Source organism: Arachis ipaensis, chromosome B8 (assembly GCF_059453495.1).
Source record: "Arachis ipaensis isolate K30076 ecotype BB chromosome B8, ASM5945349v1, whole genome shotgun sequence".
Classification (NCBI taxonomy): Eukaryota; Viridiplantae; Streptophyta; class Magnoliopsida; order Fabales; family Fabaceae; genus Arachis; species Arachis ipaensis.
Window position 1 is genome coordinate 36,079,674 of NC_142443.1, and position 72,089 is coordinate 36,151,762.

Consider the following 72,089-nt stretch of genomic DNA (forward strand, 5'->3'; position numbering starts at 1 on the left):
CCCGGGATTATCAGCTGAAAGTCCACTATCAAGAGTAACCCTCACCACAGAGCATTTAGTAACCCAAAGAGGTGCTGGACACCAAGGTCTCAAGAAAAGAAAATAAATAAACTATGTGCCTATGGTGTGTATGTATGGGGGAGAGACTTGAGCAAGTAAGTCCTTAGGGGTGCTTCAACACCTAGCACCTTGAACCAACTGGTTCGGGAGTGTTGGCTGAAAGCTTATTTTAAAGAGTTGCCCCCTTACAGAGCACTTAGCTTAAGAACAAAAATAAGCCCTCAAATAACAACAAAAAAATCAATGAATAAAAGTCTCATGGGATGCAATAACAAGTGAGTATTCTAGGACATGATAAAGGTCTGAAAGCTAGGAATGAGCCTAAGTTGCTATGCATGAAACCACCATAAAACCAGGGACATGACTTCCACAAAAATGACTCATTTCTCTTAGCATTCCATTTATCATTCTCTTGTTCCAGTACTTGCTTAGGGACAAGCAAGCTTTAAGTTTGGTGTTGTGATGCCAGGGCATTTTGGCCAGTTTCACTGACCTTTTCTTTACTGTTTTTAGGGTAGTTTCATGCATTTTCTTAGGAAATAAGCTAGTTTTGGGTAGATATTCACTTACATCTTGATTCAAGCATACATTGTGCACTTTACATAATTTTATGAGGATTTTGCATGAATTTAAGGACAAAATTGGATGTTGCATTTCCCATGACTTGGACTAGAACTTTGATGCACGTTATTGCTTGATTTCAGGACAAAGGAAGCAAAGAAGAACCACATTAGTGGCTACGTTAGTTACACTAACGTTAACACTAACGTGGAATGGGAGTAACTTGCAAAGTTAATGAGAAAAGTGATTGCCAATAACGCTCTTGAAGCCATCATTGCCCACGTTAAGAGTCACGTTAACTAAGTTAACGTGAACTCTAACGTGGAAGTAAAGAAATGGAGCCAACGTTAGTGACACTTAACATTATCACTAACGTTGGACCAAGATCATGAGTGGGCACGTTAGAGTCCACGTTAACTTAGTTAACGTGGCCTCTAACGTTAAGAAGAAAGGGGGGGAGCCAACGTTAGTGACACTCAACATTGTCACTAACGTTGGCCAAAGCACATTAAGCCACGTTAACTCCCACGTTAACCTAGTTAACGTGGAAGCTAACGTGAAGGAACAAAGTGGTCGACAATATTAGTGACACCCAACATTGTCACTAACGTTGGAAGAACACAAGCCCCCAATGAGCCACATTGACTCCCACGTTAACCTAGTTAACGTGGAAGCTAACGTGAAGAAAGAAGGTGATCGCCAACGTTAGTGACACCCAACATTGTCACTAACGTTCGAAGGAGCCACACATGCCACCATGAGCCACGTTAACTCCCACGTTAACTTAGTTAACGTGGAAGCTAACGTGGATAAGGGAAAGATGAGCCAACGTTAGTGACACTCAACTTTGTCATTAACGTTGGAGATGGCTAGCAAGGCCACGTTAGAAGTAGGTTAACGTGGACTCTAACGTGGAAAATAGGGGCAATTTGTAACGTTAGTGACAATGGTAAGTGTCACTAACGTTCTCGAAGGATGGCAAGCCTACGTTAAAAGAGCCACGTTAACTAAGTTAACGTGGAGTCTAACGTAGGAAGGGGGAGGCTTCTCAACGTTATTGGGAAAGTTGAGTCCCAATAACATGTGCGAAGGACATAGTGGAAACGTTAGTGGCAACGTTTGTGCCACTAACGTTGAGGTTAACGTGGCTTTTAACTTTGGTGAGGAACGTTAGTGAAAAAGGTGATTGTCACTAACGTTCTCGAACCCATATTTTCACTGAACGTTAACACCACTAACTTCCTGAGCCAAAGGCCCTGCCCACTTCATACTTTCTCTCCGCAAGTAAAAGCTAAGCCCAATGAAGAAGAGAACTGCTTCAAACTCAAGATCCAAAGGCCCAAGACTTGAAGAATCAATTTGAAGAACAGAAGAGTAGTATATATAGGAGTAGCTTTGAAATATTTTAGAGAGTTGGAAATTATAGGGAGACTCTTAGCATAGAACTACTCTCTGTTTTTACTTTCTCTGCACTTCTAAGTTTTCATCATGTATTCTCCATCTTTGTTTTCATTTTTCAGAGCTATGAACAACTAAACCCCTGTCATTGGGTTAGGGAGCTCTGTTGTAATTTGATGGATCAATACTAGTTTTCGTTATTTGGTGCACGAATTATGAATCACACTTTTTACAACTCGTACCACTAACCAGCAAGTGCACTGGGTCGTCCAAGTAATACCTCACGTGAGTAAGGGTCGAATCCCACGGAGATTGTTGGTTTGAAGCAATCTATGGTTATCTTGTAATTCTTAGTCAGGAAGTCAATTATGTTTATCAGTTGGATTGCAAATAAACAATAGAGCATGGATCAAAGGTTACTTGTTATGCAGTAATGGAGAATATGTTGGAGTTTTGGAGATGCTTTGTCTTCTGAATCTCTGCTTTCCTCTGTCTTCTTGTTCACGCACGCACGTCCTCCTATAGCAAGCTGTGTGTTGGTGGATCACCGTTGTCAATGGCTACCTTCCATCCTTCCAGTGAAAACTACGCTCACGCGCTCTGTCACAGCACGGCTAATCACCGGTTGGTTCTCGATCCGGTTGGAATAGGATTTACTATCCTTTTGCGTCTGTCACTAACGCCCAGCCTTCAGGAGTTTGAAGCTCATCACAGTCATTCAATCCTTGAATCCTACTCGGAATACCACAGACAAGGTTTAGACTTTCCGGATTCTCATGAATGCCGCCATCAATTCTAGCTTATACCACGGAGATTCTGATTAAGGAATCTAAGAGACACTCATTCAATCGTATATAGAACGGAGGTGGTTGTCAGGCACATGTTCATGATTTGAGGAAGGTGATGAGTGTCATAGATCATCACCTCCATCACAGTTAAGCGCGAATGAACATCTTAGATAGGAACAAGCGTGGTTGAATGGAAAACAGAAATACTTGCATTAATTCATCGAGACACAGCAGAGCTCCTCACCCCCAACAATAGGGTTTAGAGACTCATGCCGTCAGAGAATACAAAGTTTAGATCTAAAATGTCATGAGATACAAAATAAGTCTCTAAAAGTTGTTTAAATACTAAACTAGTAGCCTAGGTTTACAAAAAGTGAGTAGACTATGATGGATGATGCAGAGATCCACTTCTGGGGCCCACTTGGTGTGTGCTGGGCTGAGATTTAAGCAAGTCACGTGCAGAGGCCATTTGTGGAGTTGAACGCCAGTTTTTGTGCCAGTTTGGGCGTTCAACTCCAGCTTTTGATCCTTTTCTGGCGCTGGACGCCAGAATTGGGCAGAGAACTGGCGTTGAACGCCAGTTTACGTCGTTTATTCTTGTGCAAAGTATGGACTAGTATATATTGCTGGAAAGCCTTGGATGTCTACTTTCCAACACAATTGGAAGCATGCCATTTCGAGTTCTGTAGCTCCAGAAAATTCACTTTGAGTGCAGGGAGGTCAGAATCCAACAGCATCAGCAGTCCTTTTTCAGCCTGAATCAGATTTTTGCTCAGCTCCTTCAATTTCAGCCAGAAAAATACCTGAAATTACAGAAAAACACACAACTCATAGTAAAGTCCAGAAATATGAATTTTTCCTAAAAACTAATGGAAATAAACTAAAAACTAACTAAAACATACTAAAAACTATATGAAATTAACCCCAAAAAGCGTATAAAATATCCGCTCATCACAATACCAAACTTAAACTGTTGCTTGTCCTCAAGCAACTAGACAAATAAAATAGAAGACTAATAGGTTGAGAAGCAATAATATCTCAGAGTTTTTTGCATGAAGCTCAGATTCTAATTAGATGAGCGGGGCTAGTAGCTTTTTGCTTCCGAACAGTTTTGGCATCTCACTTTATCCATTGAAGCTCAGAGTGATTGGCATCTATAGGAACTCAGAATTCAGATAGTGCTATTGATTCTCCTAGTTCAGTATGTTTATTCTTGAACACAGCTACTTTATGAGTCTTGGCCGTGGCCCTAAGCACTTTGTTTTCCAGTATTACCACTGGATACATAAATGCCACAGACACATAATTGGGTGAACCTTTTTAGATTGTGACTCAGCTTTGCTAAAGTCCCCAATTAGAGGTGTCCAGAGTTCTTAAGCACACTCTTCTTTTTGCTTTGGACCTTGACTTTAACCGCTCAATCTCAAGTTTTCACTTGACACCTTCACGCCACAAGCACATGGTTAGGGACAGCTTGGTTTAGCCGCTTAGACCAGGATTTTATTCCTTTAGGCCCTCCTATCCACTGATGCTCAAAGCCTTGGGATCCTTTTTATTTGCCCTTGCCTTTTGGTTTTAAGGGTTATTGACTTTTTCTGCTTGCTTTTTCTTTTTCTTTCTAATTTTTTTTTCGTCTATATATTTTTTTTTTTGCAAGCTTTGTTCTTTGCTGCTTTTTCTTGCTTCAAGAATCATTTTTATGATTTTTCAGATTATCAATAACATGTCTCATGTTCATCATTCTTTCAAGAGCCAACATATTTAACAGTCTTAAACAACAAATTCAAAAGACATATGCACTGTTCAAGCATTCATTCAGAAGACAGAAAGCATTGCCACCACATTTAACTAATTAGAATTTCTCTTATTAAAACTCAAAATTTTATTGCCTCTTATTCAAAAGATCTACTACTTTATTCGTGTTTGCTGATGATGAGAAAAATAAACTATAGCTTAATTGGAGATAAAATCAAAATAGATACTAATTACTATTATATGACTCCTAAGGTAAACTCCTATAAGGACACTGTTACAGAGTTAAAGCAGAAATTGGAAATTAACAACCTTTATTCTGGGGGAACGGGGGTTCCTCTGATCCTTGGGGTGCTTGGTCCTACAAGAGAAGACTTTTGGCGCTTCAATTCCCTTAAGTCACGCCCCTGCTCCTCTTGTTCTTTAAACATATAGGTCAGCATTTGACTGTGTTCCTTCTGTTCTTTTATTATTTGCTCCATAGCTTCCCGTATCTTGGTAACGGACGTCTCAAGATACTCCCAGTATTCAGGTTGAGGGATCTCTAGGAGGAATTCCTGTGCTCTCTTCTTGATGGGATCATCCTGTGCTTGTTGTTTTTCCATTGATGCTTTGGTGATTGACTTTTCAATTAGGATATACTCAGTTATTCCCATCCTTACTCCAGCGTCCTTGCAGAGCAGAGAAATCACGCTTGGATAAGCCAACCTGGCCTCTTTTGAATTTTTGTTAGAAATTTTGTAGAGTTCAGTTGAAATCAGCTGATGAACCTCCACTTCCTTTCCCATCATGATGCAATGGATCATCACTGCTCTTTTAACTGTGACTTTAGAACGGTTGCTAGTAGGCAACAGAGAACGCCCAATGAAGTCCAGCCATCCTCTGGCGACTGGTTTAAGATCCTCCCTCTTGAGTTGATTTGGGACACCCTTTGTGTTGGTGGTCCACCTGGCTCCAGGGATATATATGTCCTCCAGAATCTTATCCAGGTCAATGTCTGCTCTCATCATCCTCCTGTTGAAAGAGTCTGGATCATCCTTTAGCTGAGGTAGCTTTAAGATCTCCCTGATCTTGTCAGGGGTGGTATGAATAATCTTTCCTCTGACCATGGTCCGAAATTCATAGAATGCAGTTCCAGATAGTTTTTGCTTGTCAGTTTGCCACATATTAGTATAGAACTCCTGGACCATGTTCCTTCCCACTTTCGTTTCAGGATTAGCTAGAACTTCCCAGTTCCTGATTCGAATTTGCTCCTGGATCTCCGGATATTCATCTTCTTTCAGATCGAATCTAACTTCCGGGATTACTGATCTCAGACCCATTACTTTAAGATAATGGTCTGAATGTTCTTTAGATAAGAACTTCCCTTGATTCCAAAGTGGTTTTGGAACGCTCTCTTTCTTGCCTCTTGGAGTGGGTTGTTTTCCTTTAGGAGCCATGATCTTAGTGATCTCGGATAAACACACCAAACTTAGAGGTTTGCTTGTCCTCAAGCAAAAGAAAAGAAAGGAGAGGGATAGAAGGAGAGCTAGGTGCAATTGTTGATGGAGGAGGAGGGAGGCCGAACTCAAATTTAAAGGGATGGGGGGGTGGGTTTTCGAAAAATTGGAAAAGATAAGATAAGAAGATTGAGTTGAAAAAAAGATAAGATAGAAGATATAGTTTAATTTTGAAGAGATATGATAGATTTTTGAAAAAGATAAATCTGAATTTTGAAAAAGATAATATGGAGATTTGAAAAAGATATGGATTAGTTGAAAAGATTTTAGAGTGAAAAAGATAGATTTGTTTTCAGAAAAGATTTGAAAAGAGTTGGATTGAATTTGGAAAGATGGATTTTTAGAAATTAAGGATTTTAGAAATCAGGGTTCTTGACATGTTCATGTAAAAATCATGCATTGAAGCATAAAATTTGAAATTAAAATGGAAATACGTGTGGAAAAAATGAATTTGGCTCCTCCCTGCCTTCCTGGCGTTTGAACACCCAAACACTGCCTGTTTTGGGCGTTCAGCACCCAATTGCTGCTCTCCTGGGCGTTCAACGCCCAGCTGCTGCCATTACTGGCGTTCAACGCCCAGTGGGTGCCCCTTTCTGGCATTGAACGCCCAGCTGCTACCATCACTGGCGTTCAGCGCCCAGTGGATGCCCATTTTGGGCGTTGAACGCCCAAAATGCACTTTTACTGGCGTTTTCTTGCCAGTGAGATCTTTTTCTCTGTTTTGTGTGCCGAGGTCTTCTGTAAATGATTATTTACCTTGTTATCAATGAACTCTATATAAACAAATAAAAATAAAAATAGAAATAGGGCAAAATGCTTAGAGGATTGTTGCCCCATGGCTGGGTTGCCTCCTAGCAAGTGCTTCTTTATTGTCTTTAGCTAGACCTTGCTGAGCTTTTAATCTAGCTTCAGCCTTGAGCATTCTTGCTCAATGTTGCCTTCAAGATAATGCTTGATTCTCTGTCCATTGACAATGAACTTCTTATCAGAATCAATATCTTGAAGCTCCACATAACCATATGGTGACACACTTGTAATCACGTATGGTCCCCTCCACCGGGATTTCAGTTTCCCGGGGAATAGCCTGAGTCTAGAGTTAAACAACAGGACCTTCTGTCCTGGTTCAAAGATTCTAGATGACAGCTTTCTGTCATGCCATTTTTTTTATTTTTCTTTATAAAGCTTGGCATTTTCGAAAGCTGTGAATCTGAATTCCTCTAGCTCATTTAGCTGGAGCAATCGTTTTTCTCCTGCTAATTTGGCATCAAAGTTTAGGAATCTGGTTGCCCAGTAGGCCTTATGTTCCAGTTCCACGGGCAGGTGACATGCCTTACCATACACGAGTTGGTATGGAGATGTCCCTATGGGGGTCTTGAATGCTGTCCTGTAAGCCCACAGAGCATCATCCAGGCTCCGTGCCCAATCCTTTCTACGGGTATTTACTGTCCGTTCCAGGATTCTCTTTAATTCTCTGTTAGAGACTTCAGCTTGCCCATTGGTTTGTGGATGATATGGAGTGGCCACCTTGTGGCGAATTCCATACCGAACCATGGCAGAGTAAAGCTGTTTATTGCAGAAGTGAGTGCCCCCATCACTGATTAGTACTCTAGGGACACCAAACCTGCTAAAGATATGTTTTTGGAGGAACTTCAGCACTGTTTTAGTATCATTGGTGGGTGTGGCAATAGCCTCAACCCATTTTGATACATAGTCAACTGCCACCAGAATATAAGTGTTTGAGTATGATGGTGGGAAAGGTCCCATGAAGTCAATTCCCCATACGTCAAACAACTCAATTTCCAAGATTCCTTGTTGAGGCATGGCGTAACCATGAGGCAGATTACCAGCTCTTTGGCAACTGTCACAATTACGTACAAACTCTCGGGAATCTTTATAGAGCGTGGGCCAATAGAAGCCACATTGGAGGACCTTGGTGGCTGTTCGCTCACCTCCGAAATGGCCTCCATATTGAGATCCGTGGCAATGCCACAGGATCCTCTGTGCTTCTTCTCTAGGCACACACCTACGGATAATTCCGTCTGCACATCTCTTAAAGAGATAAGGTTCATCCCACAAGTAGTACTTTGCATCAGTAATTAATTTCTTCTTTTGTATCCTGTTGTACTCCTTGGGTATGAACCTTGCAGCTTTATAGTTTGCAATATCGGCAAACCATGGTGCTTCATGAATGGCGAATAAATGCTCATCAGGAAATGTCTCAGAGATCTCAAGAGAAGGGAGGGACGTCCCTTCCACTGGCTCTATCCGGGACAGATGATCAGCCACTTGGTTCTCTGTCCCTTTTCTGTCTCTTATTTCTATATCAAACTCTTGCAGAAGCAATACCCATCTGATGAGCCTGGGTTTTGAATCCTGCTTTGTGAGTAGATATTTAAGAGCAGCATGGTCAGTATACACAATCACTTTTGATCCTACTAAGTATGATCTGAACTTGTCAATGGCGTAAACCACTGCAAGTAGTTCTTTTTCTGTGGTTGTGTAATTTTTCTGGGCATCATTTAGAACGCGACTGGCATAATAAATGACATGCAGAAGCTTGTCATGCCTCTGTCCCAATACTGCACCAATGGCATGATCACTGGCGTCACACATTAGCTCAAATGGTAATGTCCAGTCTGGTGCAGAAATGACTGGTGCTGTGACCAGCTTAGCTTTCAGCGTTTCAAATGCCTGCAGGCACTTTGTGTCAAACACAAATGGCGTGTCAGCAGCTAGCAGATTGCTTAGAGGTTTTGCGATTTTTGAAAAATCCTTTATAAACCTCCTATAGAATCCTGCATGCCCCAGAAAGCTTCTGATTGCCTTAACATTGGCAGGTGGTGGTAATTTTTCAATTACCTCTATTTTTGCTTGATCCACCTCTATTCTCTTGTTTGAGATTTTATGCCCAAGAACAATTCCTTCAGTCACCATGAAGTGACACTTTTCCCAGTTTAAAACTAGGTTGGTCTCTTGGCATCTTTTCAGAACAAGTTTCAGGTGATCAAGACAGGAACTGAATGAGTCTCCATATACTGAGAAGTCATCCATGAAGACTTCCAGAAATTTTTCCACCATGTCAGAGAAAATAGAGAGCATGCATCTCTGGAAGGTTGCAGGCGCATTACATAGCCCAAATGGCATCCTTCTATAAGCAAACACTCCAGATGGACATGTGAATGCTATTTTCTCTTGATCTTGGGGATCTACTGCAATCTGGTTATAGCCTGAGTAGCCATCCAAAAAGCAGTAATAATTATGACCTGCTAGTCTTTCTAGCATCTGGTCTATGAATGGTAAAGGAAAATGATCCTTTCTGGTGGCTGTATTGAGCCTTCTGTAGTCAATACACATGCGCCACCCCGTAACTGTTCTTGTAGGAACCAGTTCATTTTTTTCATTATGAATCACTGTCATGCCTCCCTTTTTTGGGACGACTTGAACAGGGCTCACCCAGGGGCTATCAGAAATAGGATAAATAATCCCAACCTCTAGTAACTTGGTGACCTCTTTCTGCACTACTTCCTTCATGGTTGGATTTAGCCGCCTCTGTGGTTGAACCACTGGTTTGGCATTATCTTCCAATAGGATTTTGTGCATGCATCTAGCTGGGCTTATGCCTTTAAGGTCACCTATGGACCACCCAAGAGCTGTCTTGTGTGTCCTTAGCACTTGAATAAGTGCTTCCTCTTCCTGTGAATTTAAAGCAGAGCTTATGATCACTGGAAAAGTGTCACCTTCTCCCAGAAATGCATATTTCAAGGATGGTGGTAGTGGCTTGAGCTCGGGTTTAGGAGGTTTTTCTTCTTTCAGAAGAAAGTTCAGAGGCTCTTCCATGTCCCCTGAATCCTCCAAATCAGGCTGAACATCTTTAAAGATGTCTTCCAACTCTGATTCGAGACTCTCAGCCATGTTGATCTCTTCTACCAAAGAGTCAATAAGATCAACTTTCATGCAGTCTGTTGATGTGTCTGGATGCTGCATGGCTTTGACAGCGTTCAACTTGAACTCATCATTGTTGACTCTCAGGGTTATTTCCCCCTGTTGGACGTCAATGAGGGATCGTCCAGTTGCTAGGAAGGGTCTTCCTAGAATGAGAGTAGCACTCTTGTGCTCCTCCATTTCCAGCACAACAAAGTCAGTGGGAAAGGCGAATGGCCCAACTCTGACAATCATGTCCTCAATCACGCCTGATGGGTATTTAGTGGAACCATCAGCAAGTTGGAGACATATCCGGGTTGGTTTAACTTCTTCAGTTAAGCCAAGCTTCCTGATAGTGGATGCAGGTATTAGGTTGATGCTTGCCCCAAGATCGCATAAAGCTGTCTTGGTGCAATTATCTTCTAATATGCATGGTATCAGAAAGCTCCCAGGGTCTTTAAGCTTTTCAGAAAAGCTCTCCAGAATGACTGCACTGCATTCTTCAGTGAGGAGAACTCTTTCTGTTTCTCTCCAATCCTTCTTATGACTCAAGATCTCTTTCATGAACTTGGCATAAGAAGGTATTTGCTCAAGTGCTTCTGCAAATGGAATCTTTATTTCAAGAGTCCTGAGGTAATCTGCAAAGCGAGCAAATTGCTTATCCTGCTCCTCTTTCCGGAGTTTTTGAGGATAAGGTATCTTGGCTTTATATTCTTCAACCTTAGTTGCTGCAGGTTTATTGCCTACAGAAGTGGTTGAAGAAGCCTTTTTAGAGGGGTTGTTATCAGCATTTGTGTGTGTCTGATCCCTCACTGGCACTTGAGTGCCAGAGTTAGAAGCTAGAGTGAAACTGGATGCCAGCTCCTTGTCTGCTCCTGGCGTCTGAACGCCAGAACTGTGCCCTTTTTGGGCGTTCAGCGCCAGATCCTGCCCATTTTGGGCGTTCAACGCCAGATCCTTGCCCATTTCTGGCGTTGAACGCCAGTCCTGCTGTATTTCTGGCGTTGAACGCCAGTTTTGGCCATGGTTTGAGTGTTCAGCGCCAGCCTTCCACCAATTTTCTGGCGTTTTAGCACCAGAATTATTTTTCCCTGGGCTCTTACTGTCCTCAGGTGAATTTTGGGTGGTTTGCTCATTTCTTAGCTTTTTGCTGCCTTGAGGTGGGGTATTTAATGTTTTCCCACTTCTTAGTTGAATTGCTTGGCATTCTTCTGCTATTTGCTTTGACAGCTGCTGCTTTGTTTGCTTAAACTGTTCGTCCATATGTATATTAGCCATCCTTGTCTCTTGTAACCTGTCTTTAAATTCGGCTAGCTGCTTTGTTAGAAAGTCCAATTGCTGATTGAATTCAGCAGCTTGTTTTACAGGACTGAGTTCAGCAGTTACTGTTTTAACCTCTTCATTCATGGAAGGGTTGCTGCTTAGGTACAGATGCTGATTCCTGGCAACTGTATCAATGAGCTCTTGAGCCTCTTCAATTGTCTTTCTCATGTGGATAGATCCACCAGCTGAGTAATCTAGAGACATCTGAGCTCCTTCTGCAAGCCCATAGTAGAAGATGTCTAACTGAACCCACTCTGAAAACATTTCAGAGGGGCATTTTTGTAGCATCTCTCTGTATCTCTCCCAGGCATCATAAAGAGATTCATTATCTCCTTGTTTAAAGCCTTGGATGTCCAGCCTTAGCTGTGTCATCCTTTTTGGAGGGAAATATTGATTCAGGAATTTTTCTGTCAGCTGTTTCCATGTCCTTATGCTGGCCTTAGGTTGGTTATTTAACCACCTCTTAGCTTGATCTTTTACAGCAAATGGAAACAGTAATAGTCTGTAGACATCCTGATCTATTTCCTTATCATGTACTGTGTCAGCAATTTGTAAAAATTGTGCCAGAAACTCTGTAGGTTCTTCCTGTGGAAGACCGGAATACTGGCAGCTTTGCTGCACCATGATAATGAGCTGAGGATTCAACTCAAAGCTACTGACTCCAATGGAGGGTATGCAGATACTACTCCCATATGAAGCAGTAGAGGGGTTTGAATATGACCCCAGAGTCCTCCTGGACTGTTCATTTCCACTTAGATCCATGATGGAGAAAGGGAGATGATGTAAAATAGGAAAAATATTTTTATTTATTTATTTATATATTTATTTCGAAAATGAAATAAATTAAAATAGAATAAATAAAAATTGAGTGAAGATTTTCGAAAAACTGAGGAGAGAGAAAGTGGTTAGGAAGTTTTGAAAAGGATATGATGATTTTTAAAAAAAAAGTTTTAAATTTTGAAAGAAAAAAAAATCTAAATTTTAGAAATATATTTCGAAATTTGTTTTTAAAAAAGAGAGAAAAGATATTTTTGATTTTTAAGAGGAAAGAGAAAAACAATAAGATAGCACAAGATTTAAAATTTTTAGATCTAATGCTCCCTATTTTCGAAAATTTTGGAGGGAAAACACCAAGGAACACCAAACTTAAAAATTTTTAGAAAACCAAGCCAAAATTTTCGAAAATTTTAAGGAAAATCAACAAGAAAACATCAAACTTAAAGTTTGGCACAGGATCTAATAGAGAAATTATTGTTGAAAACTAATTTTAAAAAGAAAATAAGGATTCTAAAATTTTAACACGACAATAATAAGAGACTCTAAACAAAAAAAGAAATTTTTCCTAATCTAAGCAACAAAATAATCCGTCAGTTGTTCAAACACGAACAATCCCCGACAACGGCGCCAAAAACTTGGTGCACGAATTGTGAATCACACTTTTTACAACTCGTACCACTGACCAGCAAGTGCACTGGGTCGTCCAAGTAATACCTCACGTGAGTAAGGGTCGAATCTCACGGAGATTGTTGGTTTGAAGCAATCTATGGTTATCTTGTAATTCTTAGTCAGGAAGTCAATTATGTTTATCAGTTGGATTGCAAATAAACAATAGAGCATGGATCAAAGGTTACTTGTTATGCAGTAATGGAGAATATGTTGGAGTTTTGGAGATGCTTTGTCTTCTGAATCTCTGCTTTCCTCTGTCTTCTTGTTCACGCACGCACGTCCTCCTATAGCAAGCTGTGTGTTGGTGGATCACCGTTGTCAATGGTTACCTTCCATCCTTCCAGTGAAAACTACGCTCACGCGCTCTGTCACAGCACGGCTAATCACCGGTTGGTTCTCGATCCGGTTGGAATAGGATTTACTATCCTTTTGCGTCTGTCACTAACGCCCAGCCTTCAGGAGTTTGAAGCTCATCACAGTCATTCAATCCTTGAATCCTACTCGAAATACCACAGACAAGGTTTAGACTTTCCGGATTCTCATGAATGCCACCATCAATTCTAGCTTATACCACGGAGATTCTGATTAAGGAATCTAAGAGACACTCATTCAATCGTATATAGAACGGAGGTGGTTATCAGGCACACGTTCATGATTTGAGGAAGGTGATGAGTGTCACAGATCATCACCTCCATCACAGTTAAGAGCGAATGAACATCTTAGATAGGAACAAGCGTGGTTGAATGGAAAACAGAAATACTTGCATTAATTCATCGAGACACAGCAGAGCTCCTCACCCCCAACAATAGGGTTTAGAGACTCATGCCGTCAGAGAATACAAAGTTTAGATCTAAAATGTCATGAGATACAAAATAAGTCTCTAAAAGTTGTTTAAATACTAAACTAGTAACCTAGGTTTACAAAAAGTGAGTAGACTATGATGGATGATGCAGAGATCCACTTCTGGGGCCCACTTGGTGTGTGCTGGGCTGAGATTTAAACAAGTCACGTGCAGAGGCCATTTGTGGAGTTGAACGCCAGTTTTTGTGCCAGTTTGGGCGTTCAACTCCAGCTTTTGATCCTTTTCTGGCGCTGGACGCCAGAATTGGGCAGAGAACTGGCGTTGAACGCCAGTTTATGTCGTCTATTCTTGTTCAAATTATGGACTATTATATATTGATGGAAAGCCCTGGATGTCTACTTTCCAACGCAATTGGAAGCATGCCATTTCGAGTTCTGTAGCTCCAGAAAATCCATTTGAGTGCAGGGAGGTCAGAATCCAACAGCATCAGCAGTCCTTTTTCAGCCTGAATCAGATTTTTGCTCAGCTCCTTCAATTTCAGCCAGAAAAATACCTGAAATTACAAAAAAATACACAACTCATAGTAAAGTCCAGAAATATGAATTTTTCCTAAAAACTAATGGAAATAAACTAAAAACTAACTAAAACATACTAAAAACTATATGAAATTAACCCCAAAAAGCGTATAAAATATCCGCTCATCATTATTCTTCTTCTATCTTTTCTCTTGATTTTACTTGAAAGCTTTCGATCTTCATCCAATTGAGTAGTTATCTTGAAAAAGAAGCTATTCATACTTGGATCTCTTCTGAACCTTGAAAGAGGAATGAAGAGATCAAGCTAGAAATGCTTTCTCATGCTGGACCAAATTGGGTTTGGATGGATATGTGACTATAATCCTCTCAACACTTGGTTTGGGAAATGCATGTGGTATAATCAGTGACCATACTTCATCTCTTCTCATGAGCAATTGACCAAGGAATTGGCTATTGATCAAGATTTGAGAGATTGAATTACAAGAAATTGTAATTCAATCACTTAAGATTGCCAAGGAGATCAATGAGTGCATTGATTGAGGAAGAGATGAAAATGAAATTGATCCGGAGAATGCAACATCTCCTAAGCCCAATGAACTCCCCATTTCTGATTTTACCCATTCTCTTTAATTTCTGTTATCTACTTTAATGAGCAATTCCCCCATTCCCATTTACAATTCTGCAATTTACCTTCCGTCATTTACTTTCAGATCTATAATTCTAGCATTTACTTTCCTGTCAATTACCTTCCCGCCATTTTATTTTCTGTAATTCTCAACTCAAATTCTAGATTCGCTCAACTAGAACAGTCCTCTAATTAAAGTTGCTTGATCAATCAATCCTTGTGGGATTCGACCTCACTCTATTGTGAGTTTTTACTTGACGACAAATTCGGTACACTTGCCGAAGGGAATTTGTTGTGAGACAAGTTTTCTGTGCATCAATTAGTGTAGTCTTCAATTCAAAATCTGCAGCCAGATTTGGATGATGCACTTGATAAGGTTGCAGTGTAAAATCTGGGGCTCCAGCTTCCTGGAGAGTAATTCTCCTAGGTTCTGCCATGTTACCTGCACGTGAATCAACTGGATCAGTAGTAAAGGAGCTTGTCTCACCCTCATATGGCAGTTCAGATTCGCCCTCAGATGAGACTGGTGAATCGATAACAATCACTTCACCACCCTCAGAGGCTAACCAACCTCGAGCTCGCCTAATATGTGAAAGAGTTCTTTCAATTTCAGGATCAAAAGCGGCTAAGCTCGGATCAGGTAGTGAACGCGTCATTCAATGAGAAAGACATATAGCTCATGGTAACAGAAATAAAAATAAAATATGCAAATAAAATAAAATATGTACACTAATTAATAATCTAGCACGCTATTGCAACTCCCCGGCAACGGCGCCAAAAATTGATGCGTGGGCAGAAGTCGGCTAATTAAAAAATCAAAACATGGAATACGTTGTGAGTATAGTTCTTAACCAGCTAAGATCCGCCTCGTCAATTTAGAAAAGTTGTCACAAATTTTAGAAATAAAAATACTGGGAGTATGAGTCCCAAGTCGTCTCCCAACGAGTTGCAGGAAAACATGCTAATTTATTAATCAGAAATTTTTCAAAAGGTTTGAGTTGGATAATGAGTAATTAAAATAATTGTAAATTAAAGCAATAAAACTAAGAATTATTATTAATATTAAAAGGCCTTGACTGGGGGAATGATTAATTGGAAGTTCTATCCTTGTTGGAATCTTCTCAAGTGTAGTGTAAAGAGGTTGTTGTTTTCACTTAGTTAACCCTTACTAAATAAAGGAAAGTCAAGTGATTGAGCTAACTCTTACCCGCAAATCCTTGTCCTCTCCCTTGGGAAGGTCTAGCGTTAGTAGGTACAGAATTAGCCAACAACGTCCAATTTAACTACGCACTTGAGCATTCCAACTCAAGTGTCTCCTCTTAATCAACCCCCATGTCAAGTAGAAAATCTACTCCATTGACATGGAATTAATACTCATAAAAATATAAGAAGAAATAATTAAATGAAATAAAATAGAGATTTAAAATTAATTAAAAATAAAAGTAACTCTATATATTAATAAATTCAAAATGCAACATACTTAATTGAATAGGGTCAATGATCAACATGAAAAGAGTAAAGGAATAAGAAAACAAACTAAAGTAGTGTCTTCACGGAGGTAATGACTCTTCAGCATCCAAAATCCAAAGCGAAAGCATAAACTATCAATGTAAAGCTAATCTAGATTCAGATCTAAAGCTAAAAGTAATCCTAATATCAATGTATCTGAATGTGTGTGGATGCGTGTTGAGTCTCTGCATGTTCCCTAGCTTTAGTCTGTGTTTCTGGGCCGAAAACTGGGTCAAAATGCTGCCCGAATCGCCCCCAGCGTATTCTGTTATTTCTGCATATCGCGCAGGTCACGCGTACGCGTCGTCCATGTGTTCGCGTCATTTAGCGATTTTCCTTGTCACGCGTTCGCATTGTCCACGCGTTTGCATCAGGCACGCATTCGCGTCGCTGCAATTTCTTCATTTCGCGCGCTCGGGTGAGCCATAGCAATCGCGTCAGTGTTCGCTGGTCATCTCCTTGGTTTCTTGTGTTCCTTCCAATTTTGCAAGCTTCCTCTCTATTCTCCGAGCCATTCCTGCCCTATGAAGCCTGAAACACTTAACACATGGATCACAGCATCGAATGGGATAAAGGAGAGTTAAAATGTACAAATTAAAGGTCTCTAGGAAGCAAGTTTCAACCATAAACAATAATAGGAAGGAATTATAAAATCATGCAATCCATATGAATAAGAAGGTAAAGACATGATAAAACCACTCAATTAAACACAATATAAATCATAAAATAATGGTTTATCAATTCCGCATCAACATATGATCCTTTTGAGAAAGACGAGTCCTTCCCCACTATGCTTAAAATTAACGATGAGGTGGACTTCACTAAACTTCCTATTTATGATTTGAGTGGTGGGGAAGAAATAGGAGAATTTGGTGACGAAGAATGTGAACTTGAGGAAGCTTGGCAAGAGGTAGAGCTTGAAGAACCTTTCCAAGTGGTGGACGCCTCTAGAAGAGGATGGACGAGAGGGGAATGCGCTTTATCAAGACCTTTGGGAACTCCTCTACCTAGGTTGCCATCTATTCCTTCATTTGAGTGGGTGAAACTTCTAACTCTTAGCTTTATTATCCCACTTGAATTTGGCTTGCTTGAAACGGATGGCCAACTTAGGGCGCTTTGTAGAATCAAGCGTAAGAGGAGGATGTTTAGTGGTTGGCGTTGGAAATCTAGGCTCATTATAGTTGGAAGCTCAAAATTGAGGAGCATGGATTGGTGTAGTGCTCAATTGAATGGGTCTAGGAGGATCGTTTGGTGCCTTCATGAGAATTCGGCTTCTCTACCACCCGGAGAGGACTACCATGATCAACTTGAAGGCGGGTGTGAAAACAAAGTGTGGGATCCCGGATTACAAGGTGTGGAACAACTTTAGGAGCCTATGGTTTGTGAAGAACTCCATCAAAGCTTGGAGTTATTAACTTTGAATGATGAAGCACAATGGAAGTCCAAGCATTGGTGGATGCTCAAGGATGGATTCAAGCACAAGCCACCTTGATGAAGAGCTCCCCATAAGTCCAACTTAAGGACAATAAACAACGGTGCTAGGTGGGAGACACCCCACCATTGTAAAATCTTCCCTTTTTCCTTATTGGTAAAATAGGTTTAATTCCTTGTTTTGATTGCTTAGTTGAGTTTATTTGAGAGTCTAGTAGGTTAAATAAGATTTTATGATATTTTGGTAGCTGTTTGGAGGTTTGGAATGCTTGGTTTGGTGCAAAAACATGAAAAAATTTTGAAAAACAGAGCACCATCCACATGTACGCGTGCTTTACGCGTACGCGTGACCCAAGTATTTTCGACCATCCACGCGCACGTGTCATGCGCGCGTACGCGTGGATTGCACATTTCCACTTCCCATCTATTTTTCCGAGAGTTGCGCGAACAGCGCGTGAACACTGTGCGAAACGCGCAGGCCAACTCACGCGTAAGCGTAAAGGACGCGTACGCGTCGCTCTCGAAATAACCCATCGACGCGCACGCATGCCTCACGCGTACGCATCGCACCCATTTCAGCACTCCACGCGCACGCGTCACTGACGCGTACGCGTGGACTACCTTACATCAACCATTTTCTTTTCTCATCTTCTTTTCATTTCTTTCCTTCTTTTCTCTTATCTTCTTTTCTTTCCACCCTTCAAACATCATCCAACACTACCAAACACCATATAACACCACTTCTTTTAGTTAGTTAGTTATTTTAATTTTTGTTTAACTTTTGTTTTCCGTTATAAGTGTTGGATTACTAATCTTGTTTACTGTTTACTACTGCTAATTACTAATAGGATGTTATCTTAACATCAATTTTGTTTGTATTCCTTGTTGGATTCTTTGTTGAGGTTGTATTTGGTTACTTGGTTTGGAACTTTTCATGCTTAATGTTTTTGAATACCAAGTACTTGTTACATTGTCTTCATGCATCCTAACTCTTTAAATTGCATGTTTTGGCCACCATGCATTCATCATCTATCATTAGGCAATTGTACATTATCAATGCAAATTTTTTTAGGTGATGCTTGTTTATGATTGACCGTTATTTACATCACCTATTTTCATGCATTGAGATGTTGGAATTGTGAAATCGGATCGAGCACTTACCTAGTGGCATATTTTTGAGCTTGTAAGGCTTTGTGGACCATGCTGCTATGTAATTGATTTTAACTCTTATATCTCTTTTTCTAAGTTCCATAACATCCATGTCTTCCACCTCTATGTCACCCAGGTGTTGCAACAACGTCAATATGTGTCATTGATTGTTGTGTAAGTTTCATATACCATTTTGTTCACTAAGTTTACTTACACATCAATCAATGTCCATTCCTTATCCATTTCACAATTACTTGACTTTTGGCTTGAATGCTTTCATGCTTTTTTATTGCTTGTTAGGTTGTTTTAACCTACAAGTTTAGAGCATCTCAAGTGCATTAGGATGAGTGAAGTGCGTGTTCCTTTTTATGTAATTGTGACATAGTTCTCTTTATGCTAGTGTGTTCTAGACCGCATGCATCTTAGAACTTACACACCTATCTTTCATCAATGTCACACTAATTCACTCACTTCATTCTAGTGATTTACCTCATTCCAACAATTTACGCTTCCTTGCTTTTTACTCTCTTATCTTACAGTGTTATTTTCTATTTTTCATGACTAATGCACCACAAGCAAAAATGGAAGCGGAAGAAAGAACACGCAGCAACCAGTTGACCTACCAGCTGAAGGTGGCAATCCGAAGAGTCACCATACCCCCTTGCTCATCTTTGGATGCACCGAGGACGGTGCAAACTTTTAAGTGTGGGGAGGTCATCCGACCAGTCGGCGTTTCTGAGTGACAAGTTTCTAATCCCAATATTTTTGCATTTTATTCTTAGGCCCTTTAGGATTTTTAGTTGCATTTTCTTAATAATGAAATTTTTCAAGAATTTTACCTATAAGGCACCCCAATTGATTGAAAAAAAAATTTAGAACTTGCTTGAATTATACAATTGTGGATCATGTTTTTGAGCTAAGAACACAAGCGTGTGAGATTTGAACCTAATTGTGTGGTTACATCATATAACCACTTATTTTCATTCTTGTGTGCATTATTCTCTTTCTATGATTGTAACCTTTGATTTGTTTGATTCTATATGTCCATTATTCTATGTATACATGTATTTATATGATTGAGACCATCGTTTCAAATAGCTCACTTACCCAAATAGCCTACCTTTTATCTTCCATTGTTAACCAACTTTGAGCCTATGTTAAACCCACTTGTTCTTAATTTTAGCACATTACAAGCCTAAAGCGAAAAACAATAAATGTCCCTTGTTTGGATCTTTGATTAGCTTAGGCTAGTGAGAGTGCTCATCATCTAAGTTTGCGAGAGTTAGGAACATTGGTTGGGATGAAAGTGTATTTTTGTATTTTTTTCAAAATTTTGGAAATTGGGTACATACTTATGCATTGAATGTAAAACCATATGCATTGATACTTTTGTATATACTTTATTGCAAAATAATAATAATAATACAAAATAAAGAAATATATATATATATATATATATATATATATATATATAATAGAAAAAGAAAGAAAAAGACAAGTAATAAAAAGGGGACAAAATGCCCCAAGGTGAAGTTAAATAATAATAATGCATATGTGTGGTGACCAAAAATAGAATGCATGAGTGTGTGAAAAAGTGAAGAATGGGTAGTTAGGCTAGCCTTGAATTGTATAGGTTGTTATATAGGATAGGTGGGAAGTTTAAGTTAATCGAAGATTCAAATTTCGAGCCCACTTGACCATATATAACCCTACCTTGACCCTAGCCCCATTACAACCTATGGAAAAGTCCTCATGATATTTGTATGCATGCATGAAATAATTGTTGATTGTTAGATGAAAAACAAATCTTGGAAAGCATGATTAGGGGAGAATTGAGTGAATCAACCTGATGAGGGAAAAACGATTGCACACAAACTCACCGGCAAGTGTACCAGGTCGCATCAAGTAGTAATAGCTCACAGGAGTGAGGTCAATCCCACAGGGATTGATGGATCAAACAACTTTAGTGAGGTGACTAGTCTAGTTAAGCTAACAGTGGTGAATTGGGTGAAATTGTGTTGACAGAATGTAAATCGCAGAAGGTATAAAGTGTAGAAGGTAAATTGGCAGAAACTTAAAGAGCAAGAAACGGAAATTGCAGCAAATGTAAAGGGACTTGGGTGCAGGGAAATTAAAGAAAGATGTAAATCAAGCAATCGAAAAGAACTTGAGAACAAATAACAGGAAATTTAAATTGCAGGAAAATTAAATCAGGCTGAATCATGAACAGAATTGTAAATTTGCAGAAAAATAAAAGTGCAGGAAATTGAGATTTGCAATGAAAGTAAACTGAATTCAGTACAATTGAAATGTAAAAGTGCAGGAAGAAAAAATGTATCAACTATACTAAGCTCTCTAGAGTCTCTAATCCTCCAAGAGAGCTCTAGAGTCTCTAATCCTCTAGCCTGAGCCTCTATTCTACTTTTACTCCTACTGTGCGTGTCCCTTGTAAAATGAAACTGATGCCTTTATATAGGCTTTAGAGAATGAAAATGAAATTGAAATTGAAAACAAATTACAATTCAAATGAAATTCCTATTCTAACTGTTTCTTGTATCTTTGAGTGATGGCAATGAGCTCTGCTTACTTTGGTGTGTCAATGGGCTTGGAATCAGATTTAATTGAGCAAAAATTCACTTCCAGGAGAGCGTAGCATTCATTAAGTGAGCGGAACGCTTTTGCACCCACGCGTATGCGTCCTCTGCGTGTGCGCGTCCTTTTCGCGTTTTGGGCCCTCCATGCGTATGCGTTCCTCACGCTTACGCGTACTTTGGCAATCTGGCACATCGACGCGTACGCGTCACCCACGCTTTCGCATCCCTTGCAGCGTTCACCAAACGAGCGTAGCGTTCTTCAATTGAGCACGTACGCGTGGGTCTTCAAACATGCTACTGCCACACTACCGCTCAACCCACGCTTGTGCGTCCTTCTTCAGGTAAGTCACATCCACGTGTACGCGTCATGCACACGTACACGTCGATGGCTGAACTCCCATTCCCATTTTAGATTTTGCTCGAAAACGCTCACTTATGCAACGTAGCGCTTTCTTTCCAAATGAGCGCCAACCACTTCCACGCATACGCGTCATGCACGCGTACGCGTGGGTCTTCATAAATCCTTGCCCCACGCGTCAGCGTCTTGTACGCGTGCGCGTCGTGACGTTTTTGCGCCAAGAGCGCTCCGTATTTAAATCATGGGCCATGCTTTTAAAAGCGTGGCCTAAGGCTCCAGAGCGTGCCAAAACTCCAAAATGTGCCCCAGAATTTCTCTTTTCTCCTTTTTAGCTTATTTTGTGCTTTTTTGCTTCTTTTTGCACTTATTTCCTACAAAGTTTATAGAATTAAAAGATCAAAGCAATATACTATTTAAGCACAAAAATACTCAATAATTAAGCATTAATCATCAATTTCTTGTATGAAAAAGTATAGAAAAACATGACATGATGACATGTCATCACAACACCAAACTTAAACCTTGCTTGTCCCCAAGCAAGAAAAGAATCATGCAGTAAGTTTTGACAAACCTAGCACTCAACATTTGATTTAATAGCACTTTCATGGAGGAGGTTTGTTGTTCTTCCCAGGATTTCTTCATCTCCTCTTAATATTTTTTAATCACAGATTCAAGTGTTGAGAGTCATTGGTTCAGGGAAGTTTGTGGGGGTTGTGAGTTTTCATGGTTCTTTGTCATATCAAGTGGATTCTGTAGGTATGCAGTTTCAGGTTCAAATGCCTCCTCCACCTCATTCTTCGTTGAAATTTTGCTTGACACAGGGGCCTCTTCATCTTCCTTTTCCACTTCCTCCTTTACATCTACCAATTGATCTTCATCTTCCTTGCTCAGCAGTTCTAAATTTTTCCTCATTTGCTCTAAGTGCCCATCCATCTTCTTGAAGAGGGTCTCTTGTTCTTTCCAGGATTGTTCTTGTCTTTCTAAGAGTTCTCTAGTTCTCTCCCTAAAGTCTATAGTACTTTGCAGGTATTGTTCTGCTTGTAGAAGGAGAGAAGTAGATTGGGGTGGATTTTGTAGGCTTGTGGGTATTGTGGTGAAGTTGTGTTGAGGGATATGAAATGGATTTTGTGAGTAATCAGGTGTGTCTTGTGGTTGGTGAAATGAATTGTATGGATCTTGGAGGAAACTTTGTGTTGAGGTATAGTCAAGTGATGAAGGATTTTCAAATGAAAAATGGGGAGGTGAAGTTGGACAACTTTGCATAAATGAGTTGAAGGTTTACTCAAGTGATGATGGCTCTTGATTAATGGAGTATGACATATTGAGTTCTCTCTGATTTTGATCATCCCAAGCACAACTTGAAGAATTGTTGAATTCATCACAGTATGGATCATCTTGTGGCATTGGGGGGGGACAATTTTGCATAAATTTATTGAAAGCACACTCTAGTGATGATGTCTCTTGATGAGTGGAGTATGAACTATTGAATGCTGTTTGGTTTTGATCCTCCCACCCACAACATGAGTGATTGTTGAATTCATCACAGTGTGGATTATTTTGTGGCATGGAGGAGCAATCTTCCATGTATGCATTGACCGCATAGTCAAGTGATAATGTCTTTGAATGATTAGAATGTGAATCATTGCAATTCCCTTCCCAGCCATAATTTATGTCAGTGTGATAAACCACTATTTATGGTTTATCTTGTGTTTAATTGAGTGGTTTTTATCAAATCTTTACCCACTTATTCATATGATTTACATGATTTTACAATCCCTTCCTAGTTTTGTTCTATGGTTGAAAACTTGCTTCCTAGAGATCTTTAATTTGTATATTTTAATTCTCCTTTATACCATTCGATGCCGTGATCCGTGTGTTAAGTGTTTCAGGCTTTATAGGGCAGGAATAGCTTAGAGAATGGAAAGGAAGCTTGCAAAAATGGAAGGAACACAAGAAACCAAGGAGATAACTAGCGAGCACCGACACGCACGCATGGCTCACGCGAGCACGCGATATGGAGAAATTTCCAGTGACGCGTGCGCGTGCCTGACGTGTACGCGTGGATTGGAGTTCTGCAAGATGACGCATGCACGTGCCTGACGCGTACGCGTGACAAGGAAATTTGCCAAATGACGCGCACGCATGACTGACGCGTACGCGTGACATGCGCGATCTGCAGAAATAATAGAAAACGCTAGGGGCAATTTTGGGCCGAGTTTTGACCCAGTTTGCGGCCCAGAAACACAGACTAGAGCTAGGAAACATGCAGAGACTCAACACACATTCTCATTAGCATAGTTTTAGTTTTTAGATCTGAATCTAGAGAGAAAATTACTCTTCCTCTAGGTTTTCTTTACTTTCATAATTTCATAGTTTATTGCTTTTGCTTTGGATATTGAAGAGTCATCACCTCCGTTGAAGATACTATTCTAGTTTATTTCCTTACTCTTTTATTTATTCTATATTCTTAATTCTTGTTTAGAGTTACAATTGGATTATTTTTATCGATTGTTAATACAAAGGATTACTTTTACTTTTAATTAAATTGTAGTTATTATCTCTCATGTCTTTCTTTTATTTCTTATTTAATTCTATACAAGTAATTCTCATGTCAATGGAGTAGATTCCCAACTTGACATAGGGGTTGATTAAAAGGAGACACTTGAGTTGGAATGCTTAAGTGATTAGTTAAATTGGAAGTTGTTGGCTAATTCTATATTTACTAATGCTAGACCTTCCCAAGGGAGAGGACTGGGATTTGCGAATAAGAGTTAGCTCAATCACTTGACTTTCCTTTATTTAGTAAGGGTTAACTAAGTGAAAATAACAACCTCTTTATACTACACTTGAGAGAATTCCAACAAGGATAGAACTTCCGATTAATCATTCCCCCAGTCAAGGCTTTTTAATTTGAATATATAAATCTCTTTTAATTTTCATTGCTTTAATTTACAATTATTTATTTAGTCATTTCCCAAACTCAAAACTACCCAGAAAACTCCTGATTAATAACTTAGCACCCTTTCTAGCAACTCGTTGGGAGACGACCTGGGACTCATACTCCCAGTATTTTTATTCTAAACTTTTGTGACAACCTTTCTAAATTGATGAGGCAGATTTTTGCTGATTAAGAGCTATACTCGCAACGCTGTTCTTATATTATAATTTCTTAATTGGTCAAACTTACACCACGCATCAATTTTTGGTGCCGTTGCCGGAGAGTTGCAATAGCGTGCTAAATTATTAATTAGTGTACATATTTTTATTTTATTTGTGTATTTTATTTTTATTTTATTACCATGAGCTATATGTTTCTTTCATTGAATGACGCGTTCGTTGCCTGATCCGAGCTTAGCCGCATTTGATCCTGAAATTGAAAGAACTCTTTCACGTATTAGGCGAGCTCGGCGCAGGTTAGCCTCTGAGGGTGGTGAAGTGATCGTTATCGATTCCCCAGTCTTATCTGAGGGTGAATCTGAACCGCCATCTGAGGAGGAAACAAGCTCCTTTACTACTGATTCAGTTGATTCACGTGCAAATAATATGGCAGCACCTAGGAGGATTACTCTCCAGGAAGCTGGAGCCCTAGATTTTACACTACAGCCATATCAAGTTGATGCCAGGACATTTTGGCCAGTTTCACTGACCTTTTCTTTACTATTTTTAGGGTAGTTTCATGCATTTCCTTAGAAAATAAGCGAGTTTTGGGTAAATATTCACTTACATCTTGATTCAAGCATACATTGTGCACTTTACATGATTTCATGAGGATTTTGCATGAAATTAATGACAAATTAGATGTTGCATTTCCCATGACTTGGACTAGAACTTTGATGCACATTATTGCTTGATTTCAGGACAAAGGAAGCAAGGAAGAACCACGTTAGCAGCCACGTTAGTCTCACTAACGTGACTTCTAACGTAGGAATGGGAGCTAGCTTGCAAAGTTAATGAGAAAAGTAATCGCCAATAACGTCCTCGAAGCTATCATAGCCCACGTTAAGAGTCACGTTAACTAAGTTAACGTGAACTCTAACGTGGAGAAAAGAAAATGGAGCCAACGTTAGTGACACTTACCTTTGTCACTAACGTTGGGCCAAGCTTATAAGTGGCCACGTTAGTTGCCACGTTAACTTAGTTAACGTGGCTTCTAACGTTAAGAAGCAAAAGATAAGCCAACGTTAGTGACATTCACCTTTGTCACTAACGTTGGCCAAGCCTCCATAAGCCACATTAACTCCCACGTTAACTTAGTTAACGTGGAAGCCAACGTGGAGAAAGTATATGATCGCCAACGTTAGTGACACCTAACTTTGTCACTAACGTTGGAATGAACCACACAAGCCACAATGAGCCACGTTAACTCCCACGTTAACTTAGTTAACGTGGAAGCTAACGTGAAGAAGAGAGATGATGAGCCAACGTTAGTGACATTCACCTTTGTCACTAATGTTGGAGATGGCTAGCATTGCTACGTTAGAGGCCACGTTAACCTAGTTAACGTGGACTCTAATGTGGGAGATAGGGGCACATTGGAACGTTAGTGACAAAGGTAAGTGTTACTAACGTTCTCGAAGGTTGGCAAGCTAACGTTAAGAGCCACGTTAACTAAGTTAACATGGACTCTAACGTAAGGAAGGGGGAGGCTTCTCAACGTTATTGGGAAAGGTAAGTCCCAAAAACATGTGCGAAGGACCAAGAGGCAACGTTTGTGCCACTAACGTTGAGGTTAACGTGGCTCTAACTTGGGTAAGGAACGTTAGTGAAAAATGTGATTGTCACTAACGTTCTCGAACCCACATTTTCACTTAACGTTAACACCACTAACGTCCTGAGCTAAAGTCCCTGCCCACTTCACACTTTCTCTCTGCAAGTAAAGCTAAGCCCAATGAAGAAGATAACTGCTTCAAACTCAAGATCCAAAGCCCCATACCTAAGACTTGAAGAGCCAACTAGAAGATCAGAAGAGTAGTATATATAGGAGTAGCTTTGAATTGATTAGGGAGATTGGAAAATTGAGGGAACTACTCTCTGTATTTTACTATTCTCTGCACTTCTAGTTTTGTTTTCATAATGTATTCTCCATCTTTGCTTTCATTTTCCAGAGCTATGAAGAACTAAACCCCCTTTCATTGGGTTAGGGAGCTCTGTTGTAATTTGATGGATCAATACTAGTTTTCATTATTCTTCTTCTATCTGTTCTCTTGATTTTACTTGAAAGCTTTCGATCTTCATCTAATTGGATAGTTATCTTGGAAAAGAAGCTATTCAAACTTGGATCTCTTCTGAACCTTGAAAGAGGAATGAAGAGATCATGCTAGAAATGCTTTCTCATGCTGGACCAAATTGGGTTTGGATGGATATGTGACTATAATCCTCTCAACACTTGATTTGGGAAATGCATGTGATATAATCAGTGACCATACTTCATCTCTTCTCATGAGCAATTGACCAAGGAATTGGCTATTGATCAAGATTTGAGAGATTAAATTACAAGGAATTGTAATTCGATCACTTAAGATTGCCAAGGAGATCAGTGAATGCATTGATTGAGGAAGAGATGAAAATGACATTGATCCGGAGAATGCAACATCTCCCGAGCCCAATGAACTCCCCATTTCTGATTTTACCCATTCTCTTTAATTTCTGTCATTTACTTTTATGAGCAATTACCCCATTCCCATTTACAATTCTGCAATTTACTTTTCGTCATTTACTTTCAGCTCTTTATTTCTAGCATTTACTTTTTCTGTTATTTACCTTCCAGCCATTTATTTTCTGCAAATCTCAACTCAAATTCTCATTCGCTCAACTAGAACATTCCTTTAATTAAAGTTGCTTGATCAATCAATCTTTGTGGGATTCGACCTCACTCTATTGTGAGTTTTTACTTGACGACGTATTCGGTACACTTGCCGAAGGAAATTTGTTACGAGACAAGTTTTCCGTGCATCAAGTTTATGGCGCCATTGCCGGGGATTGATTGTGCATCAACAATGATTAAATTGGAGGATAACTAGATTGAGTTTTTTTATTTTGCTTGATTTAATTTTTTGTTAGAGTAATTTACTTCCAGTTCTAGTTAATTTCTTCCCTTACCCCTACATTTTCATTTTTCTTTGTTATTTACAATTCAGTTCACTAACCCACTAATTGTTTGATATATTGCATCACTCACACTAACAGTAATTCTAACAGAATACTTTCTGCATTTATTTTCCTTGCTTGTGCCTTGTTGGTTGTATGACAGGTAGAAGAATCGGGGCTTCAACTTCCTTTGATTCTGAACCTGAGAGGACCTTCCTTAGATTAAGGAGGGAAGCAAGAGAAAAACGTGTAGTTGGTGCTGAGGAAGAAGAGGAATACTTTGAGGAATACTTCGAACCAAATATGGAAGAAAACATGGAAAACCATCGTGAAGAAGAGGCTCACAACCATGGCGGAGGAGGTCGAGCAAATCATGCTGGGGAGGATAGAAGAGTTTTAGGCTCTTACATCAATCCAAACCCAGGAAACTGTGGAAGTAGCATTCAAAAGCCAACCATCCATGCCAACAATTTTGAACTAAAACCACAGCTCATCACCCTTGTTCAGAACAACTAACCACCTTCCTGAGAATTTTTGACATAGTGAAGTCTAATGGTGTTCATCCTGACGCCTATAGACTGCTCTTATTTCCATTCTCACTCAAGGATAAGGCAGCCAAGTGGCTGGAGCTTTCCCGAAGGAGAGCTTGACAACTTGGGAAAGTGTGGTGAACAAATTCTTAGCAAGATTCTACCCCTCTCAACGAATCAATAGGCTGAGAGTTGAGGTCCAAAATTTCAGGCAACAAGATGGTGAGACTCTTTATGAAGCATGGGAGAGGTTTAAGGACCTGACAAGGAGGTGTCCACCTGACATGTTCAACGAATGGGTGCAGCTGCACATTTTCTATGAAGGCCTGTCATATGAATCAAAGAAGGCAGTAGACTATTCATCCGGAGGATCTTTGAACAAGAAGAAGACCATTGAGAAAGCCATAGATGTCATTGAAACAGTAGCAGAGAATGACTATTTCTATGCTTCTGAAAGAGGCAACACTAAAGGAGTAATGGAGCTAAACAATGTAGATGCTTTGCTGGCCCAAAACAAGCTCATTACCAAGCAGCTGGCTGACCTAACCAAGAAGATGGAGAGGAACCAAGTAGCAGCAATCACCACTTCATCAACAACCCAAGAAGGAGTGAATGAAGAAGCAGAGGATAGTCAGGAGCAAGCCAACTACATTGGGAATTTACCTAGGCAAAACCATGATCCATACTCTAAGACCTATAACCCTGGATGGAGGAATCACCCAAACTTCGGGTGGGGAAATCAACAAGACCAAGGCCAAGATCAAAGACGTTCAAATCCCAACAACAATGCAGCCCACCAACATTTCGCATCTAGACCATATCAGCACCCACATAACCAACCCTCTCAACACCTTTACCAAGGCAAAAATAACCCTCCTCATCCTCCCACCTCTAATCCCAATCTACCATCATTTGATGACAGACTCTCAAGGATTGAGAATCTACTTGAAGGCATAGGCAAAGAGATTCAAGACAACAAGGCATTCAAGGAGGAAGTGCGAGCCAATTTCAAGAACCAGGGAGACACAATCAAGAGGTTGGAATCCCAAGTGGGGTATCTCTCTGAGTAGATTCCCAAACCTACAGATGGATTCCCAAGTGACACAGAGAAGAATCCGAGAGGTGAAACAAAGAAAGTAAGATGGGAAGATTGCAAGATGGTCGATATAAGTGATAAGGAGACAGAGGACAAGCTAAACAAGTCGGCAGAACAACCTGGAGACACCTCAACAGAGAAGGAGGAAAAAGATCACCAAGAACCAGAAATCTCACAACAGGAGCTACTGAGACTTTATGCACCCTTTCCCCAACTACTCAATGGTGCTGTTGAGAAGAGAATATACTCAAGATTTCTTGACTTGTTTGCATCTCTGCATGTCAACATACCATTCATCAAGACCATCCAACAAATGCCTGCATACATCAAGTATATGAAGGAACTGCTTCCCAGGAAAAGCTCACTCAAGGGAGACCAAACTATAGTGATGAACAAGGAGTGCAGCGCCCTCATTCAACCAGAGTTGCCTACAAAAAGAAAGGACCTAGGGAGTTTTCACATCCCCTGTGCCATAGGAGAAACAATGTTTGATAGAGCACTCTGCGATTTGGGAGCAAGCATCAACTTAATGCCCTTATCCCTGGTGAAATGGCTGCAGATCAATGAGATAATGCCCACAGATGTAGTCATCAGGCTAGCAGACAAAACTCAAAAACAAGCAATAGGAGTGGTGGAAAATGTGTTGGTAAAGGTTGGAAAATACTTTCTTCCCACAGACTTTGTCATCCTGGACATGGAAGAGAGTCACACTCACCCAATCATATTAGGAAGACCATTCCTAGCTACAGCCAGAGCACTCATAGATGTGGAGCGAGGGGAGCTAATATTGAGGATCCATGTTGAACGACTCAGCTTTAATGTCTTCAAACTCTCACAAGAAGCAGACCAAGAGAACAAAGAACCAAGCAAAGATCATAATGAGATACTGAAAGAGGAAGCAAGCACTGAAGCACAACCAGCCCATCTAGGAAAGCCCTTGGTTGATGAACAAGGAAATAAGCAGTTGTCACAGCTCAAGGAAAAGCTGGAGGAACCTAAACCACCAGAGACATGTGAAGACAACAACAAAATTCCCTTAGAAGAAGAAGTCACAAAGAGTAAGGGAACATCAAAAGGAACAAAGAAGAAGGTACCAAGGAGGTGGAGGAACAAGAAGATCCCTACAGAGGACTTCTCTCCAGGGGATAAAGTGATCTCAGCTTACTTCCCAGATATCCCCCCTGATCTCCCCACTGTACCATCTCAGTTACCTAAGGTCTTCATTATCAATAGAGTTCTCTCCTTGGAACATGTAGAGATAATTGATACAACCAACGGATATAGGTCCACAGCCAGAGGAGAAGACTTGAAACATTATCGACCTCCCTGATGAAGGCGAAACGTCAAGCTAGTGATGCTAAAGAAGCGCTTCATGAGAGGCAACCCGTGTTTTATATGCTTTTAGAAAATAGTGAATAAGTCAATATTCATGGACTCCAACCCAAACTTGACAGACACTTAGTGAGATCCTTATTATGCAGTATATAGTGAAGAACAAGTTTGGTGTTCAAAGCATGCCAAGAAAGCATGAGCGCAACTCAGAGCATGCTAGTCTTGGGGGCTTTGAACAAAACTTTTCATCACAGTGCTCCAAACTAAGTTTGGTGTCACCCCAGGGTGCCACGAATATGCATATAAGGATACACAGTTAGTTAGTTAGTTGGTGTTCATGAATAAACAATCCAATCCTTTTTTTTCTTTATTATTCTAGCCGTAAAGTTTGAATTTGTATGATATTAATTTTTCTTATTTTTATAGGAAAAAGGAAAGGAGAATTGAAAGGGATTGATTGGACAATGAAATGAGGAAGGTTCGGCCACTTCATGAAGAGGGACTACACACTTGTTCTCAAAAGGGAACGCATTGGAAAATGTTGCCATGCAACATGGAAAAGAATGGGACCCTTGAAGACCGAGCAATCCCCATCATAAAGTGATAATCCTTGTCCTTTCTCCATGCACAACCCCAACCGTCCATCAAGCAACCACTCCATCAATCCACACCCTTCATCCACTCACCACTTCTCTATATAAGTGGATCTAGTCCGCACCACTTCCACATTCGAAATTCCTATCCCTTGCACTTCACTTTCCAACAACCAGTTCTCCCAACTTCTCATTCTCTAAATCCTACATCTCTTCTTTTTACTACACCCGTACACATCAACCTCCACTCATGGCAGCATCAAGCTCCAAGAGACAAAAGAGGAAGGAACCAATGGAGAGCATTCCTTTCGATGAGAAGAGATTCAAAACTGCATTCCATGAACAAGAATTTGAAAGGATCAAGATCAAGAAGATACTGCCTAAGTTAACCTTCCAAATCAATGAAGACGAGTGCCCACATATTCGGGAGAAAATTGAACAGAGAGGGTGGCAAAGGCTCACGAATCCAGAGGGAAAGATCAATGCAAACCTCATCAAAGAGTTCTATGCAAATGTGGTTAGAGAAGACAAAACCAAGGCCCCAACCTTCAAAAGCTACGTAAGAGAAAAGGAGGTGGACTTCAACCCAAATGCTATAACAAGAACGCTTCACCTGAAATCACCACATTTTGATGAGCTCAGTTATCATGCAAGGATAAGTAAGAGCCCTGACAATGATGAGCTCACAGAAATCGTGACTGACATCTGTGTTATAGCAGCTGATTGGGAGAGGTATGCAGATGGAAGACCGCGGTTCATCAAGAGGGGAGACCTTAGCCCGGAAGCCAAAGGGTGGTTTAAACTCATAAGGAGGTCCATCCTCCCAGCTACAAATAATTCAGAGGTCAATATTAATCGAGCGACTATGGTACATTGCCTAGTACAGGGTGGAGAAATCAATGTGCATGAACTCATAGCTGAGGGGATTCAAGAGTCAGCTGAGAAGGCTGATTCAGGTGCCAGGCTTTGGTACCCCAGCACTATTCTCAGACTGTGCACAAAGGCTAAGGTGGTCTTTGAGGATAGCAATCCAGACTGGGTGAACCCTGGGAGGCTAGTTACAATCCAACGTCTAGTCTATACTACACCTGCTCAGCAACAAAGAAGGCCACAAATAGGGAAGCTAAAAGTGAAAGAAGGAGCTCACCAAGAGGAACCTCATCAGGAAGAATATCAACAAGAAAAACATCATGACCCAACCGACTTGAATATGAATCACCTTCTAAGGGCCATTGAAGATTTGGGGATGAGACATATGGAAGGACAAGAGCAAATACTAAACCTTCAGTCCAACTGGATGAGCCAACAAGAAGAGTGGCAGAAACAACAAATGGAGCAGTAACAGGAACAATACTCCCAACTGATGCGCGGAAAACTTGTCTCTCAACAAATCTCCCTTCGGCAAGTGTACCAAATTTGTCGTCAAGTAAAAACTCACAATAGAGTAAGGTCGAATCCCACAGGGATTGATTGATCAAGCAACTTTAATTAGAAGAATGTTCTAGTTGAGCGAATCCAGAATTTGGGTTGAGAGTTGCAGAAAATAAAATGGCGGGAATGTAAATAACAGAAAAGTAAATGCTAGAATTAAAGGACTGGAAGTAAATGACTGAAAATAAATTGCAGAATTGTAAATGGGAATGAGGGATTTGCTCATAAAAGTAAATGGCAGAAATTAAAGAGAATGGGTAAGATCAGAGATGGGGAGTTCATTGGGCTTAGGAGATGTTGCAATTCTCCGGATCAAGTTCATTTTCATCTCTTCCTCAATCAATGCACTCATTGATCTCCTTGGCAATCTTAAGTGATTGAATTACAATTTCTTGCAATTCAATCTCTCAAATCTTGATCAATAGCCAATTCCTTGGTCAATTGCTCAGGAGAAGAGATAAAGTATGGTCACTGATTATACCACATGCATTTCCCAAATCAAGTATTGAGAGGGTTATAGTCACATACCCATCCAAACCCAATTTGGTCCAGCATGAGAAAGCATTTCTAGCTTGATCTCTTCATTCCTCTTTCAAGGTTCAAAAGAGATCCAAGTTTGAATAGCTTCTCTTCCAAGATAACTACTCAATTGGATGAAGATCGAAAGCTTTCAAGTAAAATCAAGAGGAAAGATAGAAGAAGAATAATGAAAATTAGTATTGATCCATCAAATTACAATAGAGCTCCCTAACCCAATGAAAGGGGTTTAGTTGTTCATAGCTCTTGAAAATGAAAACAAAGATGGAGAATACATCATAAAACTAGAAATTGCAAAGAAAGTAAAATACAAAGAGTAGTTCTCTTTTTCCCAGCTTCCAGAACTCCTTCTCAATTCAAAGCTACTCCTATATATACTACTCTTCTCAGCTTTTAGTGTGATTCTTCAAGTCTTGGGCCTTTGGATATTAAGTTTGAAGCAGTTCCTTTCTTTATTTGGGCTTGGTTTTACTTGCAGAGAGAAAGTGCGAAGTGGGCGGAGACTTTAGTTCAGGACGTTAGGGGTGTTAATAATTAGTGAGAATATAAGTTCGAGAACGTTAGTAACACTTAACATTGTCACTAACGTTCCAATGCACCCTTTTGCCTCACGTTAAAACCCACTTTAACTAGGTTAACGTGGCTTTTAACGTTGCCTTGTTAACCTTCGAGAACGTTAGTGACACTCAACATTGTCACTAACGTTCCAGTGTGCCCCTTCTTGCTTCACGTTAAAGCCCACGTTAACTAGGTTAACGTGGCCCTTGCCATCCTTCGAGAACGTTAGTGACATCTAACATTGTCACTAACGTTCCAATTTGCCCCTAGGTCTCACGTTAGAGTCCACGTTAACTAGGTTAACGTGGCTTCTAACGTGGCCATCTTTAGCCATCCCAACGTTTGTGACAATGTTGAGTGTCACTAACGTTGGCTCATCCTTCATTCCTCATCGTTAGCTTCCACGTTAACCAAGTTAACGTGGAAGTTAACGTGACTCTTGGGGGTTGTGTGGTTGCTTCAACGTTAGTGACAATGTTGAGTGTCACTAACGTTGTCGACAACTCTTCATCCTTTACGTTAGTTCCCACGTTAACCAAGTTAACGTGGGAGTTAACGTGGTACTTTGCACCATAGGCCAACGTTAGTGACAATATTGAGTGTCACTAACGTTGGCTTCTCTTCCCCCCTTAACGTTAGAGGCCACGTTAACCTACTAGGTTAACGTGGCTTCTAACGTGGCCACTTATGAGTAATTGCCAACGTTGGTGACAATGTTAAGTGTCACTAACGTTGGCTCAACTTCTCTTCTCCACGTTAGAGTTCACGTTAACTTAGTTAATGTGACTCTCTAACGTGGGCATTGATGGCTTTTTTTTGAGAGTGTTATTGGCAATCACTTTTTTCATTATCTTTGCAAGTTACCTCCCCTTTTCTTGCTTACTTTTGGTCCTGAAATCAAGCAATAAGGTGCATCAAAGCTCTACTCCAAGTCATGAGTAATGCAACATAATATTTGTCACTAAACTTATACAAAATCCTCATGAAATTATGTAAAATGCACAATGTATGCTTGAATCAAGGCATAAGTGAATATCTACCCAAAACTAGCTTATTTCCTAAAGAAATGCATGAAACTAACCTAAAAACAGTAAAGAAAAGGTCAGTGAAACTGGCCAAGATGCCCTGGCATCACAACACCAAACTTAAAGCTTGCTTGTCCCTAAGCAAGTACTGGAACAAGAGAATAATGAATGGAATATCCAGAGGAGTGAGTCATTCTTGTGGAAGTCATGTTACTGATTTTATGGTGATTTCATGCATAGCAACTTAGGTTCATTCCATTACTGGCTTTCAGACCTTTATCATGTCCCTAAACACTTACTTTGTTTATATCCCATGAGACTTTTATTCATTGATCCTTTTATTGTTATTTCAAGGGTTATTTGTGCTATTTAGGCTAAGTGCTCTGTAAGGGGGCAACTCTTTAAGATAAGCTTTCAGCCAACACTCCCGAACCAGTTGGTTCAAGGTGCTAGGTGTTGAGACACCCCTAAGGACTTACTTGCTCAAGTCTCTCCCCCATACATACACACTACAGGCATTTAGTTTATTTATTTTCTTTTCTTGAGACCTTGGTGTCCAGCACCTCTTTGGGTTACTAAGTGTTCTGTAATGAAGGTTACTCTTGATAGTGGACTTTCAGCTGATAATCCCGAGTTAGTTAACCCAAGTTACCAAGTGATAAGGCACCCCTAAGAGCTTATTCATCCAAGTAGATCCTTCACACAGGAGCACCACAGACACTTGCCTCAAGATTAAAACCATTGATGCCTAGCCTTATTGCTTACTCTTTTTCTTTTGTTTTTCACTTCCATTGTTCTTTCCCTTTTCTCTTCTTAGGATCTTGTTATTAACTTAGTCTCATGAGTGTATTCAAAGCAAAGTATTCAGGCCAGATAATTGTCATCCCAGCCTTGTGGTTGAACCAACTTAGCTAACTTATGACTACCCCAAAGATTCATGAATGCACTTCCACAATATGAACTCTACTCTGGTCTTTTAAAAACATAATCATTCTCTTCTTCAATTTGATTTAAAATGGACAAGCTTACAAGCAAATAAGGGAATGATGCAGTGATATTTAAACCAGAAATCATGGACCTATTCAGAAAGAAAACTTTAAAGACAGAATTTTAAAAAGTTTAAACATAACATGGAAGCAGGTTCTATTTCATACAAGATCTTCCTTATTTAAAGCATAGAAAACAATAGACTAAAAAGAATTCCACCACCTTTCATTCATGTGGATGTCCATGCTCCCATCCTTGTTTTTCCTCATTGTGTCTCTCTTGAGTGCTTGTACTTCCACTTCCCTTGCCTTTTCCAAGCAGCTTCCTCCAGAAACCACTATCTTCCATCTTCTTCTTGAGTGTCTCTTTTTGCTATTTCACTTTTCTCTCTTCTTGTTCTATAAATTCTTTTTGGACCTCATCATATGTAGGGATGGCATAGTGTAGCTGATGCATATTACTGGTCATGTAGTTCAACTCGGCTTGAGTGTTTACATAGAACTCCTCCCTATGTAGTTGCCTTCCTTCATTGAGTACACTGAACTCATTGAAAGTTTTCATTTGGGCTATCTGCCGCTGGTTGAGTTCTTGCAAGTGCTTCTCTTGAATCTCTTGCCTCTCATTCACTTGGTTGATGGCTTGAGTGAGCTGGGAGTATTGTTCCTGCTGCTGCTCCATTTGTTGTTTTTGCCATGCTTCCTGTTGGCTCAGCCGGTTCAGTATTTGCTCTTGTCCCTCCATATGTCTCTGTCCCAAATCTTCAATGGCTCTTAGAAGGTGAGTCATATTCAAGTTGGCTGGGTCATGATGCTCTTCTTGTTGATATTCTTCCTGATGATATTCCTCTCGATGAGCTTCTTCCTGGGCCCTTTGCCTTCCTATATATGGCCTTCTTAGTTGCTGAGCCGGTGTGGTATAGACCATTCGCTCGAGTGTGACTGGCCTCCCTGGGTTCACCCAGTCTGGGCTGCTATCCTCAAATATTACCTTGGCCTTGTTGCACAAGCGAAGAATGGTGCTGGGGTACCGAAGTCTGGCACCTGAGTCAACTTTCTCAGCTGACTCCTGAATCCCTTCGGCAATGAGCTCATGCACTTTAATTTCCCCACCTTGTACTAAGCATTGTACCATAGTGGCTCGATTGATGTTAACCTCTGAATTATTAGCAGCTGGTAGGATGGACCTCCTTACAAGCTCAAACCACCCTTTGGCTTCAGGGTGAAGGTCTCCCCTTTTTATGAATTTTGGTCTCCTATCTGAGTACCTCTCCCAGTCAGCAGCTATGACACAGATATCTGATGCTATCTCTGAGAGCTCATCCTTATCGGGGCTTCTACTTATCCTTGCCTGATAGCTCTCTTCATCAAAATGAGGTGATTTCAAGTGAAGAGCTCTTGTTATGGCACTTGGGCTGAAGTCCACCTCCCTTCCTCTCACATAGCTTTTGAAGGTTGGGGCTTTGGTCTTATCCTCTCTAACTGCATTTGCATAGAATTCTTTGATGAGGTTTTCATTGATCTTCCCCTCTGGACTGGTGAGCAATTGCCACCCCCTCTGTTCGATTTTTCTCCAAATCTGTGGTGATTCATTGGCATTGATTTGGAAGATTAACTCTGGCAATATCTTTCTGGCCTTTATCCGCTCAAATTCATGCTCATGAAAGGTAGTCTTGAATCTCTTGTCATCAAAAGGAGCACTCTCCATAGGTTCCTTCCTCTTTTGCCTCTTTGAGCTTGATGATGCCATGACTTGAGTTGTTGTTTGAGGGGGTTTGAGGCTTCGGATAGATGAAGAGTGGGTTAGTTAAAGCAATATGTGATGAAGGGTTTAGTGTGCCAACAGAAGTGTGGAAAGTGGGGATTTGAATGTGAGGAGTGGGCATGCACTAAGGTTCACTTATATAAGAAAATCATGAGTGAATGAAGGGTGTGGATTGCATGAATGTTTACTAGATGGACGGATGGGGTTGTTTATGAAGGAAAGACAAGGATCATCACTTAATAAGAGTGATTGGTTCGGTCTTCAAGGGTCTTCTTTCTCCAATGTTGCATGGCAGCGTTTCCCCATGCGTTCCCTCTTGAGACATGTGTGTAGTGCTCTTCATTAAGTGGCAAAATCTCCCCCATTTAATTGTCCAATCAATCCCTTTTCATACTTCTTTTCCTTTCCTATAAAGATTTGAAATAAGGAAATTAATATCATAAAAAAAATTCAAACTCTACGGCTAGAATACAAGGGAAGAAATGATTTGATTGTTTATTTATGAATTCCAACTAACTAACTAACTAACTATTGGTGGGTCCTTATATGCATTTTGGTGGCACCATGGGGTGACACCAAACTTAGTTTGAAGCAATGTGATGAAAAGTTTTGTTCAAAGCTCCCAAGACTAGCATGCATCTTGGTTTGCTTTGAACACCAAACTTGTTCTTCACTATATACTGCATGATAAAGATTTCACCAACTGTTTGTCAAGTTTGGGTTGAAATTCATAAACATTGATTTATTCATTATTTTAAAAACATATAAACCATGGGTTGCCTCCCATGAAGCGCTTCTTTAGCGTCACTAGCTTGACGTTTTTCCTTCATCAGGGTGGTTGGTAGTGCTTAAAGTCCTCCCCTCTTGCTGTGGACTTGTATCCATTGGTTGGATCAATGATCTCCACATGTTCCAGGGAAAGAACTCTGTTGATAGTGAAGACCTTAGGTAACTGAGATGGTACAGTAGGGAGATTAGGGGGAATATCTGGGAAGTAAGCTGAGACAACTCTATCCCCTGGAGAGAAGTCTTCCGTAGGGATCTTCTTGTTCCTCCATTTCCTTGGTACCTTCTTCTTTGTTTCTTTTGAGGTTGCCTTCCCCTTGGTGACCTTTTTTCTCCAAGGAGTTGTGATGTTGTCTTCACATGCCTCTAGAGGTTTAGGTTCTTCCAACTTTTCTTTGAGCTGTGGCAATTGCTGTTTTCCTTGTTTATCAATTGAGGGGGTCTCAGAATGAACTGGCTGTGCTTCAGTGCTTGTCTCCTCCTTCAGTGTCTCATTATCATCTGTACTCAATTCCTTGTCCTCTTGATCTGTTTCTTGTGAGAGTTTGAAGACATTAAAGCTGAGTCGTTCATCATGGATTCTCAATATTAGCTCCCCTTTCTCTACATCGATAAGTGCTCTGGCTGTAGCTAGAAATGGTCTTCCCAATATGATTGGGTGAGTGTGACTCTCTTCCATGTCCAGAATGACAAAGTCTATTGGGAGAAAGTATTTCCCAACCTTTAGCAACACATTTTCCACCACTCCTATTGCTTGCTTTTGAGTTTTGTCAGCCAGTCTGATAATGACATCTGTGGGCATTATCTCATTAATCTGCAGCCTCTTCACCAGGGATAAAGGCAGTAAGTTGATGCTGGCCCCCAAATCACATAGTGCTCTATCGAACATAGTTTCACCTATGGCACAAGGGATATGAAAACTTCCTGGGTCTCTTCTTTTTGTAGGCAACTCAGGTTGAATAAGGGCACTACATTCCTTGTTCATCACTATAGTCTGCCCTCCCTTGAGTGAGCTTTTCCTGGGAAGAAGTTCCTTCATATACTTGATGAATGCAGGCATTTGTTGAATTGCCTTGATGAATGGTATGTTCACATGCAGAGATGCAAACAAGTCTAGGAACCTTGAGTATATTCTTTTTCCCACAGCACCATTGAGCAGTTGAGGGAATGGTGCATAGAGCTTCAGCAGCTTTTGTTGTGAGATTTCTGGTTCTTTGTGATCTCTATCCTCCTCCTTTGTTGAGTTGGCTTCAGGTTGTTTGCACATTTTGCCTTGCTTATCTTCAATCTCCTGATCACTTGTAGTGACCATTTTGCAATCTTCCCATCTTACTTTCTTTGCTTCTCCCTTGGGGTTTTTCTCCGTGTCACTTGGGAAGCTATCAGCAAGTTTGGGAATCTTCTCAGCTAAATATCCCACCTGGAATTCCAGCTTCCTAATGGTCTCTCCCTGGTTCTTAATATTGGCTCGCACCTCCTCTTTGAACACCTTATTTTCTTGAATCTCTTGGCATATTCCTTCAAGTAAGGCTTCAATCTTAGAGAGCTTGTCATCAATTGATGAGTGATTCGGAGTAGATGTGCTATTTTAGTTTTGATAAGTGTGTGGAGACGTGTTGTTGTGGGGGTGTTGAGATGTCCTCTGGGTGAATTGCTGGTGAGCTGCATTGTTGTTGGAGTTGTAACGTCTCTGGTCTTGGTTTTGATCTGGCTCACTTCCCCACCCAAAGTTTGGGTGGTTTCTCCATCCAGGGTTGTAAGTCTTGGAGTATGGATCATAGTTTTTCCTTGGTGAATTCCCAATGTAGTTGGCTTGCTCCTGACTCCCTTCTGCTTCTTCATTCACTCCTTCTTGGATTGTTGATGAAGATGAGATTGCTGCTACTTGGTTCCTCTCCATCTTCTTGGTGAGGTCAGCCAGCTGCTGGGTAATAAGCTTGTTTTGGGCCAACAGAGCATCTACATTGTTTAGCTCCATCACTCCTCTTGTGTTCCCTCTTTTGGAAGCATAGAAGTAGTCGTTTTCTGCCACTGTTTCAATAACATCTATGGCTTCCTCAATGGTCTTCTTCTTGTTCAAGGATCCTCCAGATGAATGGCCTACGACCTTCTTTGACTCATAAGAGAGCCCTTCATAGAAAATGTGTAGCTGGACCCATTCGTTGGACATGTCAGGTGGAAACCTCCTTGTTAAGTCCTTGAACCTCTCCCATGCTTCATACAGAGTTTCACCATCTTGTTGCCTGAAAGTTTGAACCTCAGCTCTCAGCCTATTGATTCGTTGAGGAGGGTAGAATCTTGCTAAGAATTTGTTCACCACATCCTCCCAAGTTGTCAAGCTCTCCCTTGGGAAGGATTCCAGCCACTTGGCTGCCTTGTCCCTGAGTGAGAAGGGAAATAAGAGCAGTCTATAGGCGTCAGAATGAACACCATTAGATTTCACTGTGTCACATATTCTCAGGAAGGTGGTCAAATGTTGATTGGGGTCTTCTTGAACACCTCCTCCAAACGAACAGTTGTTCTGAATAAGGGTGATGAGCTGTGGTTTAAGTTCAAAGTTGTTGGCATGGATTGTTGGCTTTTGGATGCTACTTCCACAATTGGCTGGGTTTGGATTGATGTAAGAGCCCAAAACTCTTCTATCCTCCCCAGCATGATTTGCTCCACCTCCTCTGCCATAGTTGTGAGTCTCTTCTTCATGATAATTTTCCATGTTTTCTTCCATGTTAGGTTCAAAATATTCCTCAAAGTGTTCCTCCTCTTCTTCAGCACTAACTACACGTTTTTCTTTTGCCTCCCTCCTTAGTCTAAGGAAGGTTCTCTCAGGTTCAGAATCAAAGGAAGTTGAAGCCCCGCTTCTTCTCCCTGTCATACAACCAACAAGTGCAAGCAAAGAAAATAGGTGCAGACAGTATTTATGTCAGAATTGCTGTTAGTTGTGGGTGATGCAATATATCAAACAGTTAGTGGGTTAGCAAACAGAATTGAAAAAACAAAGAAAAACAAAAGAGTAGAGGGGGAAGGGAAGAAGTTTAACTAAAACAAAAAGTAAATCACTCAAACAGAAAAATGAAATTCACAAAATAAAAATGGTCAATCTAGTGATCTTCCAGTTTAATCATTGTTGATGCACAATCAATCTCCGGCAACGGCGCCATAAATTTGATGCGCGGAAAACTTGTCTCTCAACAAATCTCCCTTCGGCAAGTGTACCGAATTTGTCGTCAAGTAAAAACTCACAATAGAGTGAGGTCGAATCCCACAGGGATTGATGGATCAAGCAACTTTAATTAGAAGAATGTTCTAGTTGAGCGAATCCAGAATTTGGGTTGAGAGTTGCAGAAAATAAAATGGCGGGAATGTAAATAACAGAAAAGTAAATGCTAGAATTAAAGGACTGGAAGTAAATGACTGAAAATAAATTGCAGAATTGTAAATGGGAATGAGGGATTTGCTCATAAAAGTAAATGGCAGAAATTAAAGAGAATGGGTAAGATCAGAGATGGGGAGTTCATTGGGCTTAGGAGATGTTGCAATTCTCCGGATCAAGTTCATTTTCATCTCTTCCTCAATCAATGCACTCATTGATCTCCTTGGCAATCTTAAGTGATTGAATTACAATTTTTTGCAATTCAATCTCTCAAATCTTGATCAATAGCCAATTCCTTGGTCAATTGCTCATGAGAAGAGATGAAGTATGGTCACTGATTATACCACATGCATTTCCCAAATCAAGTATTGAGAGGGTTATAGTCACATACCCATCCAAACCCAATTTGGTCCAGCATGAGAAAGCATTTCTAGCTTGATCTCTTCATTCCTCTTTCAAGGTTCAAAAGAGATCCAAGTTTGAATAGCTTCTCTTCCAAGATAACTACTCAATTGGATGAAGATCGAAAGCTTTCAAGTAAAATCAAGAGGAAAGATAGAAGAAGAATAATGAAAATTAGTATTGATCCATCAAATTACAACAGAGCTCCCTAACCCAATGAAAGGGGTTTAGTTGTTCATAGCTCTTGAAAATGAAAACAAAGATGGAGAATACATCATAAAACTAGAAATTGTAAAGAAAGTAAAATACAAAGAGTAGTTCTCTTTTTCCCAGCTTCCAGAACTCCTTCTCAATTCAAAGCTACTCCTATATATACTACTCTTCTCAGCTTCTAGTGTGATTCTTCAAGTCTTGGGCCTTTGGATATTGAGTTTGAAGCAGTTCCTTTCTTTATTTGGGCTTGGTTTTACTTGCAGAGAGAAAGTGCGAAGTGGGCGGAGACTTTAGTTCAGGACGTTAGGGGTGTTAATAATTAGTGAGAATATAAGTTCGAGAACGTTAGTAACACTTAACATTGTCACTAACGTTCCAATGCACCCCTTTGCCTCACGTTAAAACCCACGCTAACTAGGTTAACGTGGCTTTTAACGTTGCCTTGTTAACCTTCGAGAACGTTAGTGACACTCAACATTGTCACTAACGTTCCAGTGTGCCCCTTCTTGCTTCACGTTAAAGCCCACGTTAACTAGGTTAACGTGGCTTCTACCGTGGCCCTTGCCATCCTTCGAGAACGTTAGTGACATCTAACATTGTCACTAACGTTCCAATGTGCCCTTAGGTCTCACGTTAGAGTCCACGTTAACTAGGTTAACGTGGCTTCTAACGTGGCCATCTTTAGCCATCCCAACGTTGGTGACAATGTTGAGTGTCACTAACGTTGGCTCATCCTTCATTCCTCATCGTTAGCTTCCACGTTAACCAAGTTAACGTGGAAGTTAACGTGACTCTTGGGGGTTCTGTGGTTGCTTCAACGTTAGTGACAATGTTGAGTGTCACTAACGTTGTCGACAACTCTTCATCCTTTACGTTAGTTCCCACGTTAACCAAGTTAACGTGGGAGTTAACGTGGTACTTTGCACCATAGGCCAACGTTAGTGACAATGTTGAGTGTCACTAACGTTGGCTTCTCTTCCCCCCTTAACGTTAGAGGCGACGTTAACTAGGTTAACGTGGCTTCTAACGTGGCCACTTATGAGTAATTGCCAACGTTGGTGACAATGTTAAGTGTCACTAACGTTGGCTCAACTTCTCTTCTCCACGTTAGAGTTCACGTTAACTTAGTTAACGTGACTCTCTAACGTGGGCATTGATGGCTTTTTTTTTAGAGTGTTATTGGCAATCACTTTTCTCATTATCTTTGCAAGTTACCTCCCCTTTTCTTGCTTCCTTTTGGTCCTGAAATCAAGCAATAAAGTGTATCAAAGCTCTAGTCCAAGTCATGAGTAATGCAACATAATATTTGTCACTAAACTTATGCAAAATCCTCTTGAAATTATGTAAAATGCACAATGTATGCTTGAATCAAGGCATAAGTGAATATCTACCCAAAACTAGCTTATTTCCTAAAGAAATGCATGAAACTAACCTAAAAACAGTAAAGAAAAGGTCAGTGAAACTGGCCAAGATGCCCTGGCATCACCAGCTCACTCAAGCCATCCACCAAGTTACTGAGAGGCAAGAACGTCAAGATAAGCATTTGCAGGAACTCAATCAGCGGCAAATAGCTCAGATGAAAGCATTCAATGAGTTCACTGTACTTAATGAAGGACGACAACTACATAGGGAGGAGTTCAATGTAAACACTCAAGCCAAGTTGAACTACATGTCTAGTCATATGCATCATCTACACTATGCCATCCCTACATATGATGAGGTCCAAAAAGATTTTGTAGAACAAGAAGAGAGGAAGGTGAAACAGCAAAAGAAAACACTAAAAAAGAAGATGGAAGATGGTGGTTTCTGGAAGAAGTTGATTGGAAAAAGCAAAGGGAGTGGGAGTACGAGCACTCAAGAGGGACACAAGGAGGACAAGCAAGGAGGAGAGCATGGGCAACCACACGAGTAAAAGGTGGTGGAGTTCCTTCTTTGGTCCATCTTTTTCCATGCTTTAAATAAGGAAGATCTTGTATGAAATAGAACATGCTTCCATGATAGTTTGAACTTTTTTTAATTTTATGTTTTAAGTTTTGTGTTGAAGAGGTCTATGCTTGCTAGTCCTTATGTCAATGCATCATCACTTTGCTTACTTGTATGCTTGTTCCTTTAAATCAAATGAAAAAGAGAATGAGTGTTTCAAAAGACCAGAGTGGAGTTCATACTATGGAGTAAGTTCATGAGTTTATGGTGTGATCATAAGTTAGCTAAGTTGGTTCAACCACAAGGTGGGAGGACAACTATCTGTCATGAATACTATGCTTTGAACACACCCCATGAGACTAACTAAATAACAAGATCCTAATAAGAAAAAGGGGAAAAGAAAAATGAAAGTGGAAAAATAAAAGAAAAAGAGTAAGCAATAAGGCTAGGCACCAATGGTTTTAATCTTGAAGCATGTGTCTGTGGTGTTCCTGTGTGAGGGATTTACTTGGATGAATAAGCTCTTAGGGGTGCCTTATCACTTGGTAACTTGGGTTAACTAACTCGGGATTATCAGCTGAAAGTCCACTATCAAGAGTAACCCCCACTACAGAGCATTTAGTAACCCAAAGAGGTGCTGGACACCAAGGTCTCAAGAAAGAAAATAAACAAACCATGTGCCTGTGGTGTGTATGTATGGGGGAGAGACTTGAGGAAGTAAGTCCTTAGGGGTGCTTCAACACCTAGCACCTTGAACCAACTGGTTCGGGAGTGTTGGCTGAAAGCTTATTTTAAAGAGTTGCTCCCTTACAGAGCACCTAGCTTAAGAACACAAATAAGCCCTGAAATGACAACAAAAGGATCAATGAATAAAAGTCTCATGGGATGCAATCACAGTGAGTACTCTAGTACATGATAAAGGTCTGAAAGCCAGGAATGAACCTAAGTTGCTATGCATGAAACCACCATAAAACCAGGGACATGACCTCCACAAGAATGACTCATTTCTATTGGCATTCCATTCATCATTCTCTTGTTCCGGTACTTGCTTTGGGACAAGCAAGCTTTAAGTTTGGTGTTGTGATGCCAGGGCATTTTGGCCAGTTTCACTGACCTTTTCTGTACTGTTTTTAGGGTAGTTTCATGCATTTCCTTAGAGGATTCAAGCATACATTGTGCACTTTACATGATTTCATGAGGATTTTGCATGAAATTAATGACAAATTGGATGTTACATTTCCCATGACTTGGACTAGAAGTTTGATGCACTTTATTGCTTGATTTCAGGACAAAGGAAGCAAGGAAGAACCACGTTAGCAGCCACGTTAGTCTCACTAACGTGACATCTAACGTAGGAATGGGAGCTAGCTTGCAAAGTTAATGAGAAAAGTAATCGCCAATAACGTCCTCGAAGCCATCATAGCCCACGTTAAGAGTCACGTTAACTAAGTTAACGTGAACTCTAACGTGGAGGAAAGAAAATGGAGCCAACGTTAGTGACACTTACCTTTGTCACTAACGTTGGGCCAAGATCATAAGTGGCCACGTTAGTTGCCACGTTAACTTAGTTAACGTGGCTTCTAACGTTAAGAAGCAAAAGAGAAGCCAACGTTAGTGACATTCACCTTTGTCACTAACGTTGGCCAAGCCTCCATAAGCCACGTTAACTCCCACGTTAACTTAGTTAACGTGGAAGCCAACGTGGAGAAAGTATATGATCGCCAACGTTAGTGACACCTAACTATGTCACTAACGTTGGAATGAACCACACAAGCCACAATGAGCCACGTTAACTCCCACGTTAACTTAGTTAACGTAGAAACTAACGTGAAGAAGAGAGATGATGAGCCAACGTTAGTGACATTCACCTTTGTCACTAACGTTGGAGATGGCTAGCATTGCTACGTTAGAGGCCACGTTAACCTAGTTAACGTGGACTCTAACGTGGGAGATAGGGGCACATTGGAACGTTAGTGACAAAGGTAAGTGTCACTAACGTTCTCGAAGGTTGGCAAGCTAACGTTAAGAGCCACGTTAACTAAGTTAACGTGGACTCTAACGTAAGGAAGGGGGAGGCTTCTCAACGTTATTGGGAAAGGTAAGTCCCAATAACGTGTGCGAAGGACCAAGAGGCAACGTTAGTGGCAACGTTTGTGCCACTAACGTTGAGGTTAACGTGGCTCTAACTTGGGTAAGGAACGTTAGTGAAAAAGGTGATTGTCACTAACGTTCTCGAACCCACATTTTCACTTAACGTTAACACCACTAACGTCCTGAGCTAAAGTCCCTGCCCACTTCACACTTTCTCTCTGCAAGTAAAGCTAAGCCCAATGAAGAAGATAACTGCTTCAAACTGAAGATCCAAAGGCCCATACCCAAGACTTGAAGAGCCAACTAGAAGATCAGAAGAGTAGTATATATAGGAGTAGCTTTGAATTGATTAGGGAGATTGGAAAATTGAGGGAACTACTCTCTGTATTTTACTATTCTCTTCACTTCTAGTTTTGTTTTCATAATGTATTCTCCATCTTTGCTTTCATTTTCCAGAGCTATGAACAACTAAACCCCCTTTCATTGGGTTAGGGAGCTCTGTTGTAATTTGATGGATCAATACTAGTTTTCATTATTCTTCTTCTATCTGTTCTCTTGATTTTACTTGAAAGCTTTCGATCTTCATCCAATTGGATAGTTATCTTGGAAAAGAAGCTATTCAAACTTGGATCTCTTCTGAACATTGAAAAAGGAATGAAGAGATCATGCTAGAAATGCTTTCTCTCGCTGGACCAAATTAGGTTTGGATGGATATGTGACTATAATCCTCTCAACACTTGATTTGGGAAATGCATGTGGTATAATCAGTGACCATACTTCATCTCTTCTCATGAGCAATTGACCAAGGAATTGGCTATTGATCAAGATTTGAGAGATTGAATTACAAGGAATTGTAATTCGATCACTTAAGATTGCCAAGGAGATCAGTGAATGCATTGATTGAGGAAGAGATGAAAATGACATTGATACGGAGAATGCAACATCTCCTGAGCCCAATGAACTCCCCATTTCTGATCTTACCCATTCTCTTTAATTTCTGTCATTTACTTTTATGAGCAATTATCCCATTCCCATTTACAATTCTGCAATTTACTTTCCGTCATTTACTTTCAGCTCTTTATTTCTAGCATTTACTTTTTCTGTTATTTACCTTCCCGCCATTTATTTTCTGCAAATCTCAACTCAAATCCTGATTCGCTTAACTAGAACATTCCTCTAATTAAAGTTGCTTGATCAATCAATCTCTGTGGGATTCGACCTCACTCTATTGTGAGTTTTTACTTGACGATGAATTCGGTACACTTGCCGAAGGAAATTTGTTACGAGACAAGTTTTCCGTGCATCACAAGTGCATCATCCAACTCTGGCTACAGATTTTGAACTGAAAACTGCACTAATTAACTTGATGCCCAAGTTTCATGGCTTACCTGCTCAGGAGCCCATCAAGTATCTTAGGGATTTTCAGACAGCCTGTTCTATTGTTAGGCGTCATGGTGCAAATGAAACTTCTATTCTGTTAACCTCCTTCCCATTTTCTCTTGAGGAAAAGGCGAGAGAGTGGTACTACTCCCAACCTGAAGCAACTATCACCAACTAGGATACGCTCAGGAGAGAATTCTTGGAAAAATACTTTCCAGCTGAAGTTACAGATAGATTGAGGAAAGAGATCTCCTGCATTGTTCAAGGTGAATCAGAAACTCTTTATGAGTACTGGGAGCGTTTCAAGAACCTTTTGGACGCATGCCCCCATCATATGATTGACAAGTTAGTGTTGATCAGCTACTTCACTCAAGGCATGAAGCCTCGGGATAAGACTACACTAGATGGTGCTAGTAATGGTTCTCTGAAAAAGTACAAGACCGCAAATAAAGCATGGCAACTGATCAGCGACTTAGCTAAGTCCACTAGAAATCACAGGCACAGGAACAACCACTCAAAGACTGTTGCAGAGGTTTCCTCTAGCAGTGAGACTACTGCCGTTTCACAAGCTATATGTGAAATGACCAACCTACTGAAGCAAATGCAGTTGAATCAACAACAACAACAACAACAGTCCCCCCACCACAACAAGGCCAACAGTTGGTCCCCCAAAGAGTATGTGGAATATGTGCTGACTATAGTCATTATACTGATGAGTGTCCGCAGCTCCAACAAGAGGACAACACTGTAGCAGCTACTCATAATTTCTATGACCGCCCGAATCAAGGATACAATCAGCAAGGTGGCAACTACAACCAAGGTGGGAACTATAACCAAGGGTGGCAGGACAACTCCAACCAAGGCTGGAGAGATAATTCCAACCATGGCTGGAGGGACAACTATAACAGAGGAGGCACAGACAACAATGGAAATCAGAGGTGGAATAACAACAACAGACAGTAGAACCAGAACCAACCTTACAGAGCACCTCACCTAAGGCATTCCCAAGAACCCCAGCACAACCAACAACAGGCCCCTCAGATCACTTATTCTCCTTCCTCATCAAATGACGAGATGCTTCGTTCTCTTGCACAAGGACAACAAGACATGCAGACTACACTGAACTCTACTTTAAATGGTCTGAATGCCACTTTACAAGCTCTCGCCTCCCGGATAGATTCATTACCTGCTTCCACCAACCAACCTTCAAGCTCTAGTGGAATTCCTTCTCAACCCTTACCTAACCCCAAGGGTGGCATCAATGCCATCACTTTGAGGTCCGGAACCACACTGCAAGAGAGGAACCAGGAGGAGCCAAGCTCATAAGAACACACCCCAGTTGAAGACATAGTTGAAGTGGAAGATGCTGAAGAGGAAGAGGAAGTACAAGACATGGTTGAAGAAGAAGTAGCTCAGCCAAGGAAAGGAGCACCAAAAGATGCAGAAGCAGCATGTGGCGCCATTCAAATCCCATTTTCACACATTTCAAGGAAGCCGAGGAAGCAGATGGAACTTGATCCCAAAATGGTAGAAATTTTCAAAAAGATTGAGGTAACTGTTCCCCTTTTTGATGTTATTCAACAAGTACCTAAATATGCAAAGTTTCTGAAAGATTTATGCATACATAAAGATAAAATTAATGAACGAGAAACTATTCCTATAGGTAGTTCTATATCTGCTTTAATGGGAGGTATACCTAAAAAATGTAGTGACCCAGGTCCATGTATGGTTAACTGTACCATTAGAGGTGTAATATTTTCTGACTGCATATGTGATTTAGGAGCGTGTGTTAGTATCATGCCATTGTCTATATATGATGCTTTGAGGCTCCCTCCCTTAAAAAGGTCGGCAGCTCGTTTTGTGTTAGCAGATAAAAGCATTATTACAGTGGTTGGAATTGCTGAAGATGTATTAGTGAGCATTAAGGGGCTCACATTTCCTATTGACTTCTATATCTTGGAAATGCCCCCCTAATGGCTCAGGAAGACCATCATCAATCCTGCTTAGAAGACCATTCCTGAAGACTTCAAAGTTCAAGCTGGATGCATTCTTAGGAACTTACTCCTTTGAGATAGATGGCAGAGCAGTGAGTTTCAGTCTAAATGAAGCTATGAAGCACCCTCCGGAAGATCATTCTATTTTCCAGTGCGACATCATTGATGAAACTGTAGCTGAAGCTCACCAAGAAGAAGTAGAAGAGAAGCACATGGAGCAAGGTCCAAGTGTGGGGATACCCTCTGAACATAATGAAGACACTTCGCCATTATCACTAGTTCCAGATAATCCAGAGCCTAGCTATGAGCATACATTGGAATTAAAACCTCTTCCATCCCACCTCAAGTCAGATATTATCTACCTCATCTCAGATAGTGAATGGGTCAGTCCAGTACAAGTGGTGCCCAAGAAGTCTGGAGTCACAACAGTGAAGAATGAGCATGGAGAGCTCCTGACAACTAGAGTGCAGAATTCATGGAGAGTTTGCATTGATTTTAAGAGTCTCAACCAAGCCACTCACAAGGATCACTACTCCTTGCCCTTTATTGATCAGATGCTTGATCGCTGATGAGTGGATAATTTATACCCTTTTTGGGATTGTTTTTACATAGTTTTTAGTATGTTTTAATTACTTTTTATTATATTTTTATTAGTTTTTATTCAAAAATTATATTTCTGGACTTTACTATGAGTTTGTGTATTTTTCTGTAATTTTAAGTCTTTTCTGGCTGAAATTGAGGGACCTAAACAAAAATCTAATTTAGAGGCTGAAAAAGGACTGCAGATGCTGTTGGATTCTGACCCTCCTGCACTCGAAGTAGATTTTCTGGAGCTACAAAATCCCAATTGGCACGCTCTCAATTGCGTTGGAAATTAGACATCTTGGGCTTTCCAGCAATATATAATAGTCCATACTTTGCTCAAGATTTGATGGCCCAAACTGACGTTCAAAGCCAGCCTAAAACTTTCCGGCGTAAAGAAATGGCACAATTCTTGGCGTTAAACGCCCATTTTGGCACCCAGGGTGGCGTTTAACTCCAACCTTGGGCATATGCATGTGAAAGCTTGAAAGCTCAGCCCAGACACGTACCAAGTGGGTCCCGGAAGTGGATTTCTGTACTATCTGCACTTAGTTACTCATTTTCTATAAATCTAAGTTACTAGTTTAGTAGAAAAACTACTTTTAGAGATTCATTTTGCAACTCATGGCATTTTAAACTTCATATTGTATCTTCTACGGCATGAGTCTCTAAACCCCATAGGTGGGGGTGAGGAGCTCTGCTGTGTTTCAATGGATTAATGCAATTACTACTGTTTTCTATTCAACCACGCTTGATTCTATTCTAAGATACTCACTCGTACTTCAATATGGAGAATATGATGATCCATGACACTCATCATTATCCTCAACCTATGAACACGTGCCTGACAACCATTCCCATTCTATCTGAGCTCAACGTAGTCATTGGACGACAGCTTGAGTGCGTATCTCTTGAGTTTCTAATCTACGGACTAAGTCCGGAGGTTAGAACCTTCGTGGTATAAGCTAGAACCAATTGGCAGCATTCCTGGGATCCGGAAAGTCTAAACCTTGTCTGTGGTATTCCGAGTAGGATCTGGGAAGGGATGACTGTGAAGAGCTTCAAACCTGCAAATGTTGGGCACAGTGACAGTGTGCAAAAGGACAAGGGTCCTATTCCGACGCTAGTGGGAACCGACAGATGATTAGCCGTGCAAAGATCGTACCTGGTATTTTTCATCCGAGAGGATCATACAGCTTGCCATTGAAGGAAGCCATGCGTGTTTGGAGAAGAAGACAGTAGGAAAGCAGAGATTCAGATGACAGAGCATCTCCGGAACCTCAGCCTGTTTCTCATTACTGAATCACAAGTACCATTTATTTCATGTTATTTACGTTTCATAGACAAAAATCATTTTTATCATTAATCTCCTGACTAAGATTTACAAAATAACCATAGCTTGCTTCAAGCCGACAATCTCCGTGAGATCGACCCTTACTCACGTAAGGTTTATTACTTGGACGACCCAGTGCACTTGCTGGTTAGTTGTGCGGAGTTGTGAAAAGTGTGAATCACGATTTCCCACACCAAGTTTTTGGCATCGTTGCCGGGGATTGTTCGAGTTTGGACAACTGGCGATTCATCTTGTCGCTTAGATTAGGAAGAATTTACCTTTTTGGTTGGTTTAGAGTAACTAAATTTGAGTCTTTTATTTTCTTTTAAAAATCTTTCAAAAAATTTTTATTTTTATTTATTAATTTGTGATTTGTCTTTGAGTCTTTATTATTGTTCTTGCTAAAAATTTTTTAAAATTCTTATTTTATTTTCCTAAATTTCTTTTCGAAAATTTTTAAACCAATAACTTCATAATTTAGTTTTCTGTCTGAGTTTAGTTTCATGTTTTAAGTTTGGTGTCAATTGCATGCCTTTATTTTTCTTTCAATTTTTCGAAATACATGTTCTTTGTTCTTCCTTGATCTCCTTGTTGTTCTTGTTTATTTTTCTTGTTTGATCTTTAGTTTTTCTTGTTTTGTGTCTTTCCTTGTTTTTCTTGTGCATTTTTGAATTATTAGTGTCCAAAGTATAAAAATTTTTAAGTTTGGTGTCCTTTGTGTTTTTATTTTCTTAAAAATTTTCAAAATTTGTTCTTGGTGTTCATCTTGATCTTCAAAGTGTTCTTGGTGTTCATCTTGACATTCAAAGTTTTTTTATTTGCTTTCTTTGTTTTGATCTAAAAAATTCTAAGTTTGGTGTCATTTTATTGTTTTTCTCTTTCCTCATTAAATTCAAAAATTCAATAAAATATCTTTTCCTTTATTTACTTATCATTTTCGAATTACCTAGGTTGATTTAGTCAAAATTTTTAAAATTTGGTAGTTTCTTGTTAGTTAAGTTAGAATTTCAATTTTAAAATTTATCTTTTTAAATCTTTTTCAATTGTCTTTTTTTTTTTTTTTTCAAAAATCCTTTATAAAATTTTTCAAAATCTTTTTCTTTTCTTATTCATAATTTTCGAATTACTTGTACTATTTAATTATTTTGATTGAAAAATTTTAAGTTTGGTGTTTCCTTACTAAGAAAGTTTCAATCTTCAAATTTTAAAATCATATATTTTTCAAATTTTTTCTTTTATTTGTTTATTTTTACAAGTATCTTTAATTTTAAGACATATCTTTTTCAAAATTCCCTAACCACCTTCTCTCTCTCCAATTTTTGAAAATCATATCCAAAATTTTTTCAAATCTTTTTAATTAATTAGCCATTTTAGTATTCGAATTTTTATTATTTATTTTAATCTATTTTATTTTATTTTCTTTTAGTTTTCGAAAACTTATTTTTTTTGTTTCCAATTATTTTATTTTATTTTTTTTCTTTTAAATTCGGTTATCCTTAATTAAATAAAATAAAAACAAAAATATTTTATTTTCTCCATCATGGACCTAAGTGGAAATGAACAGTCCAGAAGGACTCTGGGGTCATATGCTAACCCCACTAATGCTTCCTATGGGAGTAGTATATGTATACCTCCCATCAGAGCAAGCAGTTTTGAGCTAAATCCTCAGCTCATTATCATGGTGCAGCGAAATTGTCAGTATTCCGGTCTTCCACAAGAAGAACCTATTGAGTTTCTGGCACAGTTCTTACAAATTGCTGACACAGTATGTGATAAGGACGTGGATCAAGATGTCTACAGATTATTACTATTTTCATTTGCTGTAAAAGATCAAGCTAAGAGGTGGTTAAACAACCAACCCACAGCAAGCATAAGAACATGGAAACAGTTATCAGACAAATTTCGGAATCAATATTTTCCTCCAAAAAGGATGACACAGCTAAGACTGGACATCCAAGGCTTTAAACAAGAGGATAATGAGTCCCTTTATAATGCCTGGGAGAGGTACAGAGGGATGCTAAGGAAATGCCCCTCTGAAATATTTTCATAATGGGTGCTGTTAGACATCTTTTACTATGGTCTTACAGAAAAGGCCAAAATGTCTCTAGACCACTCAGTTGGTGGATCTATACATATGAGAAAGACAATTGAAGAGGCTCAAGAGCTCATTGATACAGTATTCAATGAAGGAAGAAGCTAATGCAATATCCAATGAACTTAGTCCTCAAGAACAACTTGCTGAACTCAATCAGCAATTGCTTAGTATAACAAAACAGTTAGCAGAATTTAAAGAGATGCTACAAGAAACCAAAAATGCTAATGAGAATATGGAAAAACACTTAAATCAGACAAGACAGCAGCTATCTAAACAGATAACAGAAGAATGCCAAACTGTTCAATTAAGGAGTGGGAAGAAATTAAATATCTCAATTCAAAGCAACAGGAAGCCAAGAAAGAAACAACTAACAAAAAATGACCAAGCCACTGCTCAAAATCCCTCTGAGGATAGTAAGAGCCCAAAGAGGAATGATTCTTTTTGAAATAAAGATTCCTTTTGCAGAGGCACTTGAGCAAATACCCTCTTATGCTAAGTTCATGAAAGAGATCTTAAGTCTAAGAAGGATTGGAGAGAAACTGAAAAAGTTTTCCTCACTGAAGAATGCCAAACTTAGAATTTTTAGATCAAAACAAAGAAAACAAACAGGAAAACTTTGAATATCAAGATGAACACTGAGAGCAGTCTTTTGAAAAATTTTTAAGAAAACAGAAACACAAAGGACACCAAACTTAAAAATTTTTATACTCTAAGCACTAATAATTCGAAAAAAAAATGAAAGAAAAATAAACTTATGCAACTGACACCAAACATAAAATATGAAACTAAACTCAAACAGAAGACTAAATTATGAAGTTATTGGTTTTGAAAATTTTCGAAAATAATTTAGAAAAATAAAATAAGGATTTTAAAATTTTAACCAAAAACAATAATAGAAGAATCTAAACCAAAAAGAAAAATTTTTCCTAATCTAAGCAACAAAATAAACCGTCAGTTGTCCAAACTCGAACAATCTCCGGCAACGGCGCCAAAAACTTGGTGCACGAAATCATAATCACACTTTTGCCATTCCGCACAACTAACTAGCAAGTGCACTGGGTCGTCCAAGTAATACCTTACGTGAGTAAGGGTCGATCCCACGGAGATTGTCGGCTTGAAGCAAGCTATGGTTATCTTGTAACTCTTAGTCAGGATATCAATAATAATTCTCAGTTTTAATTGGAATGAGTAAAAGAACTTGGATTAAATAATACTTGTTATGCAGTAATGGAGAACAGGTTGAGGTTTTGGAGATGCTCTGTCTTCTGAATCTCTGCTTTCCTACTGTCTTCTTCTTCACGCACGCAAGGCTCCTTCCATGACAAGCTGTATGTTGGTGGATCACCGTTGTCAATGGCTACCATCCGTCCTCTCAGTGAAAATGGTCCAGCTACGGGTTTCGTAGGGCTAATCATCTGTCGGTTCTCACTAGTGTTGGAATAAGATCCATTCATCCTTTTGCACACTGTCACTGCGTCCAACATTTGTGAGTTTGAAGCTCGTCACAGTCATCCCTTCCCGCATCCTACTCGGAATACCACAAACAAGGTTTAGACTTTTCAGATCTCAAGAATGCTGCCAATTGATTCTAGCTTATACTACGAAGACTCTGATCTCACATATTTGAATGCTCTGTTGTCAGGAGAGGCAATCAAACTCGTGAACCAGGAACCAAAGAGATACACACTCAATCTAAGGTAGAACAGAAGTGGTTGTCAGGCACGCATTCATGGGTTGAGAATGGTGATGAGTGTCACAGATCATCACATTCATCATGTTGAAGTGCGAGTGAATATCTTAGAATAGAAACAAGCGTGATTGAATGAAAAACAGTAGTAATTGCATTAATCCATCGAAACACAGCAGAGCTCCTCACCCCCAACCATGGAGTTTAGAGACTCATGCCGTAGAAGATACAAAATTCAGATGTAAAAAAAATGTCATGATCTCAAAATGAATCTCTAAAAGTAGTTTTTATACTCAACTAGTAACCTAGGTTTACAGAAAATGAGTACGCTAAGATAGATAGTGCAGAAATCCACTTCTGGGGCCCACTTGGTGTGTGTTTGGGCTGAACACTGAAGCTTTCACGTGCATATGCTATTCCTGGCATTGAACTCCAGCTTTTGTGCCAGTTTGGGCGTTTAACTCCAACTTTTACGCCAGTTCTGGCGTTTAACGCCAGAAAAGGGTAAAGAGCTGGCGTTTAAACGCCAATTTGCGCTACCAAATATCGGGTCAAGTATGCACTATTATATATTGCTGGAAAGCCCAAGATCTCTACTTTCCAACGTAATTGAGAGCGCATCAATTGGATTTCTGTAGCTCCAGAAAATCTATTTCGAGTACAGGGAGGTCAGAATCCAACAGCATCTGTAGTCCTTTCTCAGCCTCTGTATCAGATTTTTGCTCAGGTCCCTCAATTTCAGCCAGAAAATACCTAAAATTACAGAAAAATACACAAACTCATAGTAAAGTCCAAAAATGTGATTTTTACATAAAAACTAATAAAAATATAATAAAAAGTAACTAAAACATACTAAAAACTACATGAAAATATCACCAAAAAGCGTATAAAATACCCGCTCATCACAACACCAAACTTAAACTATTGCTTGTCCTCAAGAAACTAGACAAATAAAATAGGATAAAAAAGGATCAAGTTGCAATAGAATCCCAGTGTTTTAAGTGAAGCTCAAATTCTAATCAGATGAGCGGGGCTAGTAGCTTTTTGCTTCTGAACAGTTTTGGCATCTCACTTTATCCTTTGAAGTTTAGAATGATTGGCATCTCACTTTAATATGTTGATTCTTGAACACAGCTACTTTATGAGTCTTGGCTGTGACCCTAAGCATCTTGTTTTCCAGTAATACTACAGGATACATAAATGCCACAGACACATAACTAGGTGAACCTTTTCAGATTGTGACTCAGCTTTGCTAAAGTCCCCAGTTAGAGGTGTCCAAAGTTCTTAAGCACACTCTTTTGCTTTAGATCACGACTTTAACCACTCAGTCTCAAGCTTTTCACTTGGACCTGCATGCCACAAGCACATGGTTAGGGACAGCTTGATTCAGCCGCTTAAGCCAGGATTTTATGCCTTTAGGCCCTCCTATCCATTAATGCTCAAAGCCTTGGATCCTTTTTACCCTTGCCTTTTGGTTTAAAGGGTTATTGGCTTTTTCTACTTGCTTTTTCTTTTTCTTTTATTTTTTTTGCCATTTTTTTTCGCAAGCTTTGTCTTCACTGCTTTTTCTTTCTTCAAGAATCAATTTCATGATTTTTCAGATTATCAATAACATTTCTCTTTTTTCATCATTCTTTCAAGAGCTAACAATTTTAACATTCATAAACTTCACTATAAAAAATATGCATTGTTCAAGCATTCATTCAGAAAACAAAAAGTATTGCCACCACAAATAAATAATTTTGAATTCTTCTCTTAAAAACTCGAAATAATTGCACCTTTACTCAAAGAATCTACTATTTTATTCATGTTTAATAATGAAGAGAAAAATAAATTATAGCTTACTTGGAGATAAAAATAAAATTAAAAATAATGACCCTAATTACTAATATTCATATAATTCTTAAGATAGGTTTCTAATAATAAAAGTTATCACAGAGTTAAGATTAGGACTCAACAACATTTATTTTGGAAGATGGATACTCCTTCAATCTGTGGGGTGTCTGGTCCCTCAAGGGAGAGCCTCTGGCGCTTCAGCTCCTGTAGCTCACGCCCTTGCTTTTCTTGCTCCTTAAGCAGTTTGCAGAGCATGCTATTTTGATTTTGCTGTTCTTCCTTAAGTTGATCCATAGCTTCTTGCATCTTGGTGGCAGATGCTTCTAGGCGGGTCCAGTAGTCAATTTGAGGGATTTTTGGGAGGAACTTCTGCGCCCTCCTTTTGATGGAGTTATCTTGCACTTGTTGTCCTTTCATTGACTTCTTGGTGATTGGGTGCTCGATTGGGATGAACTCATATACTCCCATCTTCACCCCAGCATCTTTACATAGCAGAGAGATTAAGCTTGGGTAAGCCAATTTGGCTTCAGAAGAGTTCTTATTTGCAATTGTGTAGATCTCACAAGAAATCAGATGATGAATCTCCACTTCGTTTCCCAGCATAATGTAATGAATCATCACTGCTCTTTTGACAGTGACTCAGAGCGGTTGCTAGTGGGTAGTATAGAATGCCCAATGAAGTCCAACCAGCCCCTAGCGACTGGTTTGAGATATCCTCTCTTGAGTTGGTTTGGGACACCTTTTGAGTTGGTTATCCACTTGGCTCCAGGGAGGCATATGTCCTCTAGAACTTGGTCCAACTATTTATCTACTCTCACTATTCTCTTATTAAAGGATTCTGGATCATCTTGCAGTTGAAGCAGCTTGAAGACCTCTCTTATTTTGTCAAGGTGGAAGTAAATAATCCTCCCTCCGACCATAGTTCAAAAGGTATGGAAGGCAGTTCCAGTCATTCTCTGCTTATCTGTCAGCCACAGATTTGAGTAGAATTCCTGAATCATGTTTCTTCCCACCTTTGTCTCAGGATTAGCTAGAATTTCCCAGCCTCTGTTTCGAATTTGCTCTTGGATCTCCGGATATTCCTCTTCTTTCAGATTGAATTTAACTTCCGGAATCACTGACCTCAGCCCCATTATTTTGTGGTAATGGTCTGCATGTTCTTTGGTTAAGAACCTCTCTTGATTCCAAAGTGGCTTTGGAGTATTCTCTTTCTTGCCTCTTGAAGTGATTTGTTTTCCCTTAGGAGCCATGATCTTAATGAGTCTTAGCTCAGTGATCACGAAAAAACACACCAAACTTAGAAGTTTGCTTGTTCTCAACCAAAAGAAAGGAAAGGAGAGGAATAGGAGGAAAGTCAAATTCGAGTTGTGGAGGAGAGGGGGTGGCCGAACGTGTATTTAAAAGTGGAGGGGTGGGGTTTCGAAAATTTTGAAAAAGATATGATAGAAAGATGTGATTGGTAAAAAAAAATGAAGCATGATATGAAAAAGATGAGATTTTAAAATTCAAAAGATATGAAAAAGATATAAAGAAGTTAAATCTAAAAATTTGTTGATGTATCTAAGAATTAAAAGAAGATATGATGAGTTAGAAAAGATTTGGAAAGGAATTGAAAAGATAAATGAGTTTTTTGAAAAAGATTTGGAAAGGATTTGAAAGAAATTTGAAAAGGGATTTAGAAGATTATTGAATTTTTGAAGATTGAGTGTGAGTGATGAAAATTTGTAACATGTTTATGTAGAAAATTATGAATTAAAACATGAAAGTTTGAAAAAAATTTTGAAGTGGAAACGAAATCTCCTCCCCCTGCCTTTTCTAGCGTTAAACGCCCAGAATGATATCCATTCTGGCGTTTAACGCCCATATGTTGGCCATTGTGGGCGTTTAACGCCCAGCCAGGTACCCTGGCTGGCGTTAAACGCCCAGCCAGGTACCCTGGCTGGCGTTAAACGCCAGAAATCTTTTATCACTGGGCATTTTTCTAAACGCCCAGAATGGTATCTTTACTGGCGTTTAATGCCCAAAATACCCCTTATTGGCATTTTTGTGCTAGTGAGCTCCTTTTCTCTGCTTTATGCTCTGAATCCTTCTGTAACTCTGTGAACTCCTGCAATTGATAATTAACCTTGAAGATAATTTATATCAAACTCCTATAATTATTATTTAAATAACAAATAAACTTTTGCTAATGGCTGGGTTGCCTCCCAGCAAGCGCTTCTTTATTGTCTTTAGCTGGACTTTACTGAGCTTTAATATAGTCTCAGTTTTGAGCATTCTTGCTCAACATTGCTTTCAAGATAATGCTTTACTATCTATCCATTAACAATGAACTTTTTGTCAGAATCAATATCCTCAAGCTCTACATATCCATATAGTGACACACTTGTAATAACATATGATCCCCTCCACCGGGATTTTAATTTCCCAGAGAATAATCTGAGCCTAGAGTTAAACAGCAGAACCTTCTGTCCTGGCTCAAAGACTCTAGATGACAGTTTCTTGTCATACCACCTTTTTGCTTTCTCCTTGTAAATTTTTGCATTTTCGAAAGCATTGAGTCTGAATTCCTCTACCTCATTCAACTGGAGTAATCTTTTCTCTCTAGCTAACTTGGCATCAAGGTTTAGGAATCTAGTTGCCTAGTAAGCCTTGTGTTCCAGTTCCACTGGCAGGTGACAGGCTTTTCCATACACAAGCTGGTATGGAGAGGTCCCTATAGGAGTTTTGAATGCAGTTCTGTATGCCCATAGAGCATCATCCAAACTCCTTGCCCAATCCTTTCTACGGGTACTCACAGTCCGTTCTAGGATTTGTTTTAGTTCTCTATTTGAGACTTCAGCCTGCCCATTTGTCTGTGGATGATATGGAGTTGTCACTTTGTGGTTAATTCCATATCGGATCAGAGTAGAGTCAAGCTGTTTATTGCAGAAATGAGTTCCTCCATCACTAATTAGTATTTTGGGAACACTAAATCTGCTGAAGATATGCTGCTGGAGGAACTTCAGTACTATTCTAGTATCATTAGTGGGTGTTGCAATTGCCTCTACCCACTTGGATACATAGTCTACTGCCACCAGAATGTAAGTGTTTGAGTAGGATGTTGGGAAAGGCCCCATGAAGTCAATACCCCATACATCAAACAACTCAATCTCTAAGATCCCTTGTTGATGCATGGCATAACCGTGAGGCAGGTTACCAGCTCTCTGGCAACTGTCACAGTTACACACAAACTCTCGGGAATCTCTATAGGGAGTAGGCCAGTAGAAGCCACATTGGAGGACCTTAGTGGCTGTTCGCTCACCTCCAAAATGTCCTCCATATTGTGATCCATGGCAGTGCCATAGGATCTTCTGCACCTCTTCTCTAGGTACACATCTACAGATTACTCCGTCTACACATCTCTTAAATAGATATGGCTCATCCCACAAGTAGTGCTTTGCATCAAAAATTAATTTTTTCATTTGCTGCTTGCTGTACTCCTTGGGTATGAATCTCACAGCTTTATCGTTTGCAATGTCTGCAAACCATGGTACTTCCTGAATGGCAAAGAGTTGCTCATCCGAAAAGGTCTCAGAGATCTCAGTAGGAGAGAGGGATGCCCCTGCTACTGGTTCTCTGTCCCTTTTCTGTCTCTTATTTCTATATCAAACTCCTGTAGAAGAAACACCCATCTTATGAGCCTGGATTTTGAATCCTGCTTTGTGAGTAGATATTTGAGAGCAGCATGGTCAGTGTACACAATCACTTTTGATCCTACTAGATAGGATCTAAACTTGTCAATGGCATAAACCACTGCAAGCAGCTCTTTTTCTGTAGTTGTGTAATTCTTCTGTGCGTCATTTAAAACACGACTGGCATAGTAAATAACGTGCAGAAGCTTATTATGCCTCTGTCCCAATACTTTACCAATGGCATCACACATTAATTTGAATGGTAATGTCCAGTCCGGTGCAGAAATGACAGGTGCTATGACCAACTTAGCTTTCAGAGTTTCAAACGCCTGCAGACACTCTGTGTCAAAGACAAATGGTGTGTCAGCAGCTAGCAGATTGCTTAGAGGTTTTGCAATTTTTGAAAAATCTTTTATAAACCTCCTGTAGAATCCTGCATATCCCAGAAAGCTTCTGATTGCCTTAACATTAGTGGGTGGTGGTAATTTTTTAATTACCTCTACCTTAGCTTGATCCACCTCTATTCCTTTGTTCGAAATTTTATGCCCAAGGACAATTTCTTTAGTCACCATAAAGTGACATTTTTCCCAGTTTAAAACCAGGTTAGTCTCTTGGCACCTTTTCAAAACAAGTGCTAGATGATCAAGACAGGAGCTGAATGAGTCTCCAAATACTGAGAAGTCATCCATGAAGACTTCCAGAAATTTTTCCACCATATTAGAGAAAATAAAGAGCATGCATCTCTAAAAAGTTGTAGGTGCATTGCTGTTCCGAGGGTTACCTGAAACTGTAGGTCGATCTCGGACGAGATCTTCTGTGCTGGTCGGCGATGACGTGTCCGGCTTGTGGGCAGTGGCCGGAGCTGTCGTGTCCGACTTGTTGAACTGGCGATGCTGCTGATCCTTTGTCACTGGAGGGTGGTGGTACCTGCAAGAGACTCCGATGCTTAAGTTAGCATGGGTATTAAACATGTTTTTAGCAGAATCAAAGTATGAGTTATACCTGGGTGCTCCAGTGTATTTATAATGGTGTAGAGTGACCTTCTTAAATAAGATAAGTTAGTTATCTTATCTTATCTTATCTTATCTTTGAGTGAGGTCATCTTATCTTCAAGGGAACCACCCTTATCTCTATAGGCTTGGGCTGCCTTTGGATCTGGATTGTATTCCTTGAGTTGGGCCCTTTTCGGGCTTTCCTGTCGATTTGACCGAGCTCTTTGGGAAGAGGTTAGATAGTCTGACCTGAAGAGGTCGGTCGCTTCGTCGCTAATCATCCCAGGTTGGATAGCTTGACCCAGGGTATGAACAGTGCCCCTGCTCGAGCTCGGTCTTTCTTTCGGAGATCGAGTCTTAGTTTTAAGACTTCGATCCTTCTCTGGTGAAGCCGAACTCGAGCATTTTGTCGATTTTATCTTTGTAGAGTTCTTTTTTGAATGCGGAATGTTTTTTCTTTCGTTTCCTCTGAAAGCACGCGCTTTTGTATTAGTGTCCTAGCCTTGGGAATGTGCGAGGGTTTAATTCCCTCATTAATGCATTTTTAATGCTCTATTTCTCTTGGCTCTTTTATTTTGAATTTTGCATTCAAGAAACGGTTTTCTCTTTTCTGTAACTTGCCCTCTTTTCTCTCTATTTTTTCTGTTTCGCCTCGTTTTTCTCTGCGACGCTTTGTTTTGGTACTTTGTTGGTGCTTCGCTTGTGAGACGATTCCCACAACTTCCTTGCTCCGGCTTTCAGCTTTCTTTGGAGCTTTCTTCCTTTCTCCAGGTTTGGTTTCTACTTTCTGCTTTTTTACCTCTTTCGTTGTTTTGCCTTTGGTTTTTTTATAAAGCTTTGATTTTTCGTTTGAAATGCCTGCTGGAAAGTCTGAACCTTTTTGCGTCGTTATGCTCAATTTATTGTTGTGATGCATGTTTCTGGCATTTCTTCTGATGATAGAGGTTTTGTTTATTTTCATGTTTGCTTATTGTTTCTGACTGTCGCCTTCGTGTTTTGGAATTTTGGGTCGATGAACTGTTTGATAATCTTTTGAAAAAGACTGCGCCTTTTGTAGCTTTCTTTACTGATAAACGTTCTTTCTTATATTTGCTTTGTCTTTCTCTTCGTGTTATTGTTTGTCTGGAAAGGGGGTTTTTTCTTCGTCGAGGGTTTCGTCAAGATGTTAGCCTTGTAGATTTTCCTGAGTCCTTACTCTGTCACTGCCTCCAAAGGATGCCCCTGGACCTTGTCTTGGGGTTTTCCTTTTACTTGTTTGTATGCTTGAGTCATGTTCTGCTATGAGTTGATTTTGACTTTGTCCGAGATGTTTGGGTTAGTAATCTATTTTCTTCTTTCTTGTTGTAGGACTAGTTGACCTCATGTCTTCTCGCAAGAACATTGTTGAGACATCTTCCCAAGTCCATGAGGGCATGGCTGATTGGGTGGATTCGATGGTTCTTTTGTGTGTTTCTTTGGTTGATTCTGAGTTTTGTCAGCAGCTTAGGCAATTTCATAGGGTTTGTAGTAGTGGTAGTGAGGAAAAGAACTATGAGCTTGTACCTCCTGATTCTGAGGAAATGGTTTGTTTTTCTACCCGAATTGTTGGAGAGCGCCCCTTTTTCTATGCGTACGACTTCTTTTTTAGTCAAATGAATATTACTCTTCCTTTTACCCCTTTTGAGACCAACCTATTGTGATCTCGTAATGTAGCTCCATCCCAGCTTCACCCCAACTCCTGGGGTTTTATCAAAATCTTTCCATTGTTGTGTCATGAGTTTGGTATCCCTACTTCACAATCCCTTTTCTTTTATCTCTTTGTTTTGACAAAACCTGGGGTGGTTAAGAAGAAAGCCGCTTGGGTTTCTTTTCGAGCTTTCCGGGGAAAAAAGGCTTTCTCCATGTTTGATGAATCTTTCCGTGACTTCAAGAATTACTTTTTTAGGGTCCGAGCTGTTGAAGGAGCTCGGCCCTTTTTTCTGTATGAAAATGATGAGCCCACCTTTCCTTTGGAATGGCAAAAGAGTGTAATGGTGTCTAAATATACGTGGGAGATGTTAGATGAGGCTGAGCAAGCTTTTGTGTCTGTGCTGGAAGAAAACTGGGGGCAGCCTCCCCATCTCGACACCAAGAAATTTTTAGCCAACCCCTCTCTCCTCCGAACTGAGCTGGGTAGTGGTTAATTTTTGGTTTTGATTGTTTTGTCGATTGTATCTCTTGTAACCTCTTTTCTAATTCATAACTTGGTTTCCCGCTTGTTGTGTTTTGTTTGCAGAGATGATTAAGAATAATGAATCCATGAAGGCCTTTAAGAGGGCCAGAAAGGCTTCTGTAGCTCAAAACGTCTCGGCTAAGGTGGCCGGTGAGGGATCATCTCAGGTTTAGTCGAAGCCGGTCATACTGAGCTCGCCGGGGGTAAGGAAGATAATCCCTACTCCCCGGGTTCGTTTGGCTGATCCTCCTCAAGTTTTTGTTGCTACTTCTGGTGCTCCTCCAAACAAAAAACAAAAAACAACTGAGATTTTCAACCTTGATGCCCCTGACTTTAACGCGGTTGAGTTTGTCAATCCACAGATTGGTCCTTATGGTACCATTCCTACCGACGATGTCTCTCTCCTTTGCCACTTGAATTTTATTACTCGAAGTAGCGTCAAGATGGTGCATATGGGAGCTGCCCTGTACCAAACTGTCCAAGACCTCCCTCTTCATGCTACCAAAGCTTTAATGGAGGAGGCTAAGCAAGAGTTCGACCGTATGAAGGGTTTGAAGGAGGAGCTCCAGGTGAAAGTGACCAAGCTGGAGAAGGAGTTGGAGACCGAAAAGGCTAGTTCTGTTTCCTTGGCGGCTTCTGTGAGGTTGGCTGAAGATACCGCGTTGAGGCACAAGGATAGCTACATTACGGCCTACAGGGAAGTGATGCGTCTCAGGGAGGAGTTGGAGTCCGCCCGGGTTGATTATGCCGAGCTCCAGGGTCACCTTGTAGGCAGCATAAATGCTGCTTATGAGAACCTGAAGGAGCAAGTTCGAGTTCTTGCTCCCGAGGTCAATCTTACTCTCTTCAGCCTGGAAAATGTTGTACAGGATGGTAAGATTGTCCCTGCGACGATGATGTTGAACCTCCCTCTGTTCTTGCTGCCAAAGCCTCTGTGGTGCCGACTTCTTCGACTCCTTCAGCTGAGGCTGGTCATCCTATGTCAGATCCTGACTGCCAAATCTTGAATCGGGATGATGGGACTGTAGATGCTGTGCCCATTTAGACTCGCCCTCCTTCACCTCGTGCTGCCGAGAAGCCTTCGAATCTTCCCTGATTATGTGAATGTTTTGTGTAGATAGCCCGGTTTGTGGGCTTTTTGAACTCTTTATATTTTGTAAATGGTGGTTCTGACTTTTTCTACATTCCTAGTTGCTTATTTAGCAACTTTATTTTGAAAAACAAAGAAATTTCCAAGCTCTTGGGGCTAGTTTTGGTAGCCTCTTGAGTTTGTTATTATAACTTTGTGTTTTTCGTAATATATCTGTCTGCACTCAACTTGGTACCTTTTTAGGTTTTGGGAGTGTCAGAATTTTTGTTGCCTGACCCCTTTGGACTGGCTTGGTTCCTTTGCGCTTTTGCCTGATGTTATTTCTAGTAATTCGCTTTGTCTGGACCTTGTTTAGGTCCTTATTAGGAATTTCTTTGCATACCGCCAAGGTTTTCGAGAGGCCGATTTCATCATGTCGGCTTGGTCTGAGTTGTTGTTAGGAACCCTTCTTTTTTAGGAATTTTTATCCTTTTAAGTCGGATAATTTGTGGATCTTGGCTTGGTGCCTCATTAAAAAACCTTTTCAGGAAAAAGAGTGCATCTTATGCAGAGATCCTTTACCATCCCTAACTATAGTACCTTCTTAGGTTGCAGGCGTGCCACGACCTAGGAAGCTCTCGTCCATCGAGTTTGGACAGTCTGTAGTAGCCCTTCCCAAGTAATTCTATGACTCGGTAGGGTCCTTTCCAGTTTGCTGCCAGCTTTCCTTTTCCAGCTTGAGTTGTTCCAATATCATTTCCGATTAGGATGAGGTCATTTTTAGCGAAACTCCGTGGCACTACCTTTTGATTATATCTGGAAGCCATTCGACGCTTTAGTGCTTCTTCCCTGATCCGAGCTCTTTCTTGAATTTCAGGAAGTAGATCGAGTTCTTCCCTTTGAAGCTGGGAGTTGGCTTCTTCATTATAGTGGATCACTCTAGGCGATCCTTCTTCGATCTCTACTGGGATCATTGCCTCCGTTCCGTATGCTAATCAGAAGGGTGATTCCTTTGTGGTGGAATGCGGTGTTGTTCGATATGCCCATAGGACTTGTGGGAGCTCCTCAGCCCAGGCTCCCTTTGCGTCCTGTAATCTTCGTTTCAGTCCAGCCAATATGACCTTGTTGGCAGCCTCGGCTTGTCCATTGGCTTGGGGATGTTCTACGGAAGTGAACTGGTGTTTTATGTTCAAGTCGGCCACTAACTTTCTGAAGCCTGCATCTGTGAATTGTGTGCCATTGTCTGTGGTGATGGAGTATGGAACCCCGAACCTTGTGACAATGTTCCTATATAGGAATTTTTGACTTCTTTGAGCAGTGGCGTTGGCTAGGGGTTCTGCCACGATCCACTTTGTGAAATAGTCTACTCCTACTATGAGGAATTTAACTTGCCCCGATTCCTGAGGGAAGGGTCCTAGAAGGTCGAGTCCCCATTTTGCGAATGGCCACGGTGAGGTCACGCTGATGAGCTCCTCTGGGGCGGCGATGTGAAAGTTGGCATGTTTTTGACAGGGTGGACATGTTTTTACAAACTCTGTGGCCTCCTTTTGTAGGGTTGGCCAATAAAATCCTGCCCAGAGTACTTTTTTGGTAAGTGCTTGCGCTCCGAGATGGTTACCACAAATGCCTGTGTATTTCTTCTAGAACTTTCCTAGTATTGGAAGTTGGCACACATTTTAACAATGGTATTGAAACCCCTCTTTTGTATAGAGTATTATTTATGATAGTGTAGTGTTGTACCTCCCGTTTTAACCTCTTTGCCTCCTTTTCATCTGTGGGGAGTGTTTCTATTTTGAGGTATTTAATTATGGGGGTCATCCATCCTTGATCCTGACCTGTTATGGTTAGGATTTTTTTTCTTCCGAGATTGACGGAGAATGCAGCATTTCTTGGATGAGGCTTCTATTGTTGCCCCCCCCCATTTTGTGCTGGCTAGTTTTGAGAGTGCGTCAGCTCGGGCATTCTGTTCTCGGGATATGTGACGAACTTCATATTCTCCTAGATGTCCGAGCTGTTCCCTGGTTTTGTCCAAATATTTCTTCATGGTGGGATCTCTGGCTTGGTATCTCCCTGTTATTTGTGAAGTGACTACTTGCGAATCACTGAAGATGATAAGCTTTTGAGCTCCAACCTCTCTAGCCAGCTTCAAACTAGCTAGTAGTGCCTCATATTCTGCTTAGTTATTTGAGGCAGGGAACCCGAATTTGAGGGAGAGTTCAATTTGAGTTCCTTGATCGCTTTCGATTATCACACCTACGCCACTTCCCATTTTATTTGAGGAACCATCCCCGTAGAGACTCCATTCTGTGGGGGTTCCGAGGTGTCCATAAATTTTGCGATGAAGTCGACCAGGTATTGTGACTTAATGGCTGTCCGAGCTTCGTATTGAAGATCAAATTCAGACAACTCGACTGCCCATTGCAAAATCCTGCCTGCTAGGTCTGTTTTCTGTAAAATCCCTTTTATAGGCTGGTTAGTCCGAACCCTAATGATGTGGGCTTGGAAGTATTGACGAAGTCGTCGAGATGTTAGTATGAGGGCGTATGCAAATTTTTCTATTTTTTGGTAGTTCAGCTCGGATCCTTGTAATGCTTTACTGATGAAGTATATGGGTTGTTGCCCACTGTCGTCTTCTCGAACTAGTGCTGAGGCTACTGCCTGACTTCCTACTGCGAGGTACAATGTGAGTGGTTCTCCTTCCCGTGGCCAAGTTAGGATAGGTGGTTGTCCCAAGAATCTTTTGAAATCTTGGAAGGCTTGCTCGCACTCTTTTGTCCATTCGAACTTTTTTCCTTTCCTTAGAGTAGCGTAGAAGGGGAGAGATCTTATTGCCGATCCGGCTAGAAATCTGGAAAATGCTGCCAACCTCCTGTTGAGTTGTTGTACCTCTTTGACAGAAGTCAGGCTCTTCATGTCGAGTATGGCCCGGCATTTATCCGGATTTGCCTCTATTCCTCTTTGTGTGAGCATAAAACCCAAGAATTTGCCAGCTTCTACTACGAAGGTGCATTTTGCAAGATTGAGTCGCATGCCATGCTTTCTTATAGTGTCGAACACCTGGGTCAGGTCGGACAATAGCGTCTCCTCACTTTGTGTCTTTATTAACATGTCGTCCACATAGACTTCCATGGTTTTTCCATTGTGATCGGTAAAGATCTTGTTCATTAATCTCTGATAAGTAGCTCCCGCGTTTTTGAGACCAAAAGGCATGACAATGTAGCAGTAGTTTGCTTTTGGGGTTAAGAATGAAGTTTTTTCTTGGTCGAGTAAATACATTGGGATTTGGTTGTATCCCGAGTATACGTCCATAAACGAGAGGTATTTATATCGGGAGGAGGCATCTACCAGAGCGTCGATACTTGGGAGTGGATAAGGATCTTTTGGGCAGGCTTTGTTGAGATCGGTGTAATCGGTGCACATTCGCCACTTCCCATTTGATTTTTTCACCAAGACGACGTTAGTTAGCCATAGTGGATACTTGACTTCTCTTATGAATCCTGCTTCTAGTAGAGCTTGTACCTGCTCTTCCACAGCTTGGGATCGTTCCGGCCCGAGCTTCCTTCGCCTTTGTTATACTGGCCGAGATCCTGGGTAGACCGCCAACTTGTGGCACATTAATTTGGGGTCTATACCCGGCATGTCTGCAGCCTTCCATGCAAAGAGGTCGACATTATCTCGTAAGAACTGTACGATTGATTCTTTTATGTCTCTCTTTAGGTTCGTACCAATATTGGTTGTTTTGTCTGGGATATCTCTGATCTGGACTTTTTCTATTTCACCTTTGGGTTGTGGGCGGAGCTCTTCCCGCCTCTAAACTTTACCGAGTTCGATTGTGTGGAATTCTTCTCTTCTGCCTCTGAGATTTAGACTTTCGTTGTAACAGCGGCGCGCCATCTTCTGCTCTGCTTTTATTGTAGCTATCCCCTCTGTAGTTGGAAATTTCATGTACAGGTGTGGAGTCGAGACTATTGTGCCGAGTTGATTCAATGTTGTCCGACCTATTAGGGCGTTGTAGGCAGAACTTACGTCGACCACGATGTAGTCTATTTTGAGTGTTCTTGACTATTTTCCCTTCCCGAAGGTTGTATGTAATGAGATGTATCCAAGTGGTTGCACTGGGGTGTCTCCCAGTCCGAACAGGCTGTTCGGATATGCTCTAAGTTCTTTTTCTTCTAAGCCGAGCTTGTCGAAGGTAGTTTTGAACAAGATGTCGGTGGAGCTCCCTTGGTCTATTAGTGTGCGGTGGAGATTTGTGTTTGCCAGTATAATGGTGATGACCATGGGATCGTCATGTCCTGAGATGACACCGGATGCGTCTTCTTTGGTGAAGGTAATTGCAGGGATGTCGAGTGCTTCCTCCTTCCCCTCGACATGATATACTTCTTTGAGATATCTTTTGCGAGATGATTTGGAGATTCCTCCTCTTGCAAACCCTCTGTGTATCATATGGACATGTCTTTCTGGCGTACGAGGTGATCGTTCGGTTCGTCCGACATCCTCGTTCCTTCTTCTTTTTCTTTGCTCGTCGTCCCGGGTGGCCAGATACCGATCTAGTTTTCCCTCTCTTACTAATTTTTCTATGACATTTTTTAAGTCAAAACATTCGTTGGTGGAATGCCCACGGACTCGATGGTATTCACAATATTCGGTCCGATTTCTTCTTCCTTTTTTGCCTTTGAGTAGTCGAGCTGGGGGTATTTTTTCTGTGTGGCAGACTTCTTTGTAGACGTCCACAAGGGACACCCGAAAAGGGGTGTAATTGTGGTATTTTTTATTTTTTCCCCATGTCGATCTTCCTTCTTTTTGGACTCTTTATCCTTGTCCCGGGGGGGGATAGGTGAATCCGGATTTTGAGGTCTCTCCTAGTCGAGAATTTTCCTCCATGTTGATGTATTTCTCCGCTCGTTCTTGCACTTTGTTCAGAGATGTGGGGTATTTTTTTGATATAGATTGGCTAAAAGGTCCCTCTCGTAGGCCATTGATGAGGCCCATGATGGAGGCCTCTGTTGGTAGGCTTTGTATGTCTAGGCATGTCTTGTTGAAACTTTCCATGTAGTTGCGAAGACTTTCCCAATCTCCTTGCTTGATTCCTAATAGACTGGGGGCGTGCTTAGCCTTATCCTTTTGGATGGAGAATCTGGCCGGGAACTTCTTGGCTAAGTCGTCGAAGCTTGAGATAGACCTAGGAGGTAGATTGTCGAACCATCTAATTGCTGTCTTTGTTAGAGTTGTTGGAAAGGCTTTGCAGCGAACTGATAAACCCATATTTTATGATATATTTTGTGCCTAATTTAAGTGATTTATTCAATCCTTCACTCACTTATTCATATAAATTGCATGGTTTTACTTTCCCTTCCTTATTGTGTGATGTATGTGAAAAACATGTTTCTTATGCTTTAAAAATAATTATTTTAATTACCCTTTATTTCCATTCGATGTCGTGATTCGTGTGTTGAGTAGTTTCAGATCTTCTAAGGCAGGAATAACTTAAAGGATGGAAAGAAAACATACAAAATTGGAAGGAGAGCATAAAACGGAGTTTTTGAAGAAACTGGCAGTGACGCAATCGCATGGACGACGCGGCCGCATGCCAGCGCGAAATGGCAGTGACGCGACCGCGTGATTTGACACGATCGCGCACCTTAAGCGAAACGCGTATGACGCGAACGCATGATTGAAGCGACCGCGTGATACGGAAAACTCCAGATGACGCGACCGCGTGACCCACGCAGACGCGTGACAGAGGCCACGCACCAGAAATTACAGAAAATGCTCCCAGCGATTTCTGAAGCCCTTTTTGGCCCAAATCCAAGTCCAGAAGGCACAGATCAGAGGTTATGAAGTGGGGGAATGCATCCATTCAAAGAAGAGTCTCCAATTAGTTAGTATTCATGAATTAGATGTAGTTTTGAGGGAGAGGTTCTCTCCTCTCTCTTTTAGAATTTAGAATTAGGATTTCTTTTGCTTTCAGAATTATCTCTTTTTATCAGGTTCAATATTCCTTTTTATTTATTTTCTCAATTTAATTTATGAATTCTTCTATGTTACAGATTATTCTTTGAATTAATGTTATTTGAGGTATTTCAGTTTATGATTGCTTTCTTTTATTCATGTTACTATTGCTTCCAATCTGAAGACATTTTTATTCCAATAGATTTACTTTTCCCCTTTTTGTCTTGGTTAAGAAATCAGTAACTCAGGAGTTATCAAACTCAACGTGATCGATAATTGCTATCTTTGCTAATTGAATTGAACTTCAATAATCCCAATCTTTTTCTAGGAATTAACTAGGATTTGAAGATCAAACTAATTAGTCACTTGACCTTCCCTTGCTCTAGCAAAGGTTAACTAAGTGGAATTAAGATTCAATTTTCATCATCATTGATAAGGATAACTAGGATAGGACTTCCAATCTCTCATACCTTGCCAAAAGTGTGTTTCACAGTTATTTACTTATTTTATAGTCTTTTACTTATTTTAATTGCAATTTAAACTACTTGCTCCCTACTTTCAAAACCCCAATTTATAATCTTCATAACCAATAATAAGAACATACTTTCCTGAAGTTCCTTGAGAAGACGACACAAGATTTAAATACTTCGGTTATCAATTTTTTAAGGGGTTTGTTACTTGTGACAACCAAAACGTTTGTACGAAGGGATTTCTGTCGATTTAGAAACTATATCTACAACGCGACTGTTTTTATAAAATTCTTTACCAGCAAAAAGCCTAACGTCAAAATGGCGCCGTTGCCGGGGAACTGCAATCGTGTGCCTTATTATTGG

The 72,089-nt window shown here is 40.3% G+C and overlaps 3 non-coding genes across 3 annotated transcripts; 1 reads left to right on the forward strand and 2 right to left on the reverse strand.

The window, feature by feature from the left end:
- Positions 1-28,551: 28,551 nt before the first annotated feature.
- On the reverse strand, positions 28,552-28,655 carry LOC148547692 (small nucleolar RNA R71). Its single transcript, XR_015897198.1, has one exon. It is a non-coding gene; the product is annotated as a small nucleolar RNA R71 (small nucleolar RNA).
- An 11,988-nt stretch (positions 28,656-40,643) lies between these two features.
- LOC148547693 (small nucleolar RNA R71) lies at positions 40,644-40,747 on the forward strand. Its single transcript, XR_015898635.1, has one exon. It is a non-coding gene; the product is annotated as a small nucleolar RNA R71 (small nucleolar RNA).
- A 7,339-nt stretch (positions 40,748-48,086) lies between these two features.
- Positions 48,087-48,193, reverse strand: LOC148547694 (small nucleolar RNA R71). Its single transcript, XR_015897947.1, has one exon. It is a non-coding gene; the product is annotated as a small nucleolar RNA R71 (small nucleolar RNA).
- Between the last annotated feature and the right edge of the window lie 23,896 nt (positions 48,194-72,089).